Here is a 72,089-nt window from a genome sequence, read left to right on the forward strand (position 1 = left end):
TGCCCTTCATCCTCTTCTACCATTGTCCTCATCACCATTTTTAAGCACAGACACCAAGTAACCTCCTTCCTGCCCTCTTGGAAGTTGAAAGACACACGGTCTCTCTCTTTTCTTTACTGTTCAGTGGAAATATGGAGCATTCATAATCTTACTGGTTTGTGCTTCCTCTACCTGATTAGTGACCTCTTTGCTAACCTGCTTTTGCAACCCTTTTCAAGCTTTGATTCCATTCTTCAGTCTAAGCATATTCCCAGACATTCACTGACCTGCAGTATCACTGAGTGGAAAAGTGAAATAAAGCCCCATGTCTCCCCTTGCAGGACACAGAGTTATTGAAAAATTATCTAGTGTCTATGAGGCAGAGTGATGGGGAGTAAAATCCTACTGTCTTTGTACTGCTCAGAGCCTCTGCAGCATATAGATCATTTGTCAGTGCCAGTTTGAGGTAGTCTCTATAAACAGGCTGTTTTGCATTTGAAGCCCTCACAGGACATGATGGTTTGGCTAAAAAACCATGCATTTTACATGTAATCACCAGGATAATTTGGCTGTATATCGTGTTCCCACAACTTAATATTCTACCTACAGATGCATGATCAAGAGGAGATTCCTTAACTTTGACAGGGCACATCACATTATACTCACTTTATTATTGGAAATGATCACCCCAGGGTGCAAAAGGGAGCAAAGGCAGAGTTTCATCATACTTTTTTTTTTTAAGCCACATTTACTGCAGTGTGGGGTATTCCAAAGCTACAGAGCGCCACTTGCCAGTGGACAAGTGGCTAAGTTTTACCTGGATTGTGCAGGAAACACACTACCTTGGCCAATTTATGCTAGAAAACTCGACTTCTAGGCACTGAGTTCATATATTCAAGTTAAGAAGTCACTTTAGGGAGTGACATACAGTGTTGTGTTGCACCCATGAAAGAACCAAAACCTCTCCTGATTATGGCTACACATCCTCCCCTTAGACTCAGGACAGAATCTGATTCCAGACTCCTGACCTAACATTAAGTGCACAAGGAAACCTCAACAATTTTGATGCTTGCTAGGACAACAATGAGGTTTTTTCCCTCTGCTTTGATGGTTATTATAACCTATTAAAGTTTCCTATTCTCCAACTCTTTAAAGACTTGAATGCACTCCCAGTTGAGCAGACCAGAAAAATATACTCTCAAATCTCAACAAGCACTTGATACAGTACATTTCTCTGGCAACTGATTGATATCACATCTATTTTGGCATTATGATTTTATTTTTTTTTCTTACCCTCCATATAAATGCCCTATTTCACAATCTGGAAGGAAAAGGAACAAGTGATGGCCCATAGCTATTTAATAGCTATAAAATAAAACCTATAAAATAAAAGTGAAATGAATTATCAAACCATAAACTAAAGTTCGGTGTTTAAAATGGGACATGGCTTTAAAAATTCAATTACAGCTTTAATAGAAACAAGTTTACTCAATATTTTAATGACCTTCTCTCGTAATGGTTTTTTTCCTCCTTTGCAAAGCCTGGCAGCTCTGAGAATGCATGGCAAGCCTGTCTTTCCTCTAACTCCTTTAGGATTGATTAGGAAACAGAAATATTGATGCATTTATCCAAAATAATTAAATGAGGCAAAAAATAGCACACTGAAACATGTCTCAGTAGAAAAGTGGAGTTGATCAAGATTAAGAAAGGTTACATTTAATGTTCCTGGATTGAAAACATTAGAACCATTAATTGAATGTCAGCAATGGAGGATACTCTGAAAAGGAAAGTCATTTCATGTGTTCTTAACTGGCCAGTGGGCTGTTTCCTGGGGGTCAGGCCAGGCAAGTTGTACAGATTGAGAGCAGCAGATGAAGAGACCATGCCAGGACAGTAATCTGCATTGTCTTTGCTAAAGCACAGATATGAAATCAGGTTTGCGCTGGCTTGGCTTGGTCAGTTTGATATCACCATGGTTTGGGGAATACATTTAGCAAGGGGCTGTCAGTGATGCTGGTGTCCTGCGCTCCTGCAGAGTGAGTCGACTCAGTTCTTGCAAACACTGGTTTCAAGGAGAGCTTAAATCAGGAAAACCCTTAAGGCCAAGGCTTTGGGGGCTGTTATTTCAAACAGCAGCAGTGCTCTGGGCTGTGGTTTTGGAGGGGCTTTCCTTGTCTGTTTTACTTTCTTTGGGAGACATTTGTATTTTGACAAAGTTTCTAGAAAAACAAGGAGGGGATCTCAAAACAACCGTATCTTTATCTTAAACAGTGCTTCTGAAACGCACAGGAGCATCAGGCCCACGTTGCCATCAGATAGATGCAGGCTGATCTGTGTGGGGCCTGGCTGATTTTATTAGGACCCTCCAGGAGCTCTATAACCTGCCCTGACAAGTCCAGCTGAGAAATCAGCTCTACTGATAAAGAATTGCAGGTGCAACAACATGAAAGGGAAAAAAAAAAAACAAGGTATTTCTGGGAGGGAAAGGGAACTGCAATTGCAAAGGCATGATTCTCAAAGCTGCATCCAAGTGGATGGAACAAAGATCTTAAAATATTACCCCTAGATGTTTCCCCCCTGTGGTTGCAATTATTCCCAAAGTACCCTGCTTAAAATAGGTTTTCAAACCATGCAAGACTAATCATTGCAATTTGGAGATGTAAGTAGGCACTTACCATGCAATTCACAATTAGCTAAAGATGGTAGAAGAAGCTCAGTCATGTTGGCACAGATTAAAAAAAAGAAAGAAAATATTTTTTTTCTTGCAAGAATGACATGTGATGGGAGAGTAAGGGAAGATAATTGTCATAACAAAGGGAATATGTTATTATTTATTGGCCACACTTAAGCACTGGGATCTTGGATTATAGTATCTGGTGACAAATGCTGCTTGAAATTTTTGTAAATATTGCTTAAAAGGTAAGATAACTGAGTAATTCTGAATGTGCTCTGCATCCACCACTTTCAAAATTCAGTTCTAGGAACAGAGTGACATCTTTTTGTCCTACAGATAAAGATGCTGTTTCTGAGTACCCTAAAATATTGTTCTCTTTAGGTTTCACCCTACTCCTACTACTAGCATTACAGCAATACTGCTGGTAACTGGTAAGAGAATTTTTAAAGACAACTAATAACTTAAATTTTTAGTGCCTTCCAAGTACATAGTGGTCCAGATTGTCCCCCTGCCCTCTGTGCTGCTGTCATGCCCTCCCAGCACAACGGCTGTCCCCACTACAGACCACTCAAGCCTGGTTGCAACAGAGGTAACAACTGCCCCTCTCAGCAGACCTGCGCTCCTGGGTGATGCTGGTTTTCAGCCTCCTGAGCTCGGGAGGGTCACAGCACTCAGCTTCCCACAGGACTAAACCATTTCTTTGTCAAAGTGGCAGCTGTAAATAGACATTTAGTCTCTAATTCCTGCATCCTTCGATACTTTAACTTACATTTAGTCAAAACATCAACGCGTTCATCTGGTTTGTCGCTATTAATTTCCTGGTTCCCTTTTTATTTTCTTCCTCCTCTTGCAGGCTCACTAGGTTATGAACTGCAGTAATAACCTTTCCAAAGCAATTTTTCTTTTCACAAAGCTTTTGATTTTTTTTTTTATCCCTCCACTAGTGCTGAGATGCTGATTACCCCCCTCCTTCCCTACCCTAGCCAGCTCCAGAAGTGCATGCAAACAAGGGGAAAAACAAAACAAAACAAGAAACCCTCAGCAATAAGTTGGCTGATTCTGGCAGCAAGACAAATCTAGCACCACACAGCAGGCAGGCAGAGAGTGCACTGCTCATCCTTTCGTTTTTGTCAGTGTATGGGAATGCTGGACATCAGCACACAGCGAGGGATTTGGCCGAAAGCACTCCTCCTCAGCATCTGAACCCTGCTGCTTTACCCCCGGTTGGAAGACACAGGTAAAAATAGAGAAATGCTTTAGCTAACTGGATTCAGTGAAAATATAAAGCAGTTAGAAGAAACCCGGACAGTCTAATCTTATTCCTAGCAGGCAGTGGAAGTAAACACCACAGTGTACGGGCTGATAGCTACTGTATACACAATACCCTCAGGTACTGTAACTTGCATGTGATTCTTTGCATTACAGCAAATAAATTGTCGCAAGTGGCAGTAAAGATTTATTATTTTATATATATATACTTTGTTCAAGTTGCCTTTATAAATATTTATCATGATTCACATAATTATACCTCTCTCTGACAGCAGGCTTTACAGCAACTTTGAACCACAGCAAACCGGCAGACTGGATGCCTCCTTTTTAGCCAGGCTGTATCTATTCTATGTTATGTGTTCATCTCTTACCAGCATGCTATGAGCATCTCGCTCATTCATTTCATAATGGAATTTATAGTTACATTACAAACAGCAACTGCGTAGTATTGATAAAGCATTTAGGAACAGAACATAAATTTAACGACTGAGGTATTACACAGTATCAATAATCTGCAGAAAAATAATGTGTCTGTGTAAGCAAGCACAATTTATTACAGCAGAAACCTAAAGAGAGAACATATTTCTTTGTCAGAAACTTTCTTTAAAAGAACCTGACATCCCAAAACTCTTTTCTCCCCTGCAGATGTCAGAAGCAGAGACAGACAAGGTAAAAATCAAACCGGCAGAAAGTTTCCAACATGACAAGCAAAATATTTCTTGGCTGAAGAACGGTAAGTTCCACTGAATTGTTAGTTGCTGGGTTGTGTTCAGAGATATTTCTCATTTATTAAAAATTCTTTTTGAGTTCAGTTTGTTGGATTTTTTTTTTTTTTAAAGCAAAATGCATAAGAATGCTTTACAGGCTTCAATATGGCCAGGATTTTCTACCACTTACTAGCTTGACTTCTTGAAACATGCATTTACATTTGCTTATGGGATAGAAAGGCCTAAATTACTGAATTTTAAAGTAACCCAAAAGATCTTTTTTTTTTTCCCCTAATTTCCTTGCATTCCTAAGTTTTATTTATCCTGAACTATAAACCATTAAGTAGTATGGACCGCCCTCTTAATTCTGAGTTTTTATCAAGTCAAGCTACTACTGAGTTGGATTAATATTTGCTCGGTTTTCTCAAATGTGAGTAAAGATCAACCCTGAACCTTTGGCAGCGATTTATCTTACAATAAAGTAGCACTGGCTGCAGCGGTTTATGCAATACATACTCTCAGAAACAGAGAAGTTATAAAAACAAGTACAGGACACGTTTCCAGCTTTAAAGGCTGAAAAAATTTAGGTATTAAGTAAAGAATTTTTTGTCAAATACTGGTGCTTCAAATATTACATTCTATTAGTTAAACTATTTAGAAGACGTATAATTGTAAAGGTTTTCTTATCACGTGTGCCCACACGTATAAAGGAAGAAGGTTTTTAGGATGTATTCTTACTGGAAAAATTGATTTTCAAAGTTATTATGTATTTTACTATATCTCTGTGAATGTTTGTTGGTCGTAGAGTCACTGTATTGTATTTCATACACACACAAGAACAGCATGAATTAGAGTCTCAAAGCAGAGACTTTCCAGGTGATAGAAATTACATCTCTGTGGTTAGGTGAAAATTAAGGGTTTTAATGAAAACAGTTACGTTCTAATCCTAACAAGAGTATTTTGGGAAGACTCAACAAGTGACCTCACATTTTGAACATATTCAGAGAATCACTAGGTTGGAAAAGACCTTTAAGACCGAGTCCAACTGTACCTGTCCTCTACTAAACCGTATCTTTAAGTACCTCATCTACCTGTCTTTTAAACACACCGAGGGATGGTTATTAACTAAGGGGGAATTGAGGAAAAGGCCCATTTATAGCCACTATTATTATGTCATCTGTAAAACGTGCATCACTATTTTAAGCTCATGTAGTTAATTGTACATCTGCTCTTTTAGCCGCAAGAGAGGCAGCAATAAGTAGGCCTAAATTAATCTCTCTGCCTTGCAGCCTTCATTGTTTATGCAACACTTCCACAGAATGGAGACCTCCTGCTCCAGCAGAGCTGAGTGGCCAGCATGCAGGGTATTTGTTTGGCTGGACACCCCAAGCCCTCTGCTCGCAAGGGTCCAGCTAACTCCAGTAAAAACCCTGCAAGTAAAAGATGTACATTTTGAGCATCACAGAGCTCGATGCATTGGAGATCTGGGTCTGATCCTGCAAGGCAGTACTGCACTTTAGCTTGTAAAAGGCTTATTCATAACTGCATAGAAGGTGCAGGGGACTTGTCCATGACTCTGGGCCGGGTAAGACTGATGTCATGAGCTGTGAGATTCCATATGGCCATTTATCCATTTACTAATCCATGTTTCTTTTTTATTTCTCTGCTTCCTATGAAGACACACAAGAGTTTCTAGGTCACTAGTAACCTTTGGGTTGTTTTATACATGGAAAACCTAACCTCTTTTTCAGAAAAAGCCAAATGCTGACTGTTGGCACCTCTTCTAAGTGCCACCAAGCAGAATTGGGCCTTGAAGGTCTTGTGCAGCAGCTGAGTCAATAAATAGCCAAGATGTCTCATAAGCAAAGGAAATTTTCCCTCAGATAAGAATATGAGCATCATTTTATCTTGTATTGAAGTTTGCTTTTTTAAAACGTTATTATAGTTTCTTTGCTTCAAGCATTTCTGTGGTACACAGTGGGTTTTTAGAATACAGTGAACCAAATTGTCTGGAGCAGAAGCTTAACTTCTATGTTTAAATGTTTTAAAAATACCTCACATATAGATTTCAGACATTCCAATAAACAATGAATTGTGGAGAACAGACTTGTACTGTTTCCGTCAGGCACAGTAAGAAGACTATATGTTCTTTTAGCATCCAGTTTTAAAGAAAAGTTATTTTTATTCATGGTTTCATATTGATTATTTGTTCCTTCTAAAAGAAACAATAATGAACCACATAGTATCAGAAATAAACAAAAAAATATAGACTAGGCTGTGGCTTTAGTATCTTTCCTAGACTTCATTTTTTTCTTATGCTTTGCCAATAGCTCACAGACTGGTAGTGCAGTAGATAAACATCAAAATAAGGCAGCTTTTTTTATTGGTTTTCACCATTAGAAGCTGTTTAATGAGGGTGGAGGGAGGGGTTATTTTAATCTGGCTACCAATTATTTATCTTCCTTTTTTTGGATGAAGATACTTTGCTTCTGTCTTGAAATCTCTAAAAGTAGAAATCAAACCTTAATCTAGAGAAAACTTCTACAAAGCAAACCAGAAAAAAAACAAAACAAAACAAATCAGTCCTGTAAAAAGGATTAGATAAAAGCTTTAGTGTGTGCATATAGGATTATATCTGATCATATCACTGGGAAGATCATACATGTTCCTTCTCATGCTTCTACCTCTCAGTAAGTCATTTGTATCCATGATGTGCTCCCAAACCCTTGCCATGAGTGCACCAGAGGACTAAAAAGTGACAGGAAAAAACCAACACTCCACAAGCCAGCACAGTCCTGGAGAAACGCTTCTATATAATCATGTCCTTTTAATAGACAAGGCAAACTTCTTGCTTATCCTACAGTGGTTCTTTTGATGGAGGATCTGAGGTCCTCTGCAGATTGTCAAACTACAATGAAATAATAATAACAGAAATGTAAACAGGGAAGCGGATTAGTAATCGCATGCTCAGGGTTTGGCAGACTGTCAGAAAGTCCTGAAACATCCCTATATCTCCTTAGCACTTAGGTCTGGATCTGAGCAGTGGCATAAGATATGCCCTGGGTTGAGATTGTGAATGAGAATGAAGGAATCAGAGTCCTAGCCCAAGAATTAGTGTGCGTCCATGGATTTATACCAGTAATCTTTTCTGATAGCATGGCATGTTCCTCAGGGCTATTATTTCTAAAGATCACACAACAGATGAGAAAACCTCTGTTTGGAGGGTATGCATCAGACCATCACGTACAAATCAACCAGAATTGGAAGGAACAAGCACTGAGAAAAACAGTTATGTTTGGCCAGCCACAGCACTGATGAGAACCAACTCAAAGAAAGCCTGGAACTTGGAAGTAAAGCCAGACCAGGGTTATATTTTGTGTAGCAGGGGAGTTATCTCTGCTTGTCAGTTCACAAGGGTAAGGGCTCTTTGCTGGAGATGGAAGGCAGTTTTGGATGGAGATACAGGGTTCCTCCCACCAACATCTAAAAGAACATCAGGACAGAAGGAAACATGGGCTCACTTTCAAAGAAACACTTGCAAAGTTATCTGCACTTCTGCCCTGCAAAACTAAACCAGGAATCCTCAGCACATACATTATCCCCACACCGACCTGTTTTGCCCTGGCACACACAAAACCATATAACAATATACATAAAATATGAATATGCACATGTGAGGAAAGCATGAGCAGCATAACTTAAAGGTAATATCCACAGAGTGCCATCTGCATGGGCCTGTGTCCCTGACCTGCTCTGTGCACCCACAAGATGCACAACCAGCAGACCATCACACCCCAAGCAAGAAATATCTTTGCAGGCTCCCAATCAAGCACCGTAATTAGAGGGTCCTCTGAAACCTGGAAGCTACCCAAGACCTGCTTTTAGAAATGCAATACCAAGGGATGAGTAACTCTTCCCTGGGGTGACTCGGGGATGTTCCCACCTCATGCAGTGCAGCTACAACCAGAGAGTTGCCTCTTCCACATGGATCAGGGCTCTTTCTGCCATGCTGGTGATTTAGTGCCAGATTTGCAGCCATCTGGTGGGAAGAGAGGTCAAAGCAGAGCTAAATTCACACCAGCCTCAGCATGTGGGTTTTGGTGTTCCTTACAAACATTTAATCTCCCTGTATCGCTTGATGATTACAGCCATATGGATACATGGGAGCAGGCAGGAGCTTATCTGACTGACATAAAGCTGTAAAAGGTGACACTGATTTTGCACAGGGGCCAGCAGTGCTCCCTGCACTATTTCTGGGTCCATCACAAGGGGAAACGTACGAGCACCTAACACTGCCCTCCCATGGTTCCATCCAAAACTGGCCACAGCGGTCCAGGAACGCAGATCCAAGTTGCACAGAAATGAAATTTCATTTCAGGATATTTTCACACAAAGCCCTCCTGTTTTATGCTGCCCAGCTGTGTACACAAATGCCCTCCATATATAACTTCCAGTGAAAAGTTAATGAAATGGCTTCCTTGCTCTCCTGCCAAAAATATAACTGAAATTCTAATCTCAAGACTTTCTCCAAAATAGCCCCTTTCTGCACTAAAATTCTCATAAATCAGAAACATTTTTGTCTAAAATAAGCCTGTTTTCATTGTCTTGCAAATAGTAAAAAGCCTAGCCCCAATTTCTTTAATCGGCTGCTCTAGCCAGCAGATTTTCGCTGTAGGGTGAAATTCAGCCCAGTATTGGGGGTCACTACAAGGTCAGCACTTAAACCATAAAATAGGGCTTAAGTGGTAAATAGAACCTCTGTTCAGGATTATATTTCACCCCTCCCAAGACTACAGTTCATATGAAAAGGGAGATTTACTCATATCATAGACCTGGCTGTAGTGACATTATTCACATAGTGACTTATTCCAGAAATAATCTCATTGGGTGAGATTGTGGCACATTTCTTAGTGGTGCATCCCAGATATCCAATAGAGGAGCAGACCATTCCTAACTGCCTCACACCAAAACATCCCACAGCCTGGTCCCAGGGCCGTGTTCCTCACGGAGAGTGTGGTGAGGTGCTGGAACAGGCTGCCCAGAGGTGTGATGGATGCCTCATCCCTGGAAGTGTTCAAGGTCAGATTGGATGGGGTCCTGGGCAGCCTTGTCTAGATCATTCCTGGAGGTTGGTGGCCCTGTCTGAGGCAGGGGGTTGGAACTCTGATCCTTAGGGTCCCTTCAAACACAGAGCAGTCTATAATTCCTAGGGGTAGTAGCAAAAACCTTGCTTTATCATAGCACTCAGACACCTTTGGTGAAGCATGCCCCTCTCACTGGTTACCCAGGGGCTTTAAGAGACTTTCACAAGTAATAAAGCAGGAAGGACAATGCCATGAGACTGATTTCATAGAGAGTTGTCCTGGAGGCACTTGGGAAATTTCCCAGTTATTTCACAACCTTCCAGCATTTTACCTGGCTTGCAGGGGCTGGTGTAATGATTACAAGGCTTCTACTTGGGTTTCAGGAAGATTAGTCTCAGCAGAGTGTTCTGATCCAACATACATCCCTGCATTTAGGGAGATAAATGACATTTCTAGGATTTCTTTTTGAAATCTCAGAAGTCAGTGAATGCAATTTTATATACATGCTTAGACACTTGTTTCCTGAATTTTGCTGACTTGTGTCCAGAAGCCTTTTTCACTCTTTTCTTCCAGCCTGAATTAAGTCATTGGATTGAAAAGCTTTATGGAAGACTGATAGCAAAGAAATACCTCTCGGTTTCATGTAACAGAAAATGCCAAATGCTTATAAGATGAATGCTGTAATCCAAGCAGACTGCTTCCAGATAAGAACCACAAAAAAAAAAAGCACATTTAAAAACTGATGACAAGGATCCCAGGGGACTCAAATTCCTGGAAGATGCCTTGTCAGCTTCAGAACTATGACCAAATGAATTAATCAAGACAACCCTTCCTTTAAGTTGTAAACCAGCAGATTTAAAGACTCCCTTCCAATGGAGAGGGAGTATATGAAATCTGCAGTGGTCCCAGCTCACCACTCCTAATTATAGTTTTATAAACTGAGCGGTCCTTGATCTTTGAACTGGAGGGTCCTTGGAGATGTAAGACTTTGAGTACTGCCACAAAAGGAGAATGGATGCACAGTAAAGACAGGAGTACTCCTCTAGGTGATAGGGTTGAGTTTAAAGTCACACTCCTATGCTGGATATTGACTGTAAAAAGATAAGTGAAGGTTTATTTGTGTTTGATTGCCTGAAGTGAATTTGTTCTACAAATTCTTTTATTCAACTGCCAACGCTGGGGAAGACCTGAAGGTGTTGTTTCATTCATCCCTGTAAGTTTTCCAGGCCAATTCTACTCTTTGCTGTACTTGAGTAATGTATTCAGAATTTTGGCCTCAGTTGTGTCAGCAGAGCAAAACACAAAGATGCTCATTAGTCGTTGATTTTCTCAGCAACATACATGTTAGAGGAGAATCCACATATCCAAATGACTCCTTAGTTAATGGTGGATGGAAAATCTTAGTCTAAGGGTCAGTGTCAAAACAAAGAGTAACTTCGTTAAATCAATGGAGCTGTGTCAGCTTTCAAGAGATTTAACTTGTCACAGTGTTTAAGACAGACGCCTGTAATGATCTTAGGTTATCAATGAGGCAAGAGGAATGAAACAACAGTCGGATGCCAAACTGGTCTCCTAGATCTAAGGCAATACATAGTAGAAAGATACCTGTACTTACAGGTACTTCTGTGCTTACAGAAGTAGTGATCTGGATGATACAGACAATTCAGTGCTAATAAAAGCAATAAGTATTTCAGAAGATTTGTAATTTTTAGCATTTGGTCACATATCTGCTCTCAGTTAGGAAGGCTGTTGGCAGATTCCAACACACCTATCACTTTCACACAGAGGTTTGCTTCTCTTCAAGATGGAAATGGAGCCCAATGTTGGCATCTTTGGTAAATTTTACATTTCTGAAAGCTCACAATAATCTAATTGGGTATTGAATGTTTAAAAGCTACAAAAACCCCCAGACATTTCAAGACTATGAATAGGCATTTTAGTTTATCTATAAAGCTTTCAATTCCTTGATGGAAATCCCATCAAAAAAACAACTACATTGGCCTGATTTACCCTGAGCTTGAAGACAGGGTAACAGTGGATGTAAGCAGTGCAGTGCCAGTTTTCAGGTAGTATTTTTATAGGCCTGCACTGATATGTAGAGTCAGACCAACAATAATGTAGGGGTGTAACAAAATCATTAGTATTGGAGGGGCTCAATGAAATGTTTAGATTAAAGGTAACTAAATTATGTAAAAACCAAATCTCCCTTCTCATTGAAGATTTGAGATCATTCTCCAAAATACAACTGCTTCTAAGCACTGGAAAAAACAGTAGTTGGGCAAAACCCTGGGCATGCTGGTTGTCTATTGCCTATGGAAGATATTGCAGGAAAAGTTTAGGGAGAGATCAAAAGTGGAATTAGTTTAAATATTCATTGTTTGCTGAGGTTCAAAGGAATTATTTTTCCATCTATTTTTAATAGGTATTTAGAATAAAATCCAAAGGGGAAGATAATTAGACATGAAGAGTGACTGCTCTAACTATCCAATAATAAAAAAACTGGACATAAACCCCTTATCCTAACAGCTTCACGATTACTGAGTAGTTCTGGGACTTCAGATTTGAGCTGAGGGCACAGACTTGTATGAGAGGACTCAAGTCCACACTTTCCAGAAGAAAAATCTGGTCCCCGGCTACCAGACACTGTGTAATATAGCAGTTTGGAGATTCCCAAGTGTCTACATCTGGATGGGCTACTTAAGAGTTCATTGCTCCAGAGAGAGAGGAACAGACACTCCAGCCCAGAAGGCAGGATATTGCATGAAGGGCAGAAGATTGGCTCTAGTTCCTGTTGAAGAGGATATTCAGCTCTCCAGGAAAAAGTGGAAAGCCTTTGATGGGTGGTCTCAACACTGCTGAGAGCAGTAAGAGAGGAATTTAGGTCTGGCCATGCCCAATCCACCAGCTACTCTCACCAGCAAGGATCTTTCTTAGGTGGGAAGGGACTAGAGCATCTCCTGCTCTGCCTCAGGAACAGTGGGTGGCAGAGGTGCCCAATGCAAGTAGAGTAGCCATGGGTACCTTGGGGTGGTCCTTCTCCCTGTTCCATCCAGTATTTTCTACTCCTGTTTCCTCACCTCTCCCATCACTTGTTAGATCCTCTGCACATGTCCTACAGAAGGTTGAACCTGGGACTCTTGTGCCTGCTGGGCAGGAGAGCATATGCAAAAATTGGATGCTGAAGCTGTCAGTGTCAGCCCAGTTTCTTTATGGCTCTTACAACTGAAGGTTTATATCTTTGAAAAGAATTGCATAAGGCCTCTTCACCACCTGAGTAATATTTAAGCAGTAGAGATCTTCTATCCCCCTAAACTAAATTAATTTTTATTTTAAAGGAATCAGTTCTCTTAGGGTATCCTGATTATATACTCTCATTCTAATTTCAGTCTTCAATCTGAATAAACATGTTAGAAAAACACAGACACAATTAACTTAATCATAAATTCAGATGGATTGTTTATTATCTGTCTACTTAATGTGCTTATGATTGCGGCAGTTAAACATGATAATGTTTTCTTCTCTCACACATAAATGAATATACACAGTACAGAAATATGCTCAGGAAGAAAAACTTCTGCCTGAATATGTCAGGAGGCTCCAGAGATAGAGAAGTAGATGCACTGCACACTGTTGTGCTCTACAAAAAACACAAACATTGCCGTGATAGTGTTGAGACATCCGAGAAGTGATTACTGACAAATTATGTGCTTCTTGCTGAAATGTGCCTACATGTATTTTCAAAAGGAAGAAAGTGCTGTTGCAGCAAAGATGCAGATAGGAACACTACCTGACTGCACCACTGCACCTGTAACTTAAAAGCAGAGGTGTAGGTTTTGAGCAAATAAGATCTCTTGAATTGATCAGACTAAAATACAGGTCAAATTAACATCTTCCTATAGAAGCATGCTCACTGGACATCGGATTTACAGGTGATCTTCGTCAAGATAATTGTCTCAAAAAAAGGGTTAAATCCTTTTAATCCCAAATTGTCTGTTCTATTACACGCCCAGGGCAACTAACATACATGCCAAAATGCTATCACACATCCACAATCAATTGGGTGCCAAAATTAAAGTTGGAATATAATCCTTCCTGTTCCCACAGCACACTGAAAGTAAATAATTATTTTAAACATGCATTCAGTTAAATTACTGATTATTAGTCAGATAGGCTTTTCTCTGTCATTAGACTAATTTTAATAGCCACATAGTATACCACGATGAAGCTATATTTGCCTTTGGCATTTTCAAGTTTTAGCTAAGTTTAAAAGCCATTTATAACACCCCCCCCCAAAAAAAAAAAAAAGAAATCATTTATCTTTGCTGCCTCGCTCTTGGTTCTCAGATAAAACAGCCCCAAACACACATTCTCATTACATACAATTAAAGCCAAATTCAGATGGGGATTTCCCATCTCCAGCCTTCCTAGGGTTTCTGACTTCTGTATGTCAGCAGTCAGAAAAAGGGTCTTCAAAGTTAAACTCACTCTCTTAACCCATGCTTCATGCTGGTGCTCTGCCAGACACTTACTCTTACTACACAGACCTTAAAAATAAGTTGAGAGAAGGCTCAGAAAAACAGAGCACTTCCTCAGGTAATTATGATTGGGTAGGGCTGCTCCATGGAACCTACTTCTATCACACACTGTTCTTTCAGCTTTCCACTTTGTGAGCTGAACTTGCTCAGCAAGTTGAATGCCAAAGCAGCCAATTCTAAACTAACCAAACAAGAGAAAGGTTCTGATTTAACAGAAGCTTAATACACTGGGCAATCCAAAGTACATGTGTAACAAATCCAGATTTGACTCCGGACAAGATGAAGTGCTGTGCCTTCTAAGAGTGTCATGCAAAAGTATCACTTGTGTTGACTGCTGGTCCTAAACTTACATCAGAGCTAATAATTCAGTTTGTATTCCTGAGCAAAAGCAGCACATGGGAAATGGGGAAGAAAAAAAAGAGATGGACAAAAGCAAATGTAACACCCTTCAAACTTGTGACCAAATGCATTGTCCTTTCCAAATATTTTAAATATTTATTATTTTTTAAAGCCTATTGCTATTATAAAACAAGACATAAAAAGCTAGCATAAAGAATTTGAAATATGTCTATTTCAGTTTTCAGATAAGGCATTTGGGTTTTACCTTATTTATGATTTAAATGACCTACGAGTTTCAGGTAAGTATTTGCTTTGGGCAATAGAAATTTCAGTATCTTATTCCTAGCAGAACAACCTGAGCTACAGCGACTTTAAGTTTCACTTATCACTTCAGCCCAGAAACATCAATCCTCAAGGTGCCTACTAGGGACAGTGACATTGCAAAGGACCCCAGAGACAGGCTCTACAGACACCCTGCCAAAGCCAAGAGGGACCCCCACTGCAATCAGTTGGCTTTGGGGCAGGTTTGGTGTACTTATTTTTGGCACTGCTCCCATAGTATATGCAGGCAAGTAACAGAGGCAAAGCAAGCAGCAAGGCAGGTGCTGTGAATAATTTCCTTATTATGAAGATGTGCTATTAAGAAAGGTTTTCTGACCTGGAAATACACACAGCCTGTTTTCACCCATGTTTCTTCTCTGAAAGCTTGTTCCACACATGGACACCCTGAATTTTCCTTTGACTCATACTCAGTCCCTAACTTTCTGATCAACCCTGTCCCAGCAGAGATGGTGATTGCTAAACAAAAAGTCCAAACAGCAGTGGTAGCTTCCCTAGGCTCTTGCTTGGAGGGAATCACCAACAGTTGTAGGAGGATAGCACAGTCTTTATGCCTTAAATTTTTTCATGAAAAATAAATAAAATATAAAACTAAGCAGCGGTTTTTACAGTATGACACAGCAGTATTACTTGCATTAGGCCAATTTACCACTTATGATAGCAGTAATAGCACTAAAAGCCAATAAAAGCGGTCTGTTCGTTCAGAGATTGGCTTTTATGGCTTATTCTAAATATTATCAAGTGAATCAAAAGCTGTCATTATAGTGTCTAAAAAGCCTTCATACCTTGTAAGCAAACAGTGTGACTTTGACAAATAATCATTAATATGCCTGTGTGAGACCAGGGCTAAAAGAGAAAGAAAAAGGAAAACCCAGTATTTCACTTTACATAAGTCATTAAGATCATTTCAGTTAAATTTCACACAATAAAACAGTTTCATATGTAAAATACCATAGTTTTCCCAAGTTTGGTTTGTTTATTTTTTAATCTGTGAACATACTTTCTCATGAAACAAAAACTTGCCAGGTAACTGAGCAATAGATAACTGAACTATAATAAATTCTCATCAGCTCTGGGAAAACAAGTGATGGACATGTCTGTGTAGTGCCTCTTGGGCCAATGTCTAACCTAACTGGTCCTTGCCACCTATCCTGCCTGCCACAAGCTGCAACAAGCACAGCACTGCTCCCTCTCTTCTTGTTTCACAAGAGGAAGTCTGTTCCAGTAGCCAGCAATGGTTCAGGATGCAGATTTGGGCTTACTGCTGGCTGGCTGGGACAACTATTATAGCAACATTGCAGAGATTCACATGTAGCTTCCTGAAACGATGGAGTTTGAGAAAGGATAGAGGCAAAGAAACAGACAGAAAACACCCTTGTACTGTCACAGTGTCCAAGGTTGCTTCTTCATGCTCTCCTGCTTCAGAGTCTGATAGACCTTACAGATGAGTCGCTCAAGGTCACACCCCCAGTTGGGTACTCCTGCTGGCTCTATAGAAGTGCCCTCATGTCTTTTGGGTCCCCTTGGGTAGGCATTACCTGGGATACCTGGAGAGAGGGTAACATGACAAGGAGGAAACACAGCAGGAGCTTCAGGACATCATGTGTGATGGGACACCATCTGGTGCTGGAAAGACTACATAAGGGATGTGAGCACACCATCACATAAAAAGGGTAATTACTGTGAAGGCTGGGCCTGGATTGCACAACAGTTCTGACTATACAGTCAAGGCTCCTCTCAATTAAAGAATTTGTACCATTAAAATATTAACTGAACTAATAGTAAATCCTTAGCTGCACACACACTGTGTGCTGTTTCTGCACATAGATTTTCCAGTCCAATGTCAGCAAGAGGATTGGGGAGCCCCAATTATTTTCAGCATCCTACAAAGATTCTGGCCTCAGCTCTGTGAGCCACAGCAGTTCATCAGCCTCCAAGCAAGCCATAACAGCTTCTTAGCCATGCTGGCAGTCATCCAGGCTCTGAACACAAGACTGGAGTATGCAACCATGGCAAGAGCCTGGGACAAACTGAGCGCCTTGTGCCAGGCATGGCCACCTGTCAAGTCTCATGCATTGAGTACAAGCCTTGGGCAGTTGGCTCAAGCATTCATGCTCCCACAGCAAGCACTGTGTCTATTTTCTTGCCTATTGCTATTTACAGTTTTTGGGGCCCCACTGGAACAGCAAGTTAGCGTGCTTGCAGTTGACAGCGTTATGTGATACACTGTGCAGCTGCACAGAGTGCATGGGCTAGCAGAAACATGTGGTGCTGCTGCCAGGGGAATTATTCCCCCAACACAATCCTTTAAGGGCCACGTGTGTTTTGCAGGCAATTTATGTGAGCAGAAAACCAACAGACCTCCCATTCCAAGGTTCTAATTTCTTTGGCTTTTGTTTTTCCCCTCCATAGATTAGAGATGCCTCAAGCCAACAGAGGTAGAAAGATCCCAGGTACACTAAGTTTTGCCTAAGGTGCCCTAAAGCATGGTAGGAAACCTGTTAGGGTCCTCTGCATGCTTGCACTTATCCAAGGAAGTGTGTGTGTAATTCTCATCTATACCAGAATGAGTTTCTTCCCTAAAAATACACACTAAATTATGGGCTTGTTTATTTCAACCCAAGTATTGAAGTAGTAGATAGCAGTTTATATGCCAACAAGAATAAAAGGAGTCAGTTCTGTTGGAGCATCCTCTTTCAGGCAGAGTGTCTTGCCACCACAAAACCACCTCCCAGGCCCAGTACAGAAACCAAACAGCTGCTTTTCTGCACCCAGGCATAAGCTGGTTCAACAGAGGGTGAATAATCAAAGCCTAGGGAGCATAAGCTGCCCATTGAAATTAGTGATGCCAGCGTTACTCTTCCATTCCCACCAACAGTATTTTGCAGCACTGATTTCAGTCTCAAGCATTCCTATAAAATGGTAAGAAAAGATTTTTATAAGCAGAAAGTTTCTAGTGGTTTGGCCTGTTTGCTTTTCATGTCATGGGTCTGCAATGCACATATTCATCACATGCAGTTCTCCTGTGTTATTTTTCCCAAGGGCTCAATCGCCCCATACTTTAGCTGCACCTTCATCTTTGTCACAAGTTCTTTATTATTGCTGAAGAAAATCAGACCCTGAGACTATGGGTTGCTGTGCAACCTGAACCAACCTATGAAATGCTGACAAAAAGCAAATGTCTAAGGCGATTCTTTTGACCAAGACTTCAAGAGTGAAGTCCCTAGAATTAGTTGTATGCTTGAAGTTGGGCATGTTGCTGAATCTGCTTCTGATGGAAGAGGAAGATGATGAATTCCTTGGCCTAGATTAGAGGCCACATCTTGGGTATAATGTTGCCCTGTTTCTAATTGCCAGTGTAGCCAAGAAACCATATCCTTCCCTCCACTTGAGAGACCACCTGGAGAAATACATTTTTCTCCTCAAACTTTGCACAAGAACCCAAAACTTGGCTTTAATATAATACATATTTTCCTTCCCCCAGCCCCCACTAATGAGATGCATTGATATTTTTACCTGCACGTACTGTGTTTTATTAATGGGAAATTTTTCAATCACTGTGTGGTAATGGACTGTGGTATATGGGATTATATATTTATTATTCTCAAGAGCACTGTGTAGACCATACCAGTAAGTTACAAGCAGACTGGTTGAACAGGGTTTGACTTCTGGCAGGAGATTTCTCCCAAGCTTGCCTGTTTGGCTGCATTTGGCCCCACTTTAAAATTTCATGTAGGACGACCTTTGGCTGCCTTGGCCAACTGTGCTACAGAGACTGCACCATGTGCCCTGCTCTGGGTCAGTTGTGTCAAAACTAGGGCAACCTGATGGTCAAGGAGCAGCATTTCAAAGAGCTGACCGCTATGGTTTGTTGCACAGTATAGAAAGTGTTGCTATATCCAGAGATAACAGCAGAAACTGTTAGTTGTGGTGTGTTTCCATTGACAGAAAAAAAAGCTCTCCGCACATCAAGATCTTATTCATACACAGTGATGTCTAAATCTATCTGTATGCATGTTTACACAAGCATGCTACAGAAATACATCCTCACCTTCCCTCCTGCCACAATAGGTCAGCCTAGATTTTTCAGTGTGGTGGCTTTTACAGAAATGAAAGGCAGTTTTTGCACAACTGAAAGACTGTCATTTTAAGATGAGAAAGCCTGCTTTCACCCCCGAGGGAAAGTTGGAGAAAGTTTCATGGATTCGCCCTTTGTAATATTCTGATGTGTCTGCAGCTAAAAGAGGAAATAAAAACTAATGGAAAGAGACATTTCTTCTTGGATCTAAACTGAAAACTTCCAAGAATGCATTCACAGGCTGTACTCAAACACTTAGAAGTTAAAAACTGCTTGGGCAAATGATTCATAAAGTCCAGCTTTGTCAGGCATGTTATATTTATCTTTAGTAAACAAGTAAAAAAAGATGAACTTTTACTTGTAATTTGAGTCTCAAAATCCTTTTCAACCATTAAGAACTAGAATAGCCTGTTTGCTTCATGAAGGTGGTTAATGGGAGTGGAGGTGAAGCATTTACTTAGAAGTGTGAAATTAATTCTTTCCTAGATTTGAACACCAGGACATGAACACACTGTACAGCAAATCAAGTGAAAGCTCAGCCCATAGACTTTTAAAACTTGAAAACAGTTCAGATTCCAGCTTTGCAGGCTTGTTTCATAATCCCCTACGCCACCACTTACCTTGAGGAACTGAAGCATCTTACAGCATGAGACTTTTATACCTAATGTTGAATTAGATATGCAGTAGATCTACATAATACTTAGATATTCTAAGCATCCAGCTTTCTGGGCAGCTGAAACCCTTGAAGGTATTTGACAATGTCCAGCAGTTCTTAATGAAGATGAGCTCTGCATGTTTCCAAAATATAAACAGAAATAATTGCAGCACCAAAAATTAGAAGATGTAGATGAGGTAAAGATCTTAAAGGACTGCCACTGACTTCAACAGCAGAAAGGTTGAGCCCTTAGGAACGCCAGTGCTGAATAATGAAAACCATGCTTGCCCTGATTCTCAGTCTCATTTTCTACTATTTGCTTTATTACTCTTCCAAAAAACCCAAGTGACAGCATCTTCTTTTTGGCCTGCAATAGCCTAATCTGTGCAATGCCAAAGTGTTGCATTTAATTTTATGACTGTACCCCTAGAATTGGTTTTAAACCACCTAAGCTTTCCCTCCAGCAAGTACCACGTTTGAGACAGCAGCTGCTAACAGCCTTGTACACAAGTTTTAAGAGGTCTCTTCCCAGGACACTGACCTTCTCCCATCAGGAGGAGATGGAATGCAGGTTGTGTGCAAAATTAGAACTGGATCCTGTAAGTACCTCCACATCCTCAATGCCCTGTGACTGCCAGGTAAATGACAGTCATCAGCCAGGTCCCACACTGGATTTATTGACATAGAACTTGCCTTGGAATATATGTAAATTTACCCTGAAGTTATTAAGACAGCTTATTTTCAATTTTCTTCATCTACGTGGTCAATAGTGTACACCATAAAACCCTTATTTGCCCTATGAAGACAGCCTCAGCTATGGCTGGATAAGATGTCTATTTGCTGTGTTTAAATAGTGCAAGGTCTCCCATATCCAATGGCTATTGGAATTACTGCGTGATCTTTTTAGCTTCTAATACATATTAATTTGTAATATACAAACCCATTCAAATAAATAATTGTGCAGAGTGAATAAAAAAGCAATTTAAACTTTTTCCCCCCTAACTGGAGACACATTTTACAAATAGTTCTTTTAAGTAGTCTTAATAGTATCTCTTTAATATTGCCATTAAAATTCACCAGAGTTCAAGAGCAGAGCAAATTTACATCTGTTAAAATAATGGAATTGACACTGATATTACATCATTGCTATTTTAAATAATCATTCTTCATAATTCTAACCTACTTGCTTTAAGTTGCAAATAAAAGGCTTGTTCCTACTTTCAAAGTCGATGGCAAAACTCCCTTTGGCTTCCAGGGAGCGGCACCTAGCTCTAAAGACAGGGCTTCTTGGGATACGTGGTGGGGTTTGACTGCATTCATTAATGCAGCAAAGAATAAATCTCTCCACAGGAAAAATTACTGAGGGCATTTCTATGAACTCTGGTCAGATGGGATAATTGTACTGGACTGGTCTGTTCCTAAAAAAAGAATTCAAGAAACTCTGTAGACTACTCTGAATTTCAAGGGAGTTACAGATCTTCTGCTTATTTTCACAAGGAAGCATCATTGTACATAGGTGTGCTTTCCCATTTTAGTACAATTTTATGATTTTCCTTCCCTAATATTTTGGGAGAGATTGTTGCATAACAACAATGCTTACAAATTCACGTTCTCTTAGGAGAACATTACAAGTTCCACTGAAATTACCTGTGTTCTGAGCAATTCAAATTGAACCTAAAGGCATTTGAGACACTACAGACAGCTGAAAGCCACCTCAAGAATTAATCAATATAGTTGTCTCCCCTCATTACAGAAGAAAATATAGCAGGGATTTTAATGAAACAGAGCAGGAAGTTTATAACTAAGACTATTTAAAACTTGAGAAAAATATCCATTTTACTACCCATAGAACACTTGATAGTGCAAAGTTTGGTACCTGGCTATTCCTCAGGCACTTCTGATTTTTTCTTTTTCCACAAGAAAATAGTGTTCACACCACAGCTCATCATCTGTGAAGTCATCACAAGTCAGCTACCAACATAGAAATCAAGTTTTCAGGGACAAAAGGGTTTCAACACTATTTGCACTGAGCAAAGAGGTTGTCAGACTTCTGGCCATGGCAGAAATCACCTGTCACTTCAGTTAACTTTCTACTGATGCACTACTAAAATATGCTGAACATTTATTGAACAATAACCACCAGTGGCATCTTTGCCCTAATTTTGTGCTGCAGCACTGGGTCTGTTAGATGTTGCCTGAGAGCCAGAGAACTTCATCAGCAGTATCATAAAGAGCTAAAGCAGAATCTTCTGCTCTAGCATCACAGACACTGACTACTGTAAATAAAATATCTATCAAACCTCCACAAATCTAGGTCCTAACTGAAGGGGTAATTGCCTTGGCATCTTTAGAAGTAATTCAGCTTAAAACACCCCACATGAGAAAAAAACCCCGACCAATGACCCTGTATTGCAAAGAGAAGCATAAGCCAGCAGCAAGTCCAGAAAGAAAGCACTGAATTACTCCAGGAAAAAAATGTTTTGAAGAACCCACAGCACTGACTGCTTTCTGCTTCTACTGCAGGACACACGCCCTTATGCTTAGTCTGGAAAAAATAAAGGAAGGTAGATTTGATGGTGGGGAAATACCTTCCAAGCAAGGATGATTAGGCAATGCTCTGCCTCAGGAAGTGTTTCAGGCACTGTCACTTGCTGTTGTCTAAAAGGGAAAACACCTAAGGGATTAGCCTACAGAGATGTGTGTCACACAGGCTGGGCTAGCTGAACCAAAAGGCCCTTTCCAGCAGCATCATCCATGATTCTTCTTGGCACCATTTCTCAGCTTTAAAATATACCCTCTTCCCCCATGCCAGTGGCACTAACAGGACAGCATGTCTAGTGCAGCCCAGCCTTCAGGATGGCCTTTGATCACACAGCAAACCAGTGCTGTGAATTCACATCAGTCACAAATACACCTTTTGTGAGCAATTCACTTATTTGTGCCTTACACATACACCTGATGTGGAGGACCAGTTGTTGTCAGAACCCTCATCACAGGGGGGAGGACAAATATCCAAATACATCTGTCTATCCCTGTCTAATCAGATCTATTATACTATAGACATTATTTTATATTATATACAGCCTAGACTCATCACTCCAATGCTATTCTTTTCTAACACTCTAACCTGCTATCTGAAGACTTCGTGTAGCTGCAGAAACCTTCATGGGAAGAAATATGTTCTCATGTCATCTATTTTAAGCTTTCTATGCCGTGACAACGGAGGCTGGCCTGGTGTTTCTATATATGAATGCTTCTCAGGTAGCAGAACAGCTACTGCAGATTGCCTGGCACCTGCTCGAGGATGAGGTGAATAGAAAGTAAAGCGAAAGTATTTTCGTTTCATCGAGAACATCTTGGCCAAACCATATTTGTAGCAGATAAAAAGCTGAGGAAAGTGTAAACCGATGGGGAATAGAATCTCTTATTATTTTGGGAGCGTGAAATGGTGAAATCAGAGCTCTGAACTTGAACAGGTTTAAGATGGAGTGGAACAAAAGTGGCAGGTGCTGGGGAGAAATATCATTTTCAGGATAAGTATTTTTCAAACCTGGTAGTTACGTTTTCCTGGTTCTAATCTTCTTATAATGAAAGAACTTCCGAAAAGGGAATATAAAAATATGGAGCTTGAATGCCAATAGAAACATATTGTATGTATGATACATCACCAACAACTCTACTGCTGCTGGGTTGAGGGAAAAAACCTAATGCACTTGAAAGCATCTTCCTTTGCTTTCTAATACATTTTTTTTTGGAAGATCTGACTTAATAGAGTAGCTATTAAGAGAAACTAATTATTACTTGCTTTTTAAGGACCAGGATTTTCTCTTACATGTATCATTCTAACTCAGGAGAAAGCCCATTCAAGCAAATGAGATGGGTTTGGTGTGAACAATGTGGTCAGAAGCAGGACCCAAGATATTTATGGATGGAGTGAGTCATTCTTGTTCTAGTTGGATGATTACATCAGTGGAGAATTAGTCTATCATCATGTGGGGCCTGAGATTCTCTTACATCATCATACATCAGGAAACATTGTATGGAGTTCACCAATATTCCACCGGCCTAAAACCAATAAAATGGAAAAACTGAGCCCACAGCCCCAGTTCCCTGTATTAGTTGCTCATTGACTACAAAGAAGCTGCCCGCCCTCCCTCCCCCCGGTAAATCAGATCATCTGGTCTTTCTTTCTTTATCTGTTTACCTACTAAAACTTTCATATAAGTTATCTTAAGACTTGTTTCTCATTTGAAATATTAAGTAACTGTGATTGTAAAAGAACACACATTCTTTTTCTGGCATCACATTCAAGAAGTAACTTTTCTTCCATCAGTCTCCAGTGACACATCCATAGACATGGTCTAAAAATTGAATAGACGACACAAATTTGACTACTCAGACTTCTACACCAAATGCAGTTCTGAGAAAAATCTTAATCTGTCCAAATCTCTGAGCATTCTGCAACAATTTGTGTCAAACAACTGTGCCAGACCCAACAGTATTATTCCCTTTTTACACACACACCAGGTTTGGTGGTGCTAGAACAACATGTGATCCATCCATCTTATCTCTAAGAATAGGAGACACCAGCTATTCAAGAAGCCAGCTCAGGAAATGTTGTGGTGGGCTGCTATGAGCATCTAGAATAGATTACGAGAGGAGTAAAAAAGAAAAGGCTTGAAAGTCTCCAGCAACCATTGGAGTTCCTGCAAAGTTTTTACCTCGTGGCAATGACTTTAGGGCTAATTAGAGGTGGAAAACCAAAATGGCAGCCTACAAATTCCTCAAACACCAGGTGTTTACCAGAAAAGTCTGTTCCCCAGCCACATGCTGTCCCTGTTCTCAATGGCTTCCCAATGCTTCTCCCCTACCAGACACAACACAGTCTGCCTTCCCAGTACATCCGCGCACTTGTCACTTCTGAAGCAGAAAGGATTAAAAACACCTTCAAAGTGGAGAAAACCAAGTGTGGTTCCTTCTTGGATCTAGATCAGCACCCCCAGAAACTGTCCAAGAACCACAGTGATGTTTTACACCAGTTTCTCCATGCTATAGGCAACTAAGGCATCGTGTTTTGCTGCTCTCCTGTGCCTGGCCAGACAGTGTTCCGCCAAGGACAGAGGTGGAGAACACTGGATTTAAATCATATTCATTGCAGTTTTACTTTTTACCATTACACCTTTTTCCTCAAGATATGTAAGCACCAAACTTTGCAGGTATCATGGTTTCACGTTCATATAATACTTTGCTAATACCATGTAGAGTTACTCTGCATTAAGTGGTGCATTTTATCTTTTCACACAAAGGAGACACGTCTGCACCATAGCATATCCTATAGGCAGCTCTTTTCATATCTAAATCCCAAGGATTTTTTGGGTGAAAAAAGAAGATTATGTATTTTTTCAGAAATTAAATGGGATTAACAATTTTGAAAGCAATTTACAAATAGCAATCAGCCCTTGCAATGAAGGTCAAAAGAAAAAGGACACATTAGCAACTGAATATCTTCCCTCCCTTTAAAGTTTTAATACCGCATGCCTGTTAATAATGGGAAATATCCTTCTTCAAGAGTAGCATTTTCAAAAATTGGTAGGATCCTTTTGCTAATTCTAATCTTCTTTTAATAAAATAATTTGTTAAAAAGGATTATATAAAAAAGCATGAAAATGGAATGCCAATAGAAATGTACTGCCTGCACAATAAATAGTTAATGTATTTTCTAAATGAATGATTTAAAATAGCTATTAAAGTAAAGAGAATGAGCTTATGTTTCTAGTAATGACTTCTCTGCCTCAGAATGAAATCTGTAAATCCCTGATTGCAATTTCACATCCCAAAAGAACAAGCAGTCCTGGGACTGATGCTTATTGCCTTTATCATTAATACTACCATACCACATATGTGATTTTTATTTCACTAGGTTGAATATTTAGATTTATATTTTACATCTCATACAGCTATTCTGTCGCAAAAATAAAGCTCTCCAACAAGGCTTTTTTGTATGTACATGCATACATGTATACACAGACTTTCAGTATAACTACAATTTTATTCATAAGAGTGCATAATGATTCAGGCTGTGATTGTTAATAAAAATGCATTTCTAACCATCAAATTTGAGTCTATTATTCTAAGTTAATTGCATTTGCCCTAAAGAGACTTGCGACTGGCTGTCAGCCTATTTGTGTCAGTTCCATTTTATTCATCAGTCAATCTTGTCTCCTCTTTTTTCACATCCCATATATTGATCAAATAGATTTGTTAGCATGCCTCTGCAGCTTTAAAAAAGTTTTTTTGTTGTCAGGTTTATTTGATTACTATATTAGTTTGCATGTTATCTTAATTGTTATTTCAATAGAAAATAAATGCCCTTTGATAGTCCCACAAGATTCCCATTAAATATAATCCATATAACAAGTTAGTGGATGGAGTGAATGTGGTAAGAAAATAAACACATTAAACCTATTTTAAAGGGTGGTATTAATCTGCAGTTGTATTTTACTTGATCCAGAAGACAGGAATAGAAATAAGTACAGTGTGAAACAATTTTGATAAACATCAGTGCCGTATCATTGCATATTATGCTATGTATAAAATACTTTAAGGAAAGAGACATGTGATATAAAATAAACTGAGGTTGTATCTGGAAGAGTGGGTTTTGTGGTTGAGTGTGAAATGGAACGATATTATATATGGCTTTAGACACTAAAAATTAGGCTAGAGAGGCTGCAAGCAGATGCGGGTGGAAATGCTGTGTTACATGGGGCAAATTTTTGATAGGGTGAGAAAATCAGCTTTGAGAGATGTATTTATTGGAGCACAAGATAAACATCATCACTCTGTAAAGACATAATACACTGTCTATGAAATAAATAAAAGTTTAGCTAGATTAAAAAATTGAAACAGCATCTTGTGCATGTTAGTTGGTTTTGGTAACAGCTTCAAGCAAACATGTTTATCTCAGTCTTCTCAAAGGGAAGGTGAAGCAACCAGTTTTTCCTTATGCATGGCCAAAGCTGCCTCTGATATTTTCATTACCAGCAAGACTACTTAACCCTGGATCCTTGCTTAACATTGAATCCAGGATCTCCCTAGCTGGTATCTCACTGGGAAAGCAACAATGATGTGCTTACCATGTAACTCAAAAAACCAAAATATGGGAATTCCACGTGTCTTAAGATAGGCAAGAGAGAACCATAGATTTAATAAAAATTTTAGGAAAGAAACTTGTGTTTTACCTGTACTTAAGGATATTGACCCCATAGCTTTCTGCAACTCAAGTATGAAATTACCAAAGATCTCCAGAATTCTTGTTGAAAGCTAAATCCTTTCATTTCTTTGGCCAGTATTAGTCTTTGTATTACCTAACTTCAGTCACTTAAAAATTCAGCTTCTGGTCTGCATAATTTATATTTTATCTGTAGCCAACTGCAGAGAGATAGAGTGAGAACAGGGACAAAACAAATCTTCCAAAGAACAATTTTTTACTGGCTTAAATTCTTCTGTCAACATGAGATGACTTGCCAGCAGGATGGGCTTGTCTCCTCCACCGATAATTGTGGGAGTTTAGGGCAGACTGAACACAGAATCACAAGGATGGAAAAGACCTTCAAGAGTCCAACAGTACCTGTCCTCTACTAAACCACATCCCTGAGCACCTCATCTACCTGTCTTTTAGATACATCCAGGTTGGTGACTCAAGCCCCTCCCTTGGCAGCCCATTCCAGTGCCCGACAAACCTTTTGGTGAAGAACGTTTTCCTAATGTCTAATCTGAACCTGCCCTGGTGCAGGTCGTGTCACCTCATCCTATCACCTGTCACTTGGGTAAAGTGACCAACACCCATCTCTCTACCACCTCCTTTCAGGTAGTTGTAGGCAGCGATAACGCTCCCCCCTCAGCCTCCTCTTCTCCAAAACACCTACTCAGTTGTAGCTGCTAAAACGAACACGACCCCGAGGGGACCCCACCTCACTATAGCAGGAGCATTTTGAAATGCCTGTTGCCTGGCTGTGGACACTCGAAATGTCCAGCTCCTAGATTATTATTTTTCACCTGGAACCTCTTTCACAGTATTTCATACCAAACCACCACGCTAAAGTTTCGGATGCCCTAAAATAAAGCTCAAATCTGCAACTGTCCTAGAGCAGTTAGTGACACTCCTGCAATTCAGAAGCACACGGCGTGATGATAGTTTCAAGCTAAACTATTATGACCAGCTAGTATGGAATATAAACAGGAACAGATGAGAAGAATACAGCCTCAACATTTGAGACAACAAAGACAGAGTGAAATGATTGCTACATAAAAGACATTTCAAAGACCTCCCAGAAAAGCAGGCATAAAAATCCCCAATAAAAAGGCTCAGCAAGAAAACTGTCACACCCCCTAATCCTCAGCAGACTTTAACAAGATGTTCGCATGAGCCAGAGATTGTCTCCTTCCCCAGAAGACAAAAGGCACAGAAAACAATACTGTCTAGCATAGGATTAGGAGGCAAGAGATAGATAAAAAGGATTCCTTAACCTTACAATTAGAAACCCCAACTCTCCAGCCAAAAGGATAATCAGAAACAGACTGCAAACCTGTGTCTCCATAATTGCTGCATCTTTCTTTACTCTTTGAAAACTGATATATTTTCTGAAGATTTATTTTTTTAATTTATTGCCACCCCAAAGGTTTTGATGGCCACTTAACTACAAGACAACCGCTGCTACCACCAAACCACAATTTGGCACACGTGGCAGTAGCCTTATTTACCATTCTTTATATTTCCACCACCTCCAGCCAAGCAAAAATTTAATTTCCAATGATCATACCATCCTCTCAGTAAATCGTACAACAAAAAGCAAAATTATACATAATGCACCAGTCTTCTAACAAATTATCAGCTTACTGTGCCCTAAACCAGACACACACACAGATTCTTCATGCCAAACCTGGCATAAGCATGTGCTCTGATTAAAAAGGAAACAACTTAGTTGTTATAACGAGCATCTTTAGCTTTATTTGGTATTACTAATGCCTTTAAACAGAAGGCAGGGTACTGGCAAGAGTAGGAAACAGACTTGGAGGGGGAGGAAACCTACAGGCTAGAAAGAAACTATATTCTCCAAAGTTTGACCCTCCTGCCATAGCTAGCTACTGACCAGAAGCTGTAATACCTGTACAAGTTCACTGCATTAAACACGTAGGACTATCTGAAGCTGAACAAGACAGAATCACAGAACCATAGAGGGTGGGAGGTTGCTCCAGAGATTGAGTCCAACCCCCCGCCAAAGCAGGGTTCCTAGGACAGGTCGCACAGGTTGGCATCCAGAGGGGTCTGGAATATCTCCAGAGAAGGAGACTCCACATCTCCCTTGGCAGCCTGTCCCAGGGCTCTGACACACTTACCCCGTGAAGAAGTTCATCCACATACTGTTGCAGAAATTCCTGTGCTCCAACTTGAAGCCATTGCCCCTTGTCCTGTCCTCACAGACCACTGAGAAGAGGCTGACTATTTCCCCTTGTGCCCCACACTTCGGATGTTTATGAACATTGACCAGATCCCCATTGAGGGACAGCTGGCAATTAAGCAGTCATCACCACCAAGCAGCTGATGTTGCCAGCCATTCACAGTCCATCAGAAAAGGAAAAGTCAAACAATTTCTTTTTTCCTTCGGGAGCAGCACACTTGCAGACTATCAGTACACGCTCTTCTGATCCTACTTTGTCTCTCAGACCTTAAACTCCTGCCTTAAACCAATATTCAGTGGTCTTGCTCTGTGCAAGCTAGACACTACCTCAGAGCTGCCTCATGCTGTGGCAGATGAAATAATCCCCCTAAGTAAACTACTTGAAACCACTTAGAAAGAGGTTGACGGAGATGCCGCCTTAACTACTGTCATTTGTTATGGAAAGACGTAAACAGATCACACTTCCCAGAAGAATCACGGCTTGAATCAAGCTCACAGGAAAAGGCATGTTTCTATTGTCTGTTTAGTAAGCCTCAAAGCCTGGCTTGCACATACTTGTAGACTGAAAGGGACAAAACTTATCTACAGATTTCTAAGTGAATTTACTAGACCTCAGTCCAGATGAGAACGGGTAACTCACTGTGTATGTCCCTAGAGCACATAGCTAGTGGCGTTCCAACAGAGCAACACAGAATGCGAATCACTGCAAGGTAGGAGGGCAGAATAGTGTGGCATAAGGAAACTAATGTGTTCTCAGCCACACAGTGCCCCAGGGACTCCTGGTCTTCCTTGTGGCATAGCATCAGAAACTCAAGTTTTCACCAACAAGCATCCTCATTCCCCATGCCATGAGGAGCTTTGCTGCTGTCCTGCTGAAAGACCAGCTATTCTTGAATCAAAAGCATAGAAATAGCTCCATGGTACCCCGTCTGTTGTCTGAACATCACATACAGATGTTTTCCTCATTTTATGAGCAAGCTTCATGTTGCCAGTACCACAAGCACAACTTCAGACTCACACAGTATTTCTCCCAATTTGCATTCAGATCCAGATTTACCAAAACAACCACAGAACATTATTTCTTCAAGTGACCCCTGAGCAGCACAAAACCTGCATCCAGTGGGATCACAATGCCACTCAAATATTCAGCCATTTTGATAAGACTTCTGTCTTCCTCTCCAAGCAGAGAAGAACCACATTGTGCTACAAACACCATGAAATTCTCTGCTTGGCTCTCATTACTGATTTTGAGATTCACTGCCTTAGACTGAGTAAAACCCTAATATGCCTGAAAGCATCAGAAGTATTGCCATACTGACACAGAAAAATAAAGATGTGTAAGCTAAATTTGAACATCTATCATATCCTAAACCACAGTCCAGAAATCTAGACTGCCTGGATTACAGTGGCTATATTAAATAACTTATTCTGCTAGCTTCAAAAACTTAGAGTCCATACAACTTTACATGTAGCATTGGTAGGAACAGGGAGGTAATAAAGAACTCGTTGATGAGGTCTGCTTTCAGGTTCTTTACCAGTGTTTTCCTTTATTGCAATTATTTTAATGAAGATTTTGCCTAATTAAGATTTTCATGATTTGACGTAGAAAGCAGATGCAGCACCTGATACTGTATGCCCTGGAGCCAAAAATTTCTATCAGCTTTAATGGGCATCAGGATGGTCTCTCATGGATCAAGGCAGAGTCATTTCACTGATCAGGTGGGTGAAGACCACTCAGACATGAACCACCAAAAAGACATAGAAAAAAAACTCCATAAACTTTACTCACTCAGGGATGAATGCTGCAGTAGTGAGCCAGGATCCTTGGGGAAGTTTCTGATCCTCCAGATAAGTCACGTTGACTGTGTGAAAACTGCCTGCATTGCCTAGGGAAAAAAAAAATCATCTCAGTGAGAGAACAGAGGACACTGGATCCTTAAAAAGGGAAGGGGTGTCTCCCAACTTTTGTTAAGAGCTGTTTTTCCGTATTTGTAAAGTCAAGTAGGGGATTAAGACTCCAGCTCCAGTAGCTTGACTTTTCTCTTTCCTCTGATAACAAGACAGTTTTAAGGCAAAACATTGGTGCCTGTGTGTAATAGCAAATCTACCTCATCAACTGAGGAGTTCTACTGCTTGGTGAAGCCTTCCTCTCCCATTCTTGTTTTCCAGAACTGGACAACCCCATCCTGAAGCCCCTTGGAGACTCAGGTAAGTCCCCCACCTTCACAGCTCCTCTCCTTACAGTACACAGGGCATGGCATCACATTTTGCAGCTGCTGAAGTGGGGCCTTTCATGCAAGAAAATGAGCTCAATTATTCTAATTCCACAGGGAAAACAAGTAACCCTTTTTTGCCTTAATAATGACTCATCATCCATTTCAGCCTATCTCTAAAAGGGGGCTATTATTTGTATTAGTGACTTAAACACTTTAAGGTTCACTCAAAACAGCAGAACAAGCATAGAAGTGTTATACAGAGGACTAAGCCTACAAGCTTCTATGCACAAAGATAACAAACCCTTACCCTCACAAACATTTTTTTATAAAAACTGAGGAAACACCCCAAAAGCTCCAGCCAATGGGCCACACAAAACCCACCTGTTTCAATTTGCAGGATCTTAATGGATTACTTCAAGATCAGAAAAACCCTCAAACCCATACCTGGTCCCCTTCCAAGAGCTACTGCTTCTGTACATTACCCAGACAAGAACCATGGCACCATTGCCTTTTCTTACCTTTATTTATCTGCTAGAGAAGGAGGAAGGCTCTCCCTTCCCAACTGAGGATACTTTCCTGAGCAAGGGCTCCTGAACTCCCCCAAAAGCCTTTAGAAGGCGAAGATACACCAATTTATCTGCTTCCTACTTAGCCACAGCTGAAGTGGGTCATGCTCATTTGCTCTCTTTGATCACCTTTAATTGGAGATGCCCAGCTGGAGTCAGCCTGAGAGCTCTCAGATTTGGATGCTAGCCCACAGCAGTCCTTACCACGACCATCAATTGGGCTATTGCTGATTAGAGGGTGAGCACACCAGAATCTGCTTTACCTGCAGGCTGGACTCTTCTGGTAACGATGAGCTGACTGCCTCAGAGACCATGGAAACACTGTGTCCCCATTCCGACCTTTCTTAACGTGGCACCCAAGACCCTGTTGTTGTAGGCAAAGAGCCTGCAACCAACTGCTCTGTATTTGTTTGTACTGCAAGTGCACACAATGCAAACTTTCTCTGCTAGTTAGAGGACACTGCTGGGGCTTTGGTAGGCAAGGTCAAGACAACATTAGCCTGCTCTGATAAAGCATGAGGAGGTAAATAATTCTGTGTAGCTCAGAAGTCATTCAGATGGTACTTTTGGCATTTTCTCCCCCTGCTTTTGTTCTGTCAGTCTGAAGAGAACAGCTCGTGTGATGTAATTTAGAATGGAGCTTTTTTAAAGCTTTCACTCAGGAAAAGCTTCAGGAGCTCTGGGGGTATAGCTTAGCTCCGAGAAATAGAAAGAAAGCAAGTTTGCATTGACAGCTTGATCCCAGAGAGAGGTGGCTGCCTGCTTGTCTAACAGGTCCTCTGGGTCTGGATGAGGCAGAGACAGAGGAGCAGTCATATTAAGTGAACGCGCGCTGCCAATGTTAAAGGAACAATTACCATTATTCTGCATAGTTCACTGTTTGCTACTGCTATTTCCTTCAATAAAACCTCTTTTCACTTGCCAATTGGAGCTTGTCATGTAACAATATTTCTTATGCACAATACACATACTAAAATGCCCCTGTGTTTTTAATACATTTATAGTTGTTAACAATAGCGGTATAGTGACAGAAAAAATGTACTTGCTTTGAATACAGAATAGACTGAAAAAAGAACAAACCAGAGGCCCTGCTCTGAAGGATTCATGGGGGTTAGATTGTGCCTGATCTGTGTGTTCAAACAGTGACACCTCTTCCATCTCATTGACACCCACTTTTTCCTCACAGGGCCTGGGCTGTGACCTCCTTGCTTGGAGGGGGTTGTACACCTGAGCCTTGTGCAAAAGCTGTGCTGAAAGTTTTGATGTGAGGAAGTGTTGAGGAGAGGGTTGAGCTCTCACCTGCCCTACACCTCAGCAGCCTTGAGGAGGGTGGAGAAGGGGTGCCGCTCCTGGGACTTGGATAAGCTCGGTGTACTGAAGGTCACCCAACCAACCATCTGGTCCTTGTGTGTGGTCCACAGATGGGTGGGAGCATGCTGACCTACCATCTAGCAGCACGTGGAACCTCTGGCGTTCACTGCTTATGTCCAACACTAGCAAAACTCCTCGGGAGTGCGGTTCCTTGCAAAGGAGGACAAACAGCCAGCGCTGGGGAGAGGCTGGCGTTTCAGCCAGGCTGCAGGGACTCAGCAGCTCTCTTCTGAAAGCTCATACAATGAGGACATTGTGTGAGTCCTGCACTTGCCAACATCACAAAGCCAGGCGGAAATGACTGCAGTGAAGGTGCCACAGTGAGAAGAAATTATATGTTTGTGCTCAGGAGCGGGCTGAACCTAATATTTCACACACCCAAATGAACAAGCAGCTGTTTGGAAACCTTTGTAGCAGAGTCATGAAGGAAAATGTCTTCTGCCGTAAGATTCATGTTTTCTAAGAACACTATTTTGCTCTGAACAAGTTAATGTACACAGGAAAAGACATCTTGAGTGTTCCTGGGCTCTCCTACACTATCCAGGAATAGTGATAGACTGTGAGTTTAAACACATACTTCCACCGCACAGGCAGAGAAGTGTATTAAATACTGTTAGCAGAAACATTACAGTGTTTACCTTTGCCAGAGCAGGCAAGAGTGTATCATTCTAAAAGTACGTATTATGTAACTAAGAAACAGTAGATGTCATCTGTGTGCTCACAGAATAGATGTTCTGCATCTTTGGTGCCCCCCAGGAAAAAAATGCTTTGTGGAAAGGTGTATGGCTTGATACCTCTTCTGCTTCCCATTCTGCTAAAGGCTTTGTCTACAACAACTCTTTCTGAGGAAAAGAGCAAAGAAAACCCAGAGAAGGTTATTGCATTGGATGTTGTTCTGGAGCCTGATCTGTTGAGCTCCCTGGAAGTCTTCCCGATGACAGCTGCTGATATCAGATCTGGCTGCTGTGGACCTTTCCACCATCACCCAGCAAAGTCTTCTCAGCAGCACCAGGGGCAGTGCTCAGGTAGCAATAAGAGCAATAACATTTGCACTACTGGACAAGTCCAGCTCCCACTTGTGTTCCAGTATGGCATGCAGCTGAGAGGGGGAAAAAACAGAAGTGTTTGCAAGGAAAGTCTCTAGAAGACATAAGACTCTCACAGATTGCCACTCATCATTGGATTCAAATCAAAGAAAAGCTTTTATAACTTATTAGAAGACATGTTTTTTGTAGTCATATATCATCACACGCCAATTTACCACGAATAGAGTTTTAAGCATCATCTATGAGACACGCTGCATCTTCTGTGATTTGCAGCTCTATTTGACAGAGTTTAAACTGTTTGGATATATTTTAAGAATATATGTGGTTTTGATGGTGTTTCCCCCCACCAAATCAAAATGCTGGCAGCCTCGGATCTCCTCTGGCAGTAGTGCTGTGCAAGGATATCTTTGTGACCACTTGTGTCCAATACCTGCTTTGGGAATAAACCCTTGGCACAAAACTTCAGTGTCATTGAGAAAGCAGCACGGTTGCCAAAGACCTTGGGACGTGAAAGGAAGACACTGTGCTGTCTTTTCATTGGAAAGTTCACAGATTCTGCCTAGAGATCCCTCTGATATTTTCACTTTTCAATAGATAGTGCTTACCAAAAATAAAACTGAGAATTTTAAGTGCTTTCCAAATTTAATGACACAGAGTTTTAGGTGGAAAAAATTTCCTTCTAGTAAGCTCAGTATTTTCTGGTTTACATTATCTATACATTTCCCAAACTAAACAGAGTGAGCAATTGCATGAGCACGTCCATGGATGAGATCTACCTTTAGTTCCCATGCCAGCATGTTAAATAAAACCCTGTCCACTTCTGGCTACTCCATTCTAGTTAGGATTTTGTTTCTGAAACTTGATCACATTGGCAAACAGTCTTAACCCCATTGATGAAGTAATTAATTAACTGTGAGAGGAAGGAAGGAAGATTGAATTAATGCATCAATGCTGTTGAGGCAAAGATTGTAATAACAATAACAACAATAATAAAAATAATGGTGATATTTTCTCTTTCTTTAATTCAAAACCAATTCAAAACCAATGTGATCAATTCAGATAAGAAAATGCATCAAAACCTCCAGCTTCACACTCTGCAGTGAGGAATAAAAAATTTTGAAAGTTTTGAGCTATCCCTGCAAGACAACAAGCAGCTGCCTGTGAGAACTGGGATGGACCTGCCCTCTCCCAAAGCCCTGCAGCCTGGGGAGGGGACAGGGACTGGCATGGCCCTGTGGTGGCTGGGGTGACTTGCTGAGGTTGCCAAAAATAAATAGATGCTTAGCCCTCCACTTGAAGGCTGTGTGGTTTCAGATTGCATTCAGATTTACTAGCTCTGAGTTGGTTTAATTAGCACTTTAAGCAAAATGTCAGGAGAGAGCAGCCTTGAAACAGAGAGAAACAAGGGAATATGGAAAGCAGACTTTATTTTTCTTTACACAAGATTTTTAGGACGGTTTCATGTGATGGACCTCTCATACCACCTACAAAATCCAAAAATCTAATCTGGGGTTTAAATTCAACATCAGAAATAACCACTCCTTCCTAGAAACTCTCCAAGAGGATGAGCTCTTTCAATAGCTGCTGGAGTAACAACAGGATACCAGGATGCTCTGATCATAAACTAGAGGAAATTAATTCAAAACAGGTAAAAACAAAAAATAGAAAAAGAAGACAAGAAGAACCTATCAGGAATCAGTATGTGAAATGCCAGGAGACCCTGCTGCTCTCTGGACTAACCCCAATTACTATCATGCATTTATTTCATGGAGGCTGTTTCACAGTCACAACAGCCAGGATGTGAATAGAGACCTAAAGAAGAACTTGGTAGGAAAGAAAACAGTGGCTGAAGCAGAATTTGGAAGATCCAATCTAGAAACAAACCTTAGAACCTTTGGCACAGCTTTCCCAGAGGATACCTGGCTGTATCGCACACCCCGGCCCATGGGCTTCAGTGGTTGCATCGCCTGGTGACCAGCTGAGGTGATGTTTCTGCTGCAGTTAACACTTGATACCAAAGCTGTGAAGTTCCTGTGAAAATCCAGTGATTTATCTTGGTGCTCATCAGCTGAGGGCTCCTGAGGACCTGGCGCCAAGCTCTGACACGGAGCGATGGATAGTTCAGGTCTCTGGGCAAGTCACCTGTAAACCATCCAGTGAACATGCTACAAAAGCAGTTGTGAATTTTGCTATTGTGTTCGTTGAGAGCATGAATTATGTTCAGTGTCTAATGCAGATGATGAGGTCTGATGCAATAGGGACTTTGGAATTAGCACATAAAAACCTTTTCATAAAGCGTTTGGTCCCCCCCTTCTTGCAAAGTTCATTGCAACTCTCGAGTGCAAGTGAACAACAGAAAATTCATACTGATACCTTCAATTCTTTTTTAAGCATCCTTAAATCCAGGGTTTTTTTTTTTTCCCCTGCTGTACATCTTACTTTTTATAGTTAAAAGTAATTTTAAAGCAAAAAAGAACATAAACAATATACACTGACTCTTGACACTCCATTGCTTTTTTAAACTAGAATAATAAAAATTTGCAAATGAACAAAAGAGTGGGAGGAAGATATCTGATTTACAATGTTTTTGAGATAAAGAACACTATAAAAAAAGATCAATGTGAATAATAAAGCATTGTTAACTGAGTCATGACATTTCTATTCTCAGTGAAAATTTGAACAGTAGAGCTCTGCAAATGAGCACCTTGTGCCATTTTCAAAGTGGGAGGAAGACATATAATTATAATTTTTAAAGTGAAGAGAATTTAAAAAAAAATCTCTGGGAAAAAGTTTATTGAAAAACATATCGACATATCAATATGACATAAATTACTTTAATTTTATTAAACTGGGGGGGGGGGGAGAGGGGGGGAAGAACCTCTTTTTGAAGACTGGCTGCAGAAAGCATTCCTTGAAAAGAATTTTCTTTATTAAAAACTCTTTTGCTAAGATGAAACAGCACCGAATGTCAGCACTACCGTATATTTATTCTGTAACTCTTCCAACAGCTGAGATCTATAAAAGAAACATATTTTCAAAACAGTTTTAACCTCCATTGTCTTGATCATTCGTATTAACATTTTTCATGTCACCTATTGAAATGCCTTAAAGGAACCTTTTATTCAGTCAAAATTAATTAAGCCATTTTCTTAAACAGCCTCCAAAAAGTAAAAAGGACGTAATGTTGTGCATTTTACTTGACATACGTTTTCTGCCATTTGGCTTATTTATGTGATGAGAGCAAAACTTCATATTTATGGTATCAAATCTGCAGAGAAAAGTGATTTTGAGAGAGAAGAAAACTAACTCTGCTCTTACTGCATGTGCAATTTAATCCACAGTGAAAATACAGCATTGATCAGATTACTCCAATTGAGTCATTTAGTACTTTGGCATTCCTGAAGTTAGGGCCCAGCTGTGAAATCATAGTTGGGGCCAAACTTTGCTGTTAGAAAAGTGCACATGGCTCCCATTTTCTTCAAAGGGAATGACACACATGGCCAATATTTAACTTTCACCTCTTCCATTCTTCAGCTAGCACACCCATAACCAGTGGGCTACATGCAGGCAATTTAATAGAATTAAGAATATAATCAAGATTTTCCAAGACTTACTAGTGAGTTGGGCTATATAATTCAATACACCTCACAGCACAGATGCTTGGCATATTTGGAAAATCAGGCCATTTCAAATGTCTTACTTTAAGCAGGTAAAATCATGAATGATTAAGTATTTTGGCCATTGGCTCCTAAGAAACTGGGCGTAGTATACCCCTTCAAAATCATAAACTCCATTTTCCAGGTTGCCTGGGATGCCTGGGAGACTCAAAACATCCCTACCCATCTTGGGTACTGCATTTGTACACATTTCTACCCTGCCACTACCATTATGGGACTTGAACATAGTGCAGATGCTCTTCTGCAGCAGCCATCACCTCAAGAAAGTCTAGGTTCTGGTTCTGCAGATGCCCTGGGATGGACTGGACCGCTGGGATGGCCCACAAGGCTTTGAGTTCTAAGTGCCAAAGAGAGAGAAAAAACATATATCCCAAAATCTAGCTGCCCTGTGATGCATCCAGATCTTCATTTCAACTCAAGGTCAAGTGGAAAACTTTCCTACCATCCTTGCTGACTCTCCTCTTCGCTTTCCCCCGACTCCATCTGTTCCTCACCCATCTCCTTCGTTCCGCACTCGCCTCCCTCTTCTTCCTGTGTCCATCTGTTCCCTCCTTCCTCAACGCAAGTTAGGGAAGGGAAGTAAATTCAGTCATTCAGTGAACAGATTTCAAGATGAACCCCCCTCCCTCTTCAGCTCCAACTTCATTCATCGTGGTAAAAATTATGATGAATAGAAATGTTGAAGGTGAAAATTTATTAGGGATTGTGTTGCTTTCTTATATCAAAAGCAGTTAAAGCTGCATATAAACATTGGCTTCATTCATTTTTGTTAATATATGGTATAATTAGTGAGAAATATTAGTGGAAGTGCTTGCTATGCAGTCCATCAACACATGTCTGTCAGAGCTTAGGATCTGGGCCAAAATTTTTTGCCAGTCCTGTGATAGATTTATAATAAGCCTATAGAAGGCTTTACAGTCAGCTGGGTCACTAATTCATGAAGTTAAAACGTATGCAATGAGGTCAAAAATTCACTATTGATATAATACCCCCTCCAGGGATTGCACCATTAGCTTTGTTACTGCAACAGCAAAAAAAAGTAAACTCAAAGCTCCTCTGAATTACTGGTCCATCATCATAAATCAGAAAAGAAGCACTTGCACAGGTTTATGATGTCATATGAAGCCCCAAATATATTTATAACCTTGTGTACTATTTCCTGTTTCCCTATAACAAAAATAAACAGTCTCTAAATCCCCTGTATCCTTATGCCTGAGCTCAGCAAGATGTAATGGGCTCAAAGCTAATGATATATTAGTCTAGAGTAGCTTGCTTTGGGTCAGCTGTGATGCCCGCTGTCCCTCTGGCCTCTCCTACATGGATGAATGCAGTTCCCACGGAGTTTGCTTCAATTGCTTCACTCCCTGTAGGGACAGATCCACAGCCCCAAATCCTGCTTTGCCTTCCTGGCTCTGAGAGAGAAAAGAAAGGGAAATTTAAGCCTCCAATCCCTGGGCAGGGAGTGGATGGCTTGGCAAGCGTAGCATAACTGGAGAAGCCCAACATCCATGGGGGGACCTGAGCTTGCCACCACAGGGACCTTGGGCATCTTGTCCATGAAGAACTTCAGAGGTTGGAGTTTGAGGGTGAAACTTCCTTTCTCCTCTTTCTGATGATTTGTGGTGCTCACCTAAGGTTTCTGGGGTTTGGGCACGGATGATAACCTGCACTTCATTGCAAATCTCCCAGCTCTCAGATTTTCTGTATCTACCTGAAACAGGAACTTTGGTGTTTGCTGGTGATCCTCTTCCCCTCTTCTCAGATGAAACTTTCTCTCTTGGAAATTTGTTTTATTTTAGACTTCCTTTCCAGAATTGAGGCAAAGGGGAACAGAAACAGTGCTCTGCCCCCTGTAATGCCCCCCTGCAAGGCAGCATGTTTGTCTCTATTTGCCCCCAGAGCAAAAACTGTCACTAAGTGGCTGGGGGTGCTACATGGGCCAAACCATGATTATTTACAATGTCCCTCTGCAATGTTGTTTTGTTTTTCCACCAAGACAGCTGCACCAGCTCCCTGCCTCTCCCGACGCTCTCCGGGCTGACACCAAGAAGCGAGGACCATCCAGGTAAGCTGCTGGCTCCATGCATGTGGCATACTGTGCAGATACCCCTGGCATCCCCTCCTCTTGCTGCTGGAAAGCCCTTTAGACTGGTAAGAACTATTTTGTGTTTCCTTTTTGAAACAGGGCCACCGAAACCCTGGCTTTGGGTTTCATTTTATTATGAGCCTTTTCAAACCAAGTGAGTTCAGTTCAAGCCTTTATACTTCCAAGTTATCATCCATCAGGTCCGATGTAGTCCTGCCTGCTTCATCTCAGGGCTGAATGGACGTGGCACACAGCTCTTTCAGTGATGAGTGTGTGATATATTAAACAGACAGGTAGCGACAGCAGTGCATGGGATAATGAATGGCAGGGAGATCAGCCAGGCGTTCCTTTGGTTCTTTTGCTGCACTGATATAGGAAGATGCCTCACGGTGAAATTAAAGCGTTATATGTCCTATACCACTGGAGTTTTCCACACACTTCATCATTAACCCTTAGGATTCCTTGCCACAGGGGTGTGAGGCCAATGGCCACTCACTGCCAGAATGGATTTGGAATAATTGCCACCAGCGAGTAGAGGCACAGGGTCCCTTGTCCTTCACTTAAAGGATGTGCCAGAGCCTCACACAGGGTGATAAATCAGTCCTCTTCCTTCTCTTTAAGAGACAGCTCCTCCTAACCAGTTATTCCAGGTAGCCCGGTGGCATCCCCCATCTGACTGCAGTCACTGTCCAGCAGAATAGAACACCTTTTCTCCCCCCTGTCCCTTGCCAAAAAACAAACTTAGAGCCCTTATATGCCGCTGTATAAAAGCTAATTTCAAAAGTGTGCTAGGAAACTCCAGCCTCCTATTGTCCAGGGCTGCAAGATCCTGGTTTGTGCCTGAGCCACTGATGAGAAATAAAAGTCAGGGCACCTACTGTGAATGCCAGTCTTGGTATCACTGCTCCTCACTATTAACCAGAGGGATCTGTGGCTGGCATCAGTGGCAAGTGATTTACGTTGTGCTTTCATCCAATTAGACACTGTAGCCAGCCATAGGAATCGCTCAACTTAAAGAAAAATAAAAATTTGAGTATCAAGACTATCTCAGTCTTTCATACAAACATGGGTTAGCTATCCCAGTCTTCTACTGCAACAGTCAAGGGAAGCCCCAGCTTCCCCAGTTAAGGAAGAAGGTTGCTACTTCAGGGCACTATTTAAAAATGGTACTTTGGGGGTGTTTACTTCCAGCTGCCTCTGCCTAACAATAAATAGCATGAGCTTTCTTCTTTATGATACACTTACTTCTTCTCTTTTTATTCACTTGAGTGGATGATTTCTACACATTAAAAACACAGGCATTTGTGGGTATCTGAAACTGAACACACGCTCTTAAAAGACAATAACAAAGTTTGACCCTCTGCCCATTTCTAATTGCAACTTAAACTTTTTATTTTTACAGCCTCATCTAACAGTAAACATAAATAATAACAGTTGTACATAATATATTTTTAAAGCCTATTTGGATCCACTTATTTGTTCCAATCTCTCAACTACTCTTCCATGCAGCACCAAACTATAAAAGAAAAGGAAAAGCACTAACCGCTTCTTTTTTCTTTTTTTATGCTGGTCTAGCATAATCTTTATTTCTTTAGACACTTTGTGCAAACATTAAATTGATAAAAGGCATAATGTAGATGGACCCACAGCTGAACTGAAGGTAATTGCATAAAAATGAAATGGGGACCTATAATTGTACACTGCTTTAGCCTCTACCGTGCTGTTTTCTGGAAGCAAGGATCTCGCTTGTCATAGCAAGTTGCTTGTTACAGTGATTGCATGAAGACTTGATCTAGCTGTGCAAGACAAGTATAACATTACTTAAAGGGAGCTTTTCAAACTAAGAGTCTGACACTAAAATGTACTGTATTTTCGAAGATGTAGTATGCTTTAACAAACAGAAGAGTCCTTGAATGACAGCTTTTGTTACCCTTTTGTTTGATGGTGCTGCATTGAAAAATTCAGGTTATGTCTATGCCTTTCTATTTCTGGTTTTGATTTCTCTTCAACAGCGCTTCAAGAATAAAAATTGACTCAAAGCATGAATAGTAGAAGTCGATGGATACAGTAAATGTTAGTCTGGCATTTACTGATTACTTCCGTCTGGGGTTTTTTTTTCCCAGCTTCGTTTGTTAAATGCTTAAAGGCATTCTGTAGGCCATTGTATTGTTGCAGAAATGGGGAACTCAACAAACATATTGCAATTTAAAATATATCCGGTGGAGACCTTTGGGCCAATTTTGAAAGTGGAAATTGATAGAAATGGTCATTCTTCCCAAGACCTTCCAGTCTGTCCTGCGTATTCAACTGCTCATCCTGTGTGTAACTCGCAGCCTGGACAAACAAGGTCCATTTGTAAGATTGGCACCAGAAGAATAGGCAGGGCACATGACTTTTGTACTCATAAATCAATTATTATCTAATAAATCCAATGCATAAACGGGGCATTGCTTCCTCCAGAGCTCAGCTGCTTCAGTTAGCACAACTTTTCCTGAAGATGCTATGCTTCTGGATGAAAGTACAGGAAAAATTGTGATATATCATGGGTTTATAAACACAGGAAAACAGTGGTTACTGTACGTGTAACTGTATACAAAATGTATGAATTTTCACATTGTGGACTCAAGAGGCTGCCCAAGAAATCAGAGAGAGGACAAAAAAGAAGCTATATTTACTTAGTCTGAGGGGAAAACCATCCACAAATTATCACAGACAGGAAAAATCAGACATGCCTTACCCAGGATGCTGGTTTATTACCACTGTGCCTTGTGCTGCTGGTTCACAGCTGTAGGAGCCACCATTTCTGCCCTTCCCATGGCTTTCCTTCTTCCTTCCTCCTAATGCCCACCAAGCCTGGCAGTTACAGGTTTCTGAGACTCCTCTCTGTGCCACTGCTGTCTTACTGTCTCCTCCCTTTGACTTCTGTCCGTCCCACTAGTCTCTCCTGCCTAAGGCCAAGCTGTAAACTCTCCAGGACAGGGAAATCCACATTTCCATCACAGTAGACTTTGCTCAATATGAAGAACAAAAAACCATCTGCCAACACACAATTTAAAGCAGTTATTTAAAGTGAAGATGAAAATGATAGCTTGGTATTTCTTCTTGTCCCCTTCTAGGGTCTTACTCTGCTGAGCTATGCCCAGATTTTCTGCTTCTGTGTATTTCACCACATAAAGATGATCTAAAATGGTATGAAATCTGACTATGAATAAAAACTTAATTTCTCGCTCATTCTGTAAGTAAACAGAATCATAGAAATCACAGAAATACTGAGCTTGGAAGGGCCTTCTCAAAGTGACCTCATCTGGCCTTTGCCTCCTGTCCAATATACAATCCCAATTGCCCTTGCTGCAGCTTGTGACAGTGGCTTCTTGTCCTTTCACACGGTTCTTGCCCTTCTCCTCCTGCTGGGAGGAGTTAGGGGTCTGGCTTCTCCATTACCCTTGTTATCAAGTGGAAAACAGCATCTAGCACTGTTCTTCACTGTGTCTTCTCCAGAACAGGCAAGTCTAGCTCCCTAAGCCTCTCCTCACACACCAGGTGCTCCTGACCCCTCATCACCTTGGTGGCCTTCAACGGACTTGTTCCAGATACCAGTGAGACCTCATATCCTTGTTTCCCACAGCTTCTAACCCAATGATAGGTTTTTTTACCTACCTTGCAATCCACTCATCCCATCCACACTTCCTCCTTTTGGCTGTGAGGATACTGCACAGGATACAACTGCAGCCTTATCAAGGTTTCACTCTCTATCAATCTGTTCTTGGTTTTTCTTTAATGTATGTCAGGGGTCAAAGGTACCTGAAAAAAGAGAGACAAGCAGGGTATCTCTTCTGGCTACTTGCAGCAGAGCGCAGAGTAACTGCTTTAGAGCACTCACTGTTCTCCTCAGAAAGTAATGTTTGCAAAACTGAGGTGTTTGTAAGGATTGATTTTCTGTATATAACTCAAGAGCAAGCATATCACAAGATTTAAGTAAGATAAAAAGTAAGGCTGTGCTTGATGTGAGGTGCAGGAGTTAATCAGCTGTAGATAAGAATTGATGAGGTTTTATCATCCCAGCTATAGAGAGAATGACTGTGTTTCTTGGCCTCTTGATCACTTCAGAGAGTAAGTGAAACTATATATCAACCCATGTTTATCTGTGCCTGAGAAGTTCTTCAGGAATAAATTGAGCTCAGAACTCTTCTTAACCTTTCCCCTAGTTGGGGCTTAAAACTAAGCTCTCCCTCTGGTTTTTGAGCTGCTTCTCTGGCACACTGACAGCATGTGAAGTATCCCATCTTCTAGTTGACTTCCAGGCCAATGACAGAAGTGTTCATGAAGTTATGAAATAATGAATCTGAAAGTTAAACAGAGACCATCTGGCTTTCTTTGCTACAAGATTATAACCCATGGCGAGCTGGCACATCTGCATCTAGGTACCACCTAAGCACACAGTGTCGGCTACAAATTTAGGGAAATAGAGCTGCTGTTGAAAAATACCAAGGTAATTGTCTTCTTTTATATCACAAACTGAAGTTATAATATCACACTGGAATTAGCTGAGGCAATGGTTCCCTTCGCTCTCCTAACCTGATCCCCCCATGGGAAGTGAATAATTACTTAGCCTCTAAATCCACTGGATTTAAGAGAAAACCTTAGGATGCAAGTTCACAAATACTCATACTGTGAACAAACTAATTGCGTAAAGAGACTGAAATCACTGGGTAAGTAGGGCTAGGCCTTGGAAGTCAACAACTGTAGGCTTGGAAATTCTGCATATGTTATTCTTTCAGATCTTTGTCTTAGCACTGCAAACAAGTCTTTTTTTTTTTTTTTCTTTTTTTCCCCCTAATCCCACCAGATAACCAGCTTACAAATGAAAAACATACAGATGAAAAGCCTATGAAAGGTATTGTTATGAGTTCTGTCGCAGAATTCAGCATCACAGACGCTTCATCAAAGGGTACCAAAAATGAGAAGAAATTGTCAGCTGCGAGCACATCATCCATTGCTTCCCTGGAGAAATGCAGAGAATTCACTTACATTGAAGATGACTCATCTGTACATCAGAGAGACAGTGACGGTAGGTTTCATAAACCAGATCACATATAAGTTGATTAAGTCATGCCCACTGCAGGAGCATTATGTGTATCTAACTTGAAACAACTGCTTACGCGCTGAAGAACCTAACCAAAAGCAGCACTGAGTTGCTCTGCAGACTTTTTTTTGACAAATTAGAATCTATAGAAGATGATTTTAAGTTGTCAGTGATGTTAAAGTCCTAGAAGACGAGCTTCAAGCCAACCATGCAACAGAGCATTTGCACTTTGGTAATGTTAGCACAGAGGTATTTAGTGTCGGTGTCAGTTAAACAGAGCATCTCACACAGAGCCACGTCTCCCCAACAGCAGAGGCTTTTGCCAGTGATGCTGAAGCAGCTGCTATGGCTGCTGAATAGATGCTGGTTTTGGTGGTCTGCACATTACTTCTATGGTCTGGTATATGCAGTTGTTGTGTGGACCATCACATACAACTCTGCCGTGCTTCTGATCCCTCACCAAGCCCTCCCTCTGCTGCCCACGCTGCACAGCTCCTGGGGGTCAGGGTGAGGAGCTATCTTCATATGTTGCCCTGCTTTTGCAGAAAACTGTCTCTAATGACCAGGCCAGGTGGATGCACATGGATAGGGTGTTGGCTTGTACTGGGTTTTGAAAAAGCCAAGTGCTATAGAAGTTATTTATGAACCAAAATTGTAGCAGAAGCCAGGGTTCAAGGGCATTTTTGCAAGTGAACTTTGCTCAAACATGACATGCTCTGGGCAAAATAACCATAATAACCTTTTCAGAAAAGGAGCTGATCTTTTCTATTGTGTAAAATACCCTCTGTGCTCTGCTCTGGTGAGTCCTTACCTGGAGTCCAGCACTGGCATCCCCAGTACAAGAAAGATACTGAACTGCTGGAGTGAGTCCATAGGTGGCCACAGAGATGATCAGAGGACTGGAGCACCTCTTCTATGAACACAGGCTGAGTGAGTTGGGCTTGTTCAGCTTGGAGAAGAGAAGGTTCCAGAGAGATCTTAGGGCATCTTCTAGTATCTAAAGGGACTCCAGGAAAGCCTGAGAGGGGCTGGTTATTAGGGAGTGTAGTGATAGGACAAGGAGGAATGGGTTTAAACTAAAAGAGAGCACATTTAGATTAGGTCTTCGGAAAAAAATCTTTACTGTAGGGTAGTAAGGCCCTGGTACAGCTTGCCCAGAGAAGCTGTTTTGGCACCTGCAGCCCTGACAGGATTCAAGGCCATGTTGGATGGGTCTTTGGGCAACAAGTTAAAGAACCAAATACCTGCATTACTTTTTATAAGAGTTTCTGAAGCCATAGTATAACCAAGAGTTAATGAATAGAAAGGGTTGTGGAGACTCATTACAGACCAAGAGGTATGACTCCTTCTAATCTAAATAATACAACACCCTGATCTTAGCTGAATTAGGCTGAGAACTGGTTGTTCCAGTGCCTATGAAAGAAGTGCTTCTGTGGAGCATTTTTAAAATTTCTTACGTGTGCCTTTAGCAATAATGGATTGGTCTGGACTAAGAACTTCTGAAGAAGTTCAGCAGATCAATGCAGTATACCACCATGCTCTCCAGGAAGCCTCACCATCTCCATCGTATCACTGAACCTGTAATAAAAGGGATGTCCCTGAGACACATTAGAATGCATTTCATTTCAGTGAAGGATATGAAATATTTATTTCATTTAAGGGACTTATCCTCTAGTCCAGACAGTCATTATTTTCTGAGTTTGCTGACTATCTGATTGGGACCCTCAACCATTACTGGCACACAGGTGTGTACCATGTGATGCAAATAACAGATTTCATCCTCCTTAAAAAAGCTAAAAGTGAAGGAAATTAACAACAAAAAAAAAAACCCAATCTGTGCTCAATTAATAATGTTAAGGGCTGGATGGAAGCCAAGAAAACCAAAGGAAGCCAGATTTGTGGATGTCACTGAATACTCTGCTAACTCTACTCTGACAAGTTACTGCTTATTCCAAACACATGAGGCCAAATCCTGTTCGGTGGTGCATGGAGAACCTCTGAAAGCACAGCAATAGCCAAGGAAATGGGTGATTATTTGCTTGCCTGTGCTCAGAGAGGAGCAGATCCCATGATCATAGGCCTCACCAAGAGTGACCTCAGCAAGAACTGGACCAGGTTTGTTCACAGCATCACCTGCATGAGCAGAGGGTGAGCTGACAGCCACCAAACAAGAGCAGGAAGATTTAGAGATGAGGCAGGCTAGCAAAATTATTAGATGTTCTTGTTTTGTGGTAATTAATCTACTAATGTGGAGAATGAGAGCTGAGGTCGTCGTTCTCACTGAGATGAAGGCAGAAATGCCGTTTCACAAACAGCAGGGATAACAGAAGAGAAAACAGGAGATTGCATCTTCCTTTATGCAGTTTGTGGTTAATTTATTTTCAAATATATAAATGAATGCATAGGAATGGATGTTTAATTGCTAATATCTATTATTTATATACATTACCCCACTTAAAACAGGACAAAAAAGCCTCACACATGCAGATTTTTCGAAATGTGTTACATCCATTATCACAGTTCATGGTGTGTGCTCTGATGGGAATTTAAAAGCATCTTTGCTGCACATCACAGAGTCTGTGCTGAAACATTACTTTACTATTAAAATCTTGTGCTTTTTGTGTGCTCTCTTTCCTGGGTGAAGCCCTAAGAATCGTATCTGTTCTCTCAAAATTACATAAGCACCATTATGGTTAACACAGTCAAGAAAAAAACCTGTTATTAGAAAACAGATCTTTGGAGAGGGAATAAAATGGAAAGATTCTTAATTGATATATAATTTTGGAATTCATCTCTCCCATCTATGTACAGGAAGGGAATTTCATAAACAGAAGATATCTAAAAAGAATAGTCTTAATTACACCATGGACTACTGGATAAAATGATTACATTTTCTACACTGTAAATTTCATACAATTAAATGCAGCAGTGTCACCTTATAAAATGTTTCAATTTTATAATTATTTCAGTTCATTTAGTTAGGAAAAAAAAACATAAGCATGAATTTACTAAGTATCACCAAAATCCAGTCATTCTTATTCTACAGAACTGACTTAGAAGTTAGTTGTGCTTGTCTGAACTTAAATAGATCTTGACATATTTAAATAAGTATTAAAATTGATAGCATTGGTGATGATATGCTACTTAGAAAGATCAGTCACATACTATTTATTCCTGCTACCTCCTTTAACAGCTTTTTTTTTAATAAAGAAGCTGGAATGATTGTTTTTTATAAATTTTGTTTTTCATCAAGAAATCTTTCTCAAAAAAAAAAAGAGAAAAAAAAAAGAAAAAAAAAAGAAAAAAGAGCATAATTCTGGAAACTTCCTGGCAGTGAACTTTATGTTACGTGAGAGAGAAAATGCCACAACAGAACCAATGCAGTTGAATGAGTTCACAGTTAGTCATCCTAGGGCAAGAAATGTGGTTATAACCATATGCTTTCCTGCAAGAACCAATGAAAAGGCATTCATATTGTTGAAGGCTTTTTTCCTTTCCAAAAACAAGGAAAGGGGGGGGGAAATTTAAAAAAAAAAAAATCAAAAGGTCTGGGTCTTTGCACTCCAACTGGATTCACACAGTCAGAATCTCACACCTGCTCCGAGCCCTGCTGCACCCGGAGGCAGCTCCCCAGATGCTGCAGTTGGAACGATGGGGAGCTAATTAGTTGATTTTTGAGGGGAACAAATAACATGCAAAGTTTTCATGGCAGTGGCCAAGTTTTCAGGAATATTGACCGGCTTCTAGCTGATGCTATTTTCCAAAGTTTTGTCTCTTTTCAAAACCTAGCAGCCCTGTGAGTGAAAAGGTGAGACCCTCATTTGGGTGGGGAAGCAGAAGGACCCCCTGGGCTGACAACTGATAAACATGCTGCCCTCTGTAACTGCTGTTCCCCACACTTGCTTTTTCTCCCTGTCTTTGATTAGGCAATCTAGCTGTCCTTAAACATTCTTACTGGAACAGAATGTTTTTAGAAATAAAACTATTTCTAAATGATTAATTCATTTTTTTTTTCTCCTGTGTGTGGTTTCGGTTTTGCTCATCAGACCATCCCAGGAGATTATCCAGATGCTGTATTGGATTAATGAGCCAGGGATACACTATCCCAAGCATCCAGACTGACCACATACAAAAGCAAGAACTAGACCTGGAGAGTCCAAGGGCCAATCTCCTCAATCTTTGAGCACTTGCACACTGACTTCCAGCAAGGACTGAATCAGAGCATACCAGACTGACAGCCCAGAAAACAATTGTTTAAATAAGAAAGACTCAGTTCTGAACACTTATGCAGGCAAAGACACCCCTGAAAGTTTTTTGGGTTTTGTTTTGGGTTTGGATTTTTGTTTTTTGGGTGGGAGAGGTGTTGATATTTTTTTCCCCTTCCTAGGAATAGCAGGAGCAGTCTAACGACTTTTATCTTTAATTACAAACTCTTGTGAAAAAGAAAATAAAGACCAGTGTCATGGGTGCTGGTCAGACAGTACATGTGGCATCACAAACCAGCAGCATTTCCAAACTCCTGCAAGACTGTAAATCCCCCACCCCAACCCTGCAGAGCATCCCTGCTGCAGGAGACTTACCCCTCCAAACTTTGCTGCCACAAAATACTTTCATTCAAATTATTTATATGCTGCTGTTGTTTTCCCAGAACAAACAACATAGAAAATAAATACCATGGGAGTATTTATCATCAATGTATTTTTAGCCTACCCTACGTGCTGTCCTTCATCTCACTTCTGTGTAGTCACACTAGCCTGAAGTTGGGTAACCAAGCACGCCCTTTTTCTTATGTCTCGCTGCTTTTCCTTTTTCTTAGATGAATGTGCAACACTTATCCTGGCCTGCTTGTTCTGCCAATTTTGGGACTTTCTTATAATGCTGCCTGATACCTGTGAACATTGGCTGACAGATACCTGTTGTCCATCCAATAGATACTACCAGACCTCCAACGAAGACCACGCCAACAATGACTGCAACTGTGACTGTGACATTGATTGCAGCCTTTTTGAGTCCTGCCACGAGACTGGTGAATGCCTGGAACTTGCTATGGAGATTTCAGAAGTCTGCTATCGCTAACAGGAAAATAATTCACAAAAGTCCTCAAAACTGCCTGAAAATGAACTGGCAAGAGTATAAAGGAGACTTTTTTCTTTTTTTTTTTTTTTAAAGATAACAATAATAAGCAGGGTATTTGCCAGCCAGGACTATGTGCATCATGCTGCTCCCTCCCCGGAGGTCTGTATAGCTGTACCATTCTGGTTGCATGATCTCACAAACTGCTGAAACCAATAAAGGGCAAAGAAGCATCTTTTCCTTTGCCATAGATGACAACAGAATTCCTAAGTGCCAAGCGTGCTCGATGCGTTACCCGCTGTCAATCCGATGCTTTTATAAACCTCTAATTGCTTTAAACATGGATTTCCCCCATTCATAAACACAGAACAAATTAGGACATTATTTTAGGACTGATATATATTAGTTCATCTTCCTAATGGATTCATACATAAACATGTATTACACGTTGTTGGTTATTATTAATAATGTATGATATAGCATCATTTTATAATTAAAAATTTATTTATTCAATCTCTTAAAACACACTTATATGCTCAGTTTAGGTAGAAAAGAAAATTAAATGAATTAGAAACCATGCTAGCGGTAATTACAGCAAATGTCTCTAAAAATCTCCAGTGACTTTTGTAGAGGAAGCATTTTAACAGGGTAGTGCCATTCGACGGCGTATTAATGTGCGCGCCTATGGTTATGTAATAACAGGTTATGCCTATTGTTCATTAGTTATAGGAAAGGGCTCCTTAAGTGTAATTAGCCTAAATGGGAATTGACTGCACACTTCCAGAGGAGAATTACCCTGTGGATAGCCAGTAAGTCCTTCGCCTGATTTTCGTTTGTAAGATTTCTGCCAGCAGCAGAACATTGCCACCTACTCCAGTGGAAACAGGCGTCTCCACCTGTGCACAACAGATTACCAAATGAAGGTATCTATCCCCATCGTGCTTTCAAACTCCCTCTATCTCTTTTCTGATGGCAGGTCTGATTAATGAAAAGGAAATACATATTGCACGTTACACATATGACAACAAAAGCATGTAAATTCAGCTGCCTGGGGGCTCAGAACGCGTGCATTAAGCACAGAGGAAAAATACAGAGTTGCTTGCTCACATTAGATATTTATAGACGAACACCAAAAGACAGTGTTGGCTTTGTTTAAGCACTAAAACTTCTCCCCAAACCCCCACTGATCTCAGTGCAGAAGTGCCTGGGGAATCCCAAACAAGAATCCTGGACAAGATACCACGGTCCTTAGTGTTGCTGAAATCACTGAAGCCAATTGTTTAATTATCTGATTTTCAAATCTTCACTCTTGACAAGCAAATAGTTCATGGAAACAAAAATTCATGGGTTGTTATTTTTTTCCCCTTAACTTCTAGAAAGTCCATGTTTTAAAAACATCAGGAAGTAAGTAAGTAAGTAGAACTGCTAATGATCCTTGTACAGGTATCTTACAAAGCTTAATGACCTAAGGACAACAAACTTTAGAAATGCAGCAAGCAGCACAGTGTACCTTGATTGTGTGCTCCTTCCAGGACAGCAGTGCAAGGTAAAAGAGGCTTGTTTCTTTTAATTGCAATGGCACATGGTGAGTTGTAGACACCTAAAGGAACAAAGTCACTGTCAGTACAATGTATTAGGCCACAGAGGCTTGGATCATTCCACTTTCTACCATTAGGTTGTCCTCAACAAAGTGGCTAGTGGACTTGTATGAATAAAAACACTGACCCAAAGCATTTAAGAGTCAGAAAAGGAGAAAATGTGTCCCACATACCATTTCTTAGAGAAGTACCACTGTAGGTGCCCGTTGGCAGTCCTTGATTTGATGCTTCTGCTATCTAAAAGAGATTTCCTGTGCAACAGCTGGAAGGAGCCCAAGAGACAAACCCAGAGGGTGGTGCACGCCAAAATGTTGCCACTGAGGGACCCCAAGCATGGAAACCTATCTTGCAAACCAGGACGTCTTGTACCAGCTCTGAGCTTGCAAGGTGATACTCATTGACCACACTGGGATCATCCATGGCAGGTGAGGTCTCCGTGCATCAGCTGTGGAATTGCACTAAGTGGCACAGATTTGTCTTCAACCCTTTTCCTAGGAATCATCATTCAAAAAAGCTTTTATTCATACTGCAATCCAGAGGTTGGCAAACTGAGATCATGTCTACTGTAGGGCATGGGTGAGGTCAAAGACAGATGTCCAATGGTCACAGTCATAGCCATGGCAGATCGTGATGTCCCAGTTGTATGAATTGAATCATGCTGGGGGATATATTGAGAGCTGCTGCTGCACTGAATGGTTCTGTTGTAAATAATGCAGCAGTATCTCCTTGCCTGCAGTGTACAGTGACATGTACCCTGGTTTCCTGTTTTAGGAAGTAGATTTTTTAGATGCCTTCTGTATAAGCAGGGAAACCTTGAGAACAATGTTATTTCATACAACAAAGCAGAAGCAGCAGCTTGTGATGACTTTGTTTTCTGCCATATAATTGCTAAGTGCACCACTGTATTCTCATGACATGCAGGAACCTTTTAATACATTGACACAGGGAAAGTCAGTGAGACTTTTCCATGTCCTATTTCAGAAGCTGGGTTTCCTCTTTGGAGATCCATCCTATTCCCACATTAAACTGACTTCCAGGGCCAGAGAAATACCCATTTCTCAGATTTGAACATTGGTAGACATTCCAGCGACACAGAAATTTTTGGAACAATTCAAAGCTCTCTCTGTATTTTTTATTTACTGGAAAGGAAGGTCTGAGTGCTTGAGTAGGAGGCGTTTGGGTGGATGGCTGTTCTGAACATGTTGGACTCAGCTGCGCTCCCGGAGAGATGTCAGCTCCACAGCGTGTGAAACCAGCTCCTCAGAACAACAAATAGAAGTTACCATTTTGCAAATGGGAACATCGCTTCGACACGACGCCTCTCCTCAGCACCATAAAAGCGCTGACAGATTGGTTGGGGGAAGAGAGAGACAGAGATAATAACGAAAAGCTATATTGCTACCTTCTACAGGAAGGGACCACGGGATGTTCTCTAAGGATGTCCTCTTGGAAATGACCCAGCAGTCTCATGCTTAAGAGGAAATGTCTTTTCACCTCCTTGCACTGTGTTCTCAGGACACAACGCTGATCAGAACACAAACTCCTTACCACAAAAACTGTCATTTGCTAAATGTCGTACTGCACCTTGCATGAAGAGGACTGAGCATGAAAGGCCTCAGGATGCTCCCAAAAGGTTAAAGGCCAGTTATCTCAGAGGATATTAAATGCTACAATTGAACATGAGCTCTTCCACAACATCATTCTGGTGCCTTACTCTCCATGCACATGAGTCCCTCTCAGATATGAGCTAGCAAAAATCAGCCCATTTACACCCCCGTTTCCATATGGACCCCATTTACAAAACCAGCCCATTTACATATGGAGCATATTTTATGATCTTCTTTAACTTTCCTCTGCTCTGAAAGTGGTTTGGCTGTTGTTACTCCCTTAAGCAATCCCAACCAGAATGACCAATATCTTCCAAATGTCAAGACAACGCACACACAACTCTGCCTTAACTCCGACCCTGCTTAGGGATCCAGACTGAATGCTGCAGCTGAGCTCTGGGAGACTTTGGTTCTCAGGAAGAATGTAAAATACAGGAGCAATTAAGAAGTTTTCAACTCTACTTCTAATGTTATGCTTGTACACTAGTGAAACACATTCAATAGCGTTGGACCTAGAAGTATGTATCTATTAAATTCTTCCTTTAATTACATGAAATGGGTGGTTCCATTGCTTCACTCCTAATTTATGTCAAGCTATAGCCTAGGCCTCTGAAATGCAAGGTAAGTTTCCTATTATGCAAGAATATATGTTTATCAAAGAGACTGGGATTTCCAGGCATTGCTCCCCTGTAATTCAGAGTGACTGAGTATTAATCATGATTAATAATCTGTCATTTCTCTGGGTTTGTTTGGCTTTTTTTTTTTTTTTTTAAGGGAAAGAGTTATTGAGAAGCTGCACTTTCTCTTAGCATACTTCATACAATTGTACAACAGAAAATTCTATGGAATTCATTTTTCTGCTGGTCACAATCTAGGTTTCCTTAACATTGCACATGATCAGGAATAGTCGCCATCTGATGCATGTTCCATGGCCTGTGCAAAATAAGGTGGTGGGTGCAAGCCAATTCATCATGGATGTGTGCCCATATCACAAAAAAACACAATTATAATTGGTACCCTTAGGAAAAATGCCAAGGTCTGAGTGTAAACAGAGCACTTACTGTCCCAAGAGCTAGCTCTTCCGTGGTCAGAGTTGAAGCACAACAGAAAGAGCAATGCTGATCTGCATCTGCTGCCTTAGTACAGGGCTTCAACCTCCTGAGGTATCAGCTGGCATCTCAGATCCCCTTTAAAAGAAAAGAAAAACCGTTCTCAAAAGGCACAAATGATTTTGCCTCTTGCCCTGCACTGATTAAAGTCATCATGGAGGTTGCATGAGTATAAAGCAAAACAGACGGTTGTTACCTTATATAATTTGTCCTCTTTCTAGGTGTATTCATTAAAAAAATAATATATTGCCTCTAAAAATTGTCTATTCCTCAATCTCCATTCAAAATCTAAGAAAACTGCAATATAGAAAATGCAGGAGGTCACTGACTTACCATCTCCTAGCGCTTTCCAGTGGTGAGTCACCATTCTCCTTGTACTGAAGAGGAACCGTGGACATCCAACAGGCAAGTTCATGGGCCACTCAAGTATCTTGCACATAAAAAAAGGAAAAAAGGGGGAAAAAAAAGCTGTCAGATAGACATTCTGTTGATGGCCTGCCTAAGCAGAGCAGTTTAATTGACAAAGTAATATTGGAAAAGCCTGTTTCCTTATTAGAGAACCTTGCAACCGAAACAGCCTTTCACACGCTCCTGCTATAGTGTATTAAAATGATGATGGCACAAAGGGGAGGGGGTTAACCCACCTTATAAAACCACACAAGAAAATCACCATCAATACCATTAAAATGCAGACTCAATTTATATTGCCAGTTTTGCCATGATTTCTACAAAGTAAAAAATAATGTCAGAGAGCACCAAAGGAAATATTATTAGATCAACTGTATAGAGAGCAGGAACGATTCCATTAGCAAGCACAGCTGAGAAAGGACAGGATTTACATGAGATCTAAATATGATAAGATTATCCAGCCAAAGTGACATGTCCATGTTAGAAAACATATAGGGCAGGGATGGAAGCAGCAAAGCAAAAGTACAATTTTGTTTTCTTTCTGTAAAACCTGTTCCATCTTGCACAGCATTTAAGTACCGTCTGGAAGCATCCTGTCAGCACACCAATCGTTTACTGTGCTTGTCCTAGGTAAATAACAAGTGTGCCATTAATTTAACAGGATGCCCTTTGTTCACCTTTATTGCAGCATGTTTGTATCATTCATTCCTTGGGAGAATCAATGTGCCTCATCACTTGATACAGTCATCATAAACACAAACTCTTCTGCTCAGGAAATGGCAAATCTAACCACAGAACCACAGTCTTAGTGCCTAAAAACTTTTGGGGTGCTGCAGTGTGTCTTTGCTCCCCATGGAGGGTGGAGCAAAATGTGCCAAAGGTTGGTGTTAAATGGGACAGTCGATGGTTTAAAATAAAAGGATTGGGTTTTCTAATCTGTTCTTGTCTGGAACAGGAGAGCTCAGCCTACACTTCATGTGCCTTCTCATCAAAATGGAGCCAGAAAAATCTATCTCCAAGAGGTTTTTTTGGGATAGTACAGTGGCCAACAAAGTCTACTGTGTATATATATAGAGAGAGAGACACGGAGATGGGTAAAGTATTAGGAAGCAGGAAGAGATGGGGTAGCTTTGGGTAACTTAACTGGTAGCTCATGATCTTTGATTCCTCCCTTGAAACAGTTTTCTCCTGTCAGGGAAATCTGCGTGATTTCTGCTGCACCAGAAGCAGAGGACTCATGGTATGGACGCAGGCTGAGCATCAGCAGGCCTTTGCCCCAGCTTCTAGAACTTTCTGCATCCTCCCATGCTGCCTGCTCCTGACCTCGTTTACATCCACATGCCCCACTGAAATAAGTTCCATTTGTAAGGGATTCAACACAGTTCAACATCAAGAGTGGGGAAAGACATCCACCAGTATCTGTCTTCTCAAAGACATAATCAAATATTAATTCATTTTAAACCCCTAGATTTTGCTGTGCATTTCAGTTTTTCCTATAATCTGTTACCTGTACACACCACCAAGCCATGGCTGAGAGTGGAAGCTGGAAAAATCCAGCTACCTTTCCAAATGGAAATCAGAAAATATATTTTTAGCTACATTAAGCCAACTGCATGCAGCTCTGCACACTTATGTAATTCCAACATAAAAATAATCCATAATATTCCAGAGGAACAAATCCAATTCTTAGTCATATAAATTTTCATATAAGTCCATCAAAACCCATTCCAAAAATGTCTCAGTCTCTCTGAGCGCTAGAGTTGGAACAAAAGAGTGAGTCCTATAAAATGCCTTTGAAGCTTCCAGGGATGTTAAATCTAATTGCCCTTAGCGTAGCACCAATCCACAAAGGTTTAAGTCATGGAAAATATATTTCACCTTTATACGAGATACAGTACGCAAAGTTTATCATGGCACAGTGAAGTCACATCGAACTTCATGCAAATTTCAGGCAGAAAGAAATTAACCTTTGTTGCTTCCCTTTGACTAACCAGGCCAGAAAAAAAATGTGTCTTCTCATTGCAGATATGTAATATTATATTAAGTTATATGACACAGTAGGGTATGGTATGATAAAATATCAATTTGTGTGCTTGAGTGTATATATGTATGTAGAAATCCATATTTATACTCATGGATATTTATAGCAAGGGCTTTGTGTTCCAAGAAGCAAGAAATGATGGAGAGTGGACAAAGATTAATTGTGATAGAAACCTTCTCAAGACAAAGCCAGAACCAGCATTATTTGTTAATGCCTTTAGAAGCTTTATAATTATCAGAGCTAAAGTTGAGCAGAAATTTTCCAGTAAAATGGCTGTTTGTGACAGAGTGATCACTTGCTAAAGCAGACCTTGCAGCATCACGGGCTGGGTAGCGTTGGGAACTGCTTGTTTCCTTGGAGGGCTCTACGAGGCTTTGGCAGCCCACAGAAAGAGGAATGACCCAGGTGCTTTCCTGGGAGCCTGGGAAGTCCTTGAGATTCAGGTCAACCATCTGTTCCATGTCATTAAAGTAAAAAATAGGAACTAGAAGAGAAAACCTTTTTTCTTTTTTTCCCCAAAATGAGTTTTTTTTGTGACAACCCTTCTATAGGAGTTTTTTCATTTTCTAACTTTTCTCTGAACCAGTATTTTTCCCCAAATTTCAGAATTTCCAGTGGAATAACCCCCCCCCATCTTTGTAATGGCTCTGACATGATCAAAATCTTATAGGCACAGGATAAGACTACGTCTGACCCAGAGAGGTCCTAATTTTAAAGACGAAAGAGGGAGATGTACAAGATGTACAGTCTGCAAACAGGAAAGCAGGACAAAGGGACAAAGGGTGCATATTTTTTCCTCCAAGAACTTTATTTCTCAACTAGAAATCTGATCTTCAGCAAGGGGGGGGCAAGGGACAAATCACGTTTATAACACAGCCAAGGACGCTGGTCCCTTGGTTCAGTCCCCTGGCACACTTAACACTCCTAAGCTGCATCTACTCTATAAAGGCCCAAGAAAGCTTAAGCAGCCTAAAAAAAAAAATAAAAAGAATTAAAAGAAAAAAAAAGAAAAAAAGCATTTGCAATGGCACGTCTCCTTAACCAGCATCATGGAAAAGTCACGCTGCTCTGCATATAGCCTTCAGGATTGTGTCTGTAACACTTGAAATCCTGCCCAGGTCTGGCTTCGCTCGCACTAACAGGTACTCTGTGTGCTTCTGCATCTTTTCCTACAAGCAAATGTTGCAACTTTCCTATTGCGACAGCTGTAATAGGCATTCGCTTTACTCTGTTTTTCCTTAACACTCCCGATTCCTTTTATATCTAGTTGGGAATACACTCAAGTGCTAATGGCACTTGTTCAACCGTCCAGAGAAGGCACAGCATCGCCTTTCTAACTATTTGTATGTTTTAATTTTGGAAATCTGAACTTTGCTGAGATCCAAACGCCTGACATTTAACCTCGATTCATCCCTCTTAAGGTCAGGAGGCACCACTGAAATCATCTGGCAAGGCAAGACCAGCACCTACTTGGAGAAAGGAGGTTTTAAATCAGTCATTCCTCCCTCTTACTGCTGTTTGGGCAGCAAGAGGATTCCAGGTGCCAAATAATTAAGTCACCACTGAGAGATGAGGCAGGTGATAGACCTGCATCCATATGCTATTGCTTCTACTCTGGTAATCTCAAGGGATGTGGCTTAACGCTGCACGATAGTGATCTGCAGCTGCTGGCGCTTGCTAATCGGTCAGTGCAGGCTCCTTCTGCCACTGCCTGATGGAAAAGACCTAAGGGGCTGAGGAGAAATCTAGTTTTCAAGGCTCCAAAGACACGGTTTCATGGAAAAAGGACCTGCACTGAGATTTCAGACCATACATGCTTTCTGTTTTCGGCCCTATGGGGTGGTTCAAAGTGTTGGGAAGAGCATCGGCACCCGTCCTGCACAGAAGCAAATAGTCCGAACTGCCTCACAAGCCACTTCCAAGTCTTTGAATCCGTGTGTGAAAAATGGCTTGAATGGCATAAGAAGAAATGACATTAATAAGCCCTGTGAAACCCATTGGTAAAGGTAAAGCAAGGAGAGCCGACGGAGAGCCGAGGGAGCGTGGCGACAGCCAAAAAAATTCAGAAACTCCTTCAGCAAAAAGGGAGAGAGACATACCACCACCCAGGCAGGTCTGACATAAGGGTTTTGAACAGGAGCCTTCAAAGTTTTATTACTAGGCTTCTTTTTGTAAGGCAGGGCACAGCAAATACTCCATTTAAGGCTTCTGTGGAGTAGAACCAGAAATATCCAGCCTTACAAATATCCTCACCAGCCAAGCGCGGAGCCGAGACATGCAAAATGAGCGCCCGTCAGCTCGGTGCCAGCACAACAGAAGGCAGAAGTGCTTCAAGGAACTTGTGACAGGTTCTCTGGATGCACCAATTCGAGACGGGCCAATCCCTGCTCTAAATGTGCAAACTCTCACACTCCTTGGCATGACCGCGCAGCCAAAATGCACATTTTTTTAAAGGATTCAGAGAAAACACGACCAAAGGGACAGGAACGCAGAAGAGTTTGGCAATGGGAAGCAGATGCTTCCTAGGGAGGAGACAGGACTTAGTTCGGAAAAGGTTTGAGGGAAAACTTTATATATAGCAGTGAAGTTGCTGAAGTCTATTTTATTGCAGGATATCTAACTTACAGGGAGTACTGCACCTTGAACTGTCACACCTAGAAAAGCAACTCTGTGGAGGTTCACTCCAGGGAGTGAGGTAACTTAAGCGGGATAAATGTGGGTGCTCTGGTTTGCCTACAACAGACACTGCTGGCTGACGCCACAGACATCCCTCATAACACCAAGGTTACCCAGGTTTTGTCACTTGCTGGTCTCTAACAACCCCTCCAAATCCCTGGAGCTCACGTACCAGGAATGGCCACAGCGAGAGGGTTGAGCCGGTGAGCAGGGCTAGAGTGAGAGAGAGAAAGAGGGGATCAAAATGTGTACAAGGCACAAAAGCGCAGAGACTCCAGATGAACCCCCAAGCTGCTGGTAAGAGAGAGAAACCGGACTGATAGTTTTGAGGAGGGAGGTGGAACAGTCCAGGCTTTTTCCTAATTAGTGGGATGCAGTTGAACTTTGTCTAAGGACTGAAATGGTGCTAAGCACTGAAATGGAAAGGGAACAAAGGCTGCCTTGTGAGGGATGGTTACCCATGTAAGAGAGAGAAATGGCAGGGTGCAGGGGAAAGGACCCAGCGCAAGGCAGAAAGTCCTGCAAGAGAAGGAAGAGAATGAACATACATATTCTCCCTTACTGCACTAAAAAGGGCTTGCCTCCATCCAAAGGGATCTTACTTTACCTGCCTCTCACAGACAAGGAAAAACTCTCTATCCCAAATGGACCTCAGCTACTTCACGAGCTGAGCCTTTGCATCCTCCTGTTGACAGAAAAAAGACACTTGTGGTTCCCTGGGCTTCGGTCTCTTTCACACCCGTGTTAATTTTATTCTTCAGGCTGAACAAGATCACTCCTCATTCACATCTTGGGGCCTCCTCATAAAATTAGCCTGGGAAAGCAAGACAATCGGAACAAAAATTTTTGGAATTAGTTCGGCTTTGGAGACCTCCTCAAAACCTCATGTTTCCTTGGAAATACTCCCTGCTTTGACCTAACTAAACCTGCTCGATTTCCACTGAGTGTCACAAGATCATACCTCTCTCCAGTGGGACCAGAGTTTCCTCCCTATAAAGCCAGGTTTAAAGGCCAGCTGCACTCCTGAGGCTTCAGCAACAGCCTCCAGTCTCCAGCACAACACATGCCAGAAACCAGCATCTATATACAGGCTCACAAAGGCTGTAAAACATCTTGCATGGAGCGGGAAATAAAGAATAAAAAAATGCCAGGGAACTTTGCCAAACACTTTCTGCTTGTTTGCACCTATGCCAAATGCTGTGCAGTCTTTTGCAGGGGGCATCCGAAAGTTCCCCCGCAGCAGCACTGGGAAGCAGGGACATCCCTTCTGCCAGCGTCCTTAGAGAAGGGCTGGGGCTGAGCTCGTGCTCCCCAAGGAACTGGGGTAGTTTTGCAAGGTCTGCATAGAGATTAGGCTGTTTGATGCCTTTGGGGAGAAAACTTAACATCTGAGGCACAATTTAATTCCTGCCCTGCCACATTTGCAGCCCTGCTGATTCACACAAGAATCCTGCCTCCATTTCCCCATCCAAGAAAGAAAATTAGCATGTCCTCTATGCAGCTGCCTTTGGCCTTGCAGGGACCTCCACTTCTGAATCCCATAGTCTGGAATCCAAGATGCCAAAAGCCAGGAAAATGCAGGGTATGAGCTGTCCTACTTAGGAAGGGGACTTGAGCTTGTGCAGCAGTTCAGCACTGTCACCCACGCTGGCCAGTAGTCACCGATGAGACAAGGTCTTCTCCGCACCTATTAGAACCTTTTCCTCCAAGTGAAGCAGTTTTTCCTAATCTGGGATGTAGGAGGAGGGTCTTACAGGTAAGAAGTTCCTTCTTGCCCAGAAGGAACAAAGCTTGGAGAGAAAGGGAACCAAGGGGAGAGCAGATGTAGGCTGAGCTCTTAGAACAGTGAGGATGGGGAAGGGTCTGAAGGGGAAGTCTTACTAGGAGAGGATGAAGTCCCTCAGTTTTTTCAGCCTGGAGAAGAGGCTGAGAGGAGACCTCATCATGGTCTGTGGCTTCCTGATGAGGGGGGTGAAGGAGCAGGTGCTCCTCTCTTTGTGGACTAGGGACAGAACCCAAAGGAACAGCATGAAGCTGTGACAGAGAGGGGTTAGGTTGGATGTTAGGAAGATGTTCTGTACTGAGAGGGTGGTTGGGCGCTGGCACAGCCTCCCCAGGGAAATGGTCACAGCCCCGAGCTGGGCTGAGGTCAAGAAGTGTCTGGTCGATGCCCTCAGTCCCATGCTCTGACTGGGCTGGCTCTGTGTGGAGCTGGGAGTTGGACGCGATGGTCCTAATGGGTCCTTTCCAACCCAGGATAGTCTGTGATTTGCCGCTTTGAAAGTCAGCACGAGGAGCTGCATTCACCTGCTGCAGAGAGAGGGGAGGTGGCTTCAGGCACAACAATTTTTAAGCAGCAGAGAAAAGCCCATGTCCTGGCTGGGATGGGTGATCAGGAGCATCCTGCATTGCACATGGAGAGAGAGAGACAACAAGGCACCAGCCAAGCACTGGTCAGAGGAAGAGCAGGGAACTAATAGACCTTACCCCTGTTAACTTTCCCCCTCCATAATGTTTTGCCCCAGCAGCTACTTCTGGTGGTCCAGGGTGAAGCACCAGGCGCTTTAGCTTCCACAGCCTTTACTCTGGCAGCTCTGGGTGCTTCTGGAACCTGTGGTAAAGGTTTTCATCCTGAAAGAGTAATTGGGGGATCATTCAAAAGTTATAAGGTGCCAGCCACTCAGACATCCAAAAAGAGATAAGGTTCTTCAAGGAGCTTACAACATAGGAAGGCAACACAAGAGACGTGATGGGAGAAGGCACAGAGAGATGCTGTACCTTATCCTTGGCACAGCCTTATCCACCCTGGTGTCCATGTGTTGAAGTGAGGGCTGCTGTTAACAGGGAAGGACTCGGTCCTCCGCATCCACAGGTGTTGCAGAGGACGCAGGAGCATCTTGACAGCACGGGATGGATGCTCCCAACCACCCTGCGACCGAAGGGATATCCATTCCCAGGTGCCCACCCTCACCCCCCACATCACCTTCCTCTCGCTGTGCACTCACTGCTGCAGAATCTGCCCCAGTAATGAGATCTGGGACCGTCACTTCTGACACGGGGCTGACTTTTGTCAAAACCTATCATTAGGACTCTGTTTCCCCACTGTTTTGAACCTTCTTACATACAACATTGAAGCCTCAGATTTGTCAAAACACGCAAAGGTGCTGCCAGAGGCTGAGCAACTCATTCGGGTCCCTTTACAAAGCCATTTTAAGGAAAGAAACAACATGTCAGGGCGATGCCAACAACTGACTGTACCAACAAGGAGAGATTTGACATACTTTTCTATGCTGCAGTGACTGTTATAATAAAAGACAGCAGTGCATTAGCGAAAGATTTATGCTAGTATTTCAACAATGGAAAACATGAGCTTTGCTGTATTCTCATTCACACCGAGACAGGCAGCGAGGGCATGTCATGTAACACTATTTCCAGGAATGATGTTACAATTGAAGAAATGCTGATCTGCTGGTACAGTAAGACAATTCCTGGAAGCAGGACAGACCCTTGTATTATTATTATTATTATCATTTGCAGAGGGGGAATTTGACTGCACAGCCTCTTACCCCAAGCTGTTTAGGAGGGACGTCTCTCCTGCGCCCCAGGGGTAGGGAGAAAAGGTGAGCCAGAAATCCTGGGAGAGCTGCCGCTCCGTCGTGGCCCCCTCCGCACGGCAGCAGCCTCCCTGGCACTGTCGCCAGAGCCCTCCATGCCAGCAAAGCACAAGTGCCAGCTAATTGAATTTGCTAATGATACATTCTCTCGAAACCCTTCGCGCTGCACCCACCATTTTGTGCCTGCAATTAAATTACAAGCAAAAAAAAAAAAAAAAAATAGAAAAAAAAGGAAAAAGAAAAAAAAAAAAGGGAAGAAGAAAAAAGAAAAAAATGCCATGTGGTGTCATTTGACATTTAGATGTCAAAGTAACTGATTGACAGGGAAGAAATCAACAGCGAAAGGCCCGTTCCTGCCAAAGCCAGCGGGGAGGTTGCCAGCGGTGTCGGGAAGAGCAGGATCGGGGCCCTCGTGGGCCAATGGGATGAGACAAAGTGGTGGGAGAGGGACAAGCAAGCCCGGTGCCAGGTTATCCTCACCCTGAGAGATGGAGGAGGAGGGAATCAGCCATCTCCCGGAGCATCGTTCTGCAAACCTCATCTTCCACCACGGGGGTTTGGGAGGGAACAGATACTGATCCCTTCATGGGGTGGGTGCTCCTTGCAGAGCCTGAGGAGATGGGGGTGCTCACACCTTGTTGGAGGTTTTGACATCCCAGTAGGTTTTTTCTGAACATATTCAAGATAAAGAAAAGGGGGATTTAAAAAAAAAAAAAAACCCACAAAAAAAACCCCACAAACCAAACAATCAAACAAAACCCCAAATCATCTCTGAGCATTGGGGGGGAAAAGGCAGAATTAAAGCAAATCACTTATTTTAGTAATTTTGAAATGTTTTCTTCAATTTTTTTACCTGACTGAATTTTTATTGTTTTTAATCTAAAGAATAAAGTTTATAAAAAAAAAGAAAAAAATCAGAGTAAAAAGGAGAATTTGTCAATGTCAAAACCTGGACAGTTTTCACAATTTAAAAGAAGGATTTTTACCCAAAACCTTTTTAAACTGAAAAGATTCCCCTCAAGAGGCCCCATCCTGCAAAAAGCCTCAGCAATGGTAAATATGATGTTTTTCCAACAGGACTAAAGGTTCCCTCCCGGATTCTTGGTATGCCCAAAGAGGGGGACCTACCTTGGATCAGTGAGGTGAGAAGGGGACCGCAGAGTCGAGGGTGGCCCTGCACATGTGTGTCCGTCTGCGCATGGTACAGGAGTGCAAAGTACAGCTACAGCCACAGGCCTCTGGTTTGAGAAAGGGAAAAGGGGGAAGAAAACGACCCAAAACAATTTTAAAAAGGGGTTTGCAGTTGGATAATTTCTTTTCCCCAGACCTTGAGTGGAGTGAGGTTTTGGGTCACACATCGCAGGCAGCCCTGCATCCCCCCCGCACGGTGCTCAGCTGCTGGAAGGATGCAAAGGCACAAATTCCTACAAGAGAAAAAGAACCTTAATAACACAAAATTAAAAGCTCTCTCTGCCTGAAGGTCTCTGACACACTGTCTATAAGAAATAAGGTACATCAGTGAGTTTCCTTGCCTGCCTCCATCCCTGCCTGGATCCCACTGCCCACCAGCACTGTGGGTTTCAGTGGGTTCTGGCTTAGCCCCGCAGACCAGAACTGGGCAGACAGTGGGTGCTGGCACCGTGTGCTTTAGTGGAATGAAGGAGGTATGTACATGGAGTTAAAAATAAAGCTTTGGGGCTTTTTTTCCTTCTCTTAGGTGCAGGTGGGGCTATAAAACCCTGTTAGCATGAGTCAGAGAGCCGGACTTGGCAAAGCTTGGCTTGCCACTTTAAAAACAGAGCACTAATTAAATCAAGTAACAACAAGGAAAAAAAAATACCTCTTTTTTTCCAATAACTAATCCAGCCTGAAATGAATTAAAAATATTTTACCTGGACTCTATTCATGTACAGAATAAAGCAAAAAACATGCCTGAAAAAAAGAAAAAAAATTGCTTGGCAAAAACCTAATGCAAATTGCTCCAGCATGAAAGTGCAGACTTTTTAAAGCAGTTTAGATAGATTTAATCATGAAGCTGAAAGCCTCGTCCTTCTGTGAGGAAAGGCTAAATGAATAGCCCTTGCTTGGGTGTTCTTTGTAGGAGAGAGAGGATGGGACTGTCAGAGTCATTCTGAACATCCCATTATAAACTGCTACTAACTGGCTAAAGTGGATCTTTTATCTTCTGATGGATAGTTCACATCCTATTGCTATTATGAGAGAGGCTGTGGGCGGGTTCATTAAGGTGATGTGATGGCAGAAGTTTAGGCTTTGGGCTGGTCCTGTGTCCCCTGCACAGAGATCTGCCATCACTCCTCAGCCCCACCAGGCACTGCGAGTGCCTCTGGCCCAGAACCATCCCAGACACAGGAGATGCTGAACTGGTCCTCGCAGCAGATCTTACAGGCACAACCAACCTGAAGTATTTCAGCAACTGTTAGAGAGAGATTTCATTCTCTTGTGTTCCTGCTTCGTGCAAACATGTCAGGAAAATGAGATCCATTTTGAACCCGCATCAATGCGGAAAAACATTCCTACTTCCAGTACTCCACAGTTCTTTGGCACTATCCTTGCAGATTTTCTTCCAGGGATTTTTTTTTTAATCTTTTTTTTTTTTCTTATTTGATCGTATGTTGTTTATGAAAAGAAATTAAATCATAAGAAATGTTAGTATCAGCGAGACACAGAAAATTAGTGCGAAAAACACTCAGTAAAAATACTGGGATGTGACGGGAAGTAATCTATTTTTAAAAGCAGCTAATTCCTTCAGAGCACGCCACGCTTGCAGGAATAGTTAGCAACAGTCAGGCTTCTACGCAGGAGTCACGGGACAAAGTTATATGGCTTGTGTTGCCCAGGACATCCGATCGGCTCGTCACGGGATTCACTTGCCTAGAAAATTACTGGGGGCAAAACGCCACCCAAATCCATCTCGCTGTACCCAACAGCCGTGCCATTAACTCCAAGAGAGAGCTGCTTGCCTGAGGAAAACGAGAAAGCCTTGCTGGGGAATTTCTATCAGCGCAGTGAGCAGGGATAGACACAAAGCGCACCGCCCGCAGTTATTCATTCTGGAGATTTATTTTTATTGGGAGCTATTTACAGAAGTATCTGCAGCTGCACCGGTGCAGATGCTCAGGACAGCCTGGACCACAGGGCACTTCCCCAGGCGTGATCCCGAGCACAGCAGAGGCACGCTGGCTCCTCTCCCCATCTTTATCTGCTGCAGCCGGTGCTCTGCGTGCTATGTGTGGGCTTATCCCTGCACCCTAAGCTGCCATTAACTTCAGGGAGAAATTTGGCTGCCAAATACAAGTGTTGTCTGAACTGGCCAGCCAGGTGGTTGGAATACACACCACATGTCCCTGCAGGGTCTGCATTACCCTTGAAGCCTACACATAAATCCCATTAATGATCATTAAAGTTCCCAGGTTGGCATCAATACCAACAAATTGATTGGGATGCAGGGGAGTTCAGAGGGAAGGAGGGGGCACTGTGGGAGTGCACAGATCCTGATTAAGCTCCCATCATGTTGGGAGGGGGGTGTTTTGGTGGGTCAAACCCTATTTGGGTACAGCTCACCAAAGCAGGGGAACCACAACCACAGCATCTCTGGTGGGCAAGGTGCTGAGCCCTATCACAACTTGCCCTTGCTCTGCCACAAACCCCTCTCCTGTGTGAATGAATGTACTTTAGTATTTCTGCAAAGAACAGAAAATTCAAGGACTGTGCCCGAAATTACATGGGAAAACATGTGCCACCTGAGATTTTCCAAGTCCCATCCCTTGCATCTTTTCACTGAAGGTATCTCTGTTTTTTTCCAGAGTGCTCATTTAAATTACATCTAATAAGATAGGCACGTCAGATTTTGTTTACAGAAGTTTACTGTTCAAGTCAGTAGGGAAAATAAAAATCTATCGACTGTGGTTTTTAAACAATAAGAACGCAGATTTTTTTTATTAGCACTTTATTTCAGTGCAGACAGAAACATCACCGACTATCACTGTTGTTTACTGTTAAAGGCACAGCTCCTACCGCCTTTCCACACATAGAGTATTCCCATGGCAATCAATGGAAGTTTAACATAAAGAGCAAAATATACTCCATCATGTTGTCTCTATATAGTAAATGCTAATTTCTTGCCAACTATAAACTTGAAAATTTCTTGCAGTACATTGCAACACAAACCTATTCTCAGTCTGTAATTTAGATTTTCAAGATGTGTACGTTCCCAGCGGAGAGTCATTTGTGTGTGTGTGTGAGTATATGTATAGAAGAAATGAAAAGTTAATGACTTCTCCATCTACGTTTCTATACTTGTTAGCTTCCCCTACTAGTTTTCTTCTGCCCTTCAGAGTGCTAATTGTGCCTGTAAAAGTCCAGGAAATTTGTGTCATAAATAGTTTCTGCCTATAATAGCCAATGAAACACATATTGAGACAAATATATGGGACCGAATCGCGAGTTATTTCACTGGAGTCAATGGGGTTACTCTGCATTTTGATTTTGATTTGGCAAAGCATGTGGTCTGAAGTTGGTCTTGGAGACGGGAATAAAATTAAGCACATGCATACATACTTGTCTGGGGCTTTTTTTGCTTTTTTTTTTTTTTTTTAATTGATTCCATGCAGGGAGCAGAATTTAGCTAAATATATTAAAAACAGTTTCCTTCTGATTTTCATCACTGCAGATAATAGCTCGTATTAGGAAAAGCGTACCATAAAAATCACACATTTGTCAGAGAATGGGCAAATAGGAAATACTGGTGCCTCCCATGAACATGCTGATTTGGATGGCCAGGCTGTTGCCATCTTGCCAACCATTTTGCTGGTAGGTTGGAAAATAATACGCTTTTCTGTGTTAGCTAATTAATTTCATACTCAGGAGAAACAAAGCTCCTTTGGTTTCTCCAGTGTTAGGAGGTACTACCATTTCTTTGCCTGTTCCCCCGTATTTTGGGTGTCCCACTCCTTTTGGTGGGTATATTTGACTGTTAAAACCAAGTTGCTCTATTTTTTTTCCTTGCGGGGCAGAATCGTGTGTGTGTGTGTGTTTTTAAACAAGGGCACCTGCATAAAAAAAGCCTATCCTCATTAGATCCATTTTCTCAATTAAATTCAAGTTTCTATGTCCAAAAGGCATAAATCTGGGTATCGATTCAGTCATAAAATAATGAAACTCCCAGCAGTCTTCTAAACCCATTTTACTTGGATGAGCGTATAAGCTTTTAAAATATCAAGTTATTCCAGTATTTAATACACATAACTGCTTTCAGAGGTCTGAAGGCAATAAGGCATATCTTCCCCACTCCATTTGAAGCACTGCAGTGAGATCCAGCCAGTCCCTCACTACTGGTTTTAAGGCTTTTGACAATTTTATTCAGTGTGAGTTTGATACTTTCTCAACAGGGGCTATATCCCCCCGAAGCCAAAATCAATAACCTATCAAATCAAAGCTCTATAAAATACCGATGGGCTCTTGGTGTTTTGCTCCCATAAATTCAGTTTGGCTTAACTCTACACTTCCAACACAGGACAACTCTATGTCTGCTGGCCTGTTCCACCAACTTAACTGTATCTACAATGTCTACTTCCAAAAATCTCTTATTAGACAACAAATAATGGCCTACTTTTTGTAAAGTGAAGAATAAAAAGTAATTCCACTTACTTGTGTTCAGGGGACGACTTTGAATCTTTTTTTTCTTCTTTTCAAACAGGAGATTACTTCTCTGCACCAGTGGATCCTCTACTGAGGTTTGAAGGACACGTGCCCAGCCATACAAGTATAACCTCTGAATGGAGATAGAGGGAGTCTGAGTCAAGTATTGAAGTTTTTTGTGGTCCTATTTTAGTTTAAACAGGATTTCAGAGTGTATAGATCAACGGTGGTAAACAAGCTTCAAGGCACAGTGGCCTCTTACTCAGCCCTGTGTGTGCTCAGGGCAGTTTAAATACAGGGAAAGAGCTCTAAATTGAAGGAAAGTTTTAAAAATGCCCCTGTGGCTTATTTGAATCTTTTCCACTCCTCACACATGTGCTGAAGTGTCTGGTTGATAAAACAAAACCTCACAGAGATGAGCATTTTACAAGCTAAGAAAGCTTCTCTTCCACCTCTAAGTCAAGTGCAACAGTGCAAGTAACTTACCTTGCTAAATCAGAGCAAGTTCCACACACAGTGTTCTTCCCCAGCTGGCAGAGTTTAGCAAACAAACCTTCTCTGCATAATACAACAAACATTTTCCTGATAACTAGGAGCAATGTTTCCAGTTCAGCAGCTTTGTGAGGCGTTTGATCTGCTGCTGGAAGCTGCCATTCCCTCCCTCTCCTTGCCTGCCCGTAGCACGGGAAAGCTCAGTTCACTGCTGCATCAGTCCAGGATTTACACCGCTCCACAACTGGAGCAAAGGACCTTTACTGCTGCCTGTTTTCAAGCGGTTTTTAAAAGAATTGAACCATCAGATTTCACTGAAATTACACACCCAGAGAAAACTGAAGCAACGTGGTGAGGAAATATCCTCCAAGCACTTCGAGTATTAATGAACATGGAATACAGTTACTCCTAGCAGTTTCATGTAAGCAATCTTGACTCCTCTTCAGCAGCAAGACCAGTTTCTAAACACAGTCTTGGGGTCAGCATGCAAAAATTTCAAAGCATGATCACATTTCCAATGTGGCTGGATATCATAAACCAAAATTAATGCCGAAAAACTTTCATTCAAAGGCATGTCTTTTGGTTCTGCCACTCTTCTCTCAGATTAATTCTTTTCCAATAAATGTAGCAAGGTAGCTGCTAATTGTTTTCTCTGTTTTTCATTTATGTAGCTGTCCTACAGCAAACATCACAGGAACTTATTTATGTATTGATCTCTTTGGTGTCCTCCAAAAAAATCCGAGTTCTTTAATACTATGTTATTCCAGATAGGTCCTGATATTCCTGATTCTATTCTACAAAACTAGTCAGCACATCTTCTTTTATGCTAATCTAAAAAAAAAACCCTTAAGAGTTACAGTTCAGAACCAGTGATATCATCTGGAATAATCTCCTTCCACTATTAATTTCATCTCTGTAGCAAGGACAATGTCCAGATTTGGAGGGCTGAACAGCTGCCGAGCAGGACCACAACCTTTGTTTCATGACATCTCTTGTCTTGACCCCTGCTTTCTGGTCACCAGAGAGATGATTGACTAAGTGCACAGGGAAGTCCATTTTTAGTACAGTGGACTGGAGCACGGCATGACAAACTGTGATGTCTGAGTTTTGCGTTACACCATCTGGCCTGCCATTTCCAGATCCTCACATCAGAGTCCTGATGATGTATGTTTAAGCTTGGCACTATCATTTATCTCGTATCTTGTGTTTAAACAGATGCAAGCTGAATATAACAGAAAAGGAGACCTTGATGCAGGAGTCGCTGCAGAAAGCGATGCTCTTGAGCTGTCTACAGACTCCAAGATTAAGTGCAAAATCTGACAGGGAGGATATGTATTAAAAAATATGTGTTGACAGAATGATTTAACTAATATTTTAAAGGCAAAACATCAACTGAATTTCCATATCATTTATAATGTTAGTGAACAAGGTACTACAAAGCAGGCTATCCCCTTCTGTCACCATCATCTTATTCGCAACTTTATTTTACAGATCAAGAATGTTTTAATAAAAGGCAGCTCCAGGGCCTGATTTTCAGCTGCTGTAAATCAACCCAGCCACACTGATAGCACCAGGGTAGCCACGTTTAATGAAGAGACACCAACTTGCATCAGCTGAGGATCCAGTTCCTAATTCTGATACACGTTCCTGTACACAGAGCTAACTTGCTGCACTGCCAGGAATACAAGACCTCGATGGTCAAAAACATCCCTGGAAATGCCAGGGGTGGGAAGGCATGACCACATTGTCTGAACCAGATGTGTTCATCAGTCCAGGAAGAGGAGAGGAGAAGGGTCTGCCCTGTGCCCTGTTCAGTGGTGCTGGCTGTAGGGTCCCCACTGTCCCAGTCATGCTCAGCTCTTTTTTCCTTCATCCCACATTAAAATACATGCCTCCTCCTGGGTCTAGCTCACATAAATCAGCAAATCCAAAGGAGGAATATTCACACCAGCTTTGGATTCAGCCTCTGAATCCTAGATTAAAGTGCACCAAACTGTAGAAATTCAATTAATTGCAGTGTTTAAATTAGCAGTCTAGGTCTTCACTCCTAATCCACAGAAAGAGGCAGGCACAACCAGAAAGGGATGCAGCCCTTTTAAGACATGAGACACATCCTAAACGAGTGGTGCAAACTTCATGTCAGTGGCAGCAAAGGGAGTGTTGAGCAGCTGCATTGCATCTTGGGCCTGACATCCAAAAAAAGAAACCAAGCTAATTAGCAAACAAACTAATTCACTACAGGCAAATGGGAAATTCTGGGGAAGGCAGTGGAGGGCAGAAGGGGAAGAAAACATGATGAACTGAATAAAAGAAGCAAGTAATTGAGATGTGAACAGTTTGGGAAGACTGATCTTTACAAAGCCTACATGTGTGACCCTCTTATTCCCTCAATATTGCTGTAAGAAACAACAGCCCTTCCACAATGTCTGTGGGATATCCCGGTGCCGAAACTGGACCAGGAGCAGCCACGGTGCCAGGGGCCATGAGGCAGCAGCCCCGGAGTGATGTACACTCAGCAGCAGCTCCTGAGCAGAAAATTTGCAACCCTTATTAAAATGTTAGCACTTTATTTTGTGAATGGAGTGCTACTTTTATTGCATGCACAATTAGCCTTTCGTATTAGCAACTTCCTAGCAACTCTGTTTCTTAAA

At 41.6% G+C, this 72,089-nt stretch overlaps 1 protein-coding gene across 1 annotated transcript; it reads left to right on the forward strand.

The window, feature by feature from the left end:
• Positions 1-4,567: 4,567 nt before the first annotated feature.
• Positions 4,568-50,238, forward strand: MDFIC2 (MyoD family inhibitor domain containing 2; the record flags this gene model as incomplete). Its single annotated transcript, XM_084269412.1, has 4 exons — positions 4,568-4,655; positions 31,287-31,325; positions 44,926-45,147; positions 49,979-50,238. 4 exons carry the CDS (start codon positions 4,568-4,570, stop codon positions 50,236-50,238), a joined length of 609 nt encoding a protein of 202 aa, XP_084125538.1.
• Between the last annotated feature and the right edge of the window lie 21,851 nt (positions 50,239-72,089).

The sequence above is a fragment of the Gallinula chloropus genome (genome assembly GCF_964237585.1).
Source record: "Gallinula chloropus genome assembly, chromosome: 12".
Lineage (NCBI taxonomy): Eukaryota > Metazoa > Chordata > Aves > Gruiformes > Rallidae > Gallinula > Gallinula chloropus.